Here is a 72,089-nt window from a genome sequence, read left to right as displayed (position 1 = left end):
TATGAGCCACTTACTCTAACATAACCCCCAACCAATATCCTTTATGGTGCATGAGCTGCATCATAGAGTCTCGTGTATTTCTGGACGACCATCAAACAACATGCATCGTATATAATACGATACATGCTTGTAAACCCTCTTGTTTGATAGCCGTCCATCTTTTAATAAAAACCATCCAAAACTGCATAGTACTCTGCGGTGCCATCTGCTTTGGAACGAGTCAAGCTTAGGCCCACAAGCTTTTCCTTTTTTTTCTTTTTTTTTTTGCTAGAAAAAAAGAAAAGAGAGGGGTGAGGAGGACCTCACCCGCGTAGCAACCCCCACTGAGCCTCCTTTCCGCTGGAGAATGTTCGATACAGGTAGACAAATTTACTCATACCCTCTCCATCCGTAGGGGAGTCCCACCAACGTGGCAGTTCCTTCTATATGTAAATACGTCACACCAGCACCATCTAAGTACCGGCGGAACAAGCATTTCCTTTCGTTGCACCATTTCTGCGTGATTTCTTCTCCAAATACTAACCAAACCAGGCGTACCTAAAAAGATAAATGGAACCTGGTCCGAACAAGCTAGGATTGTGCGAGCCAGTTTCCCTCCCCGCAGGTCCCGCCACCTTGACGACAACGAGACCGCGTGGTGGTCTCATCACCGGCCAACAAGAAGCCAGCCCGTGAAGCACGCGCAAGCGAGTCAATCCTCTGCATCATTAATTAACTAGACTAGATTCATTTCCTGATACAACACGAAATCTTTCAGTCATGCAAATTTCCATGACTTAATTTCTAACTGAGATTAAATCAGGGGTCTACTTCCATGTATGCAAGTCAACTATATGTATATGTTCAACTTATTCTACTTCCATGATGTGAAGTAACTTTTGTACAGTTAGCCTTGTCCATCTTTAATTCAAAATATTAGATACTAATCAATTTTGGATTACTGGAGTGGTATGTATGCAAGGAGAGCATATATACATCCATGCATGCAAGGATGTTATATACATCCATGCATGATGGTTGGAACACTAGTGTCCAAACTGCTCATGACAGGATCATGCCCTTCCTCAAGGTTCAGAATGTCTTAAGATCTGAAAGTAGAGGCAAAGGTCTCATAATATGATACAACATTTATTAAATATGCATATTAATCAATATCTGGGGTTATATATGCTGTCCAATAATTTGATATTTTAAGTTGATTGTTGGAAAACAATAGAGTTTAGATCCTACATTTATAACTAAGGAAATTATTTGGTTAGCTTTGGACACAAGTCAAATTTGAACCAATAACTCAAAAGAAAGTGCAATAATGTTTTACATTCATAAATGTATAGATACATGATTTTTAATGATGGTCATTTCATCAACATCTAGGATGTAGATGGATGGGGTTGGACTAGACTATGCTTGATCTGACTCGGTTTCATGTTCGAATGTTGATTTTGGACCAAACCTAAGCTATTGGTTGATTCATTTGGGTTGGATCAGGTCGATGGAAATGGAAAAAATTTTGGATCCACCAGGTCATTCAAGATGGTTTGGGGTCAAGTATGATCCAGTCTCAACCCTAAATGTTAGGGTTTAGGTTGGGACCAGTTTGGGTCGAGCTTATCATTCAGTTAAAAGTTTAGCTATTACAATTATATAGCGAAAACATAATAAGTAGTAATGGATGTAAAATCATTAAAAGTACTTAAAAAACTAAATAGCCAACTAAAACATGAATTTTTATTCAAAAAACTTTTTAATCTGATCTAACAAAGTCATCATTCTATGGATACAAGTTTATAAACTATAATTTTACAAAAATAATTGTTAAGAAACTTGAGAATATTATAAATAAGAATCTACCAAAATATACAATGTACATTTAGGTGAAAGTATATAAGATGAGTGTGGTTGTGGAGGTGAACAAAAAAGGATTACTTTAAATAAAGTTCATCCAACAAATGGAAAAGGTGCGATAAGTGTTTCATGCAATATGGGTTTTAGATTGGGCTGGATTAGGTCAAGGTCGAGTTGAGTTTATTTTTTTGTTGTCCCAAATTAAACCTGGATATAATTTGGCTTGATTTTGGTTAAGTCAGAAAATACAAAATTCAGACTTGACCTAGCTTTTAATAGGTCCAATTTTGACCCCAACCTAATCCATGGAGTTTCAAAAATGGATCAAGTTGGGTCTAATCAGGTTGAGTCACATTTTCACTCGACCAATTTGTAGCCCTATACATATCTAGCTTTTCAGTTTATTACTATTTCTCAAAAAGGTTATGAATTTCATCTTTTGATTTTTGGCATAAACATTAGCCAAACATACCCCCGTCTCAAGATTCATCCTACTAGCAAAAAAAAACTAGGCACTAAAACATCAAGTTAACCCCACAAGAGCCTTAATTAATGGCCAAGCATGACCATTAATTCAACAAAAGCAGTGCATGATAAATTTCGGAATGAATCTACTTTCATTGTGTTCAACTTCAAGTAAGCATCAACATAACCAATGCAATATATGGCTACGGTGGAAGATGTTAAACTGTTAGTGAAATGGCATTATACCTTATTGTTAGCTCAGTTTTTTGCAACAAAAACTATATTGATAAAAGGTATTCGAGTCCTAGTCGAAGTAGGGATCAATTGACAACATTTAGCCACCATTGGTTCAATCTAACAGTTCCTAGGTCACCATTAGATAGATTTTTACACCTAGAAACATCTTATGGTGCGAGATCAGTTCTAAAAGATCTATTTTGGATATTTTTGGGTCCTATTTGAGTTTTAAAGGATCCCAATATTATGTATCAATATAAGGGCCCTCAAACACTAATAACCACCTCATGTATCCTCCTTTTCTGAATGTTTGTAGTTTTGTGTGATCTTTCTTGATGTTCTCATGTGGTGTGACTCTGCTCAATGTGGAGTTAATTAACACTAGTTAGTTTGTGGGATTTAGTTGGTGAGACTCCGACTAGTTATCTTAGTTTAAATTGCTTTCTACTTTTTTGTCCTTTGCCTTCTTACTATCTAGTTATCCTCTAGATAACTTTGTTTCTTTGTTTTTTGCTTTCTAATTGGCTTTTAAATCAAACATTGTAGTTTTGATTAACCTTCTAGCTATTGTAGTCTTTATTTTTCTTACCTCAATGAAGATACTGAAATTTTATTTTATTATTCTTTGTTTTATTATAGATCTCTTTTAAGGCGACAAATGTCTTGTTTGGATTTTACAGGTTTATCTTCATGGTCTGCACTCTACGTTGAACCTTGCTTACAAGCATTTTTAACCTAATACTTCCATAAATCCAAATTACGACAACTTTTTTTCTTCTTGCTTCCATTCACTTACCCTAACCTAATATCACTAGATGAGCGATCCCCACAATACCAGCTTGTATCCATAGACTATCAATTTTATATCTTATATTTGTGGGACGGAAGGTTGTGATAATCAGTCCAGATTAATTGGAAATTGCTTAGAATCATAAAAATACGCAAATGTCATTGCCAATATGAATATTGAATACTCAAATATATAATGGCTCCACTATTGTAAGGTTGTTACATGAAGAGGTTATAGAAATATGCCAGATTTAGAAATATTATACGACTATTAGAAATTCAATTGTGTATTTTAGGCCAAATGAACTTTATACGGACTAACCGATACTTAATAAAATTTTTGTGGATCTTCCATTTTTGCATCCAAAAAAGATAAAAAATAATCAAATCCGAACTTAATCTTGATTGTCTTATTATATTCGAGTTTGGATCTTGCTAGGATTTGATCTAAACTCGACTTGTCTATGCCCATGTAAGCACAAATACTTATTTTGAATAGAGAATGACTACAAAACAACAACAATAGCAGTAGTAGCAGCATTTTCAGATAAAACAGATTGATTTTGCTACGAAGGATGATAATTAAATTCATAAATAATAGATCTTTAGGGTCTCTCACTAACATAATTCATAAGTCTCATCTTGTGTAGACTGTTCATTATGCTATGATTTTTTTCTTTTATTAATCGCAAATCATTGCTATATTTCCAACACAATCAGGTAAGTAGTTTGAAAATGGATAGAAAGACTACCTAGCACACCAAAAGCCAACAAATACATGTAGGACCCACACCAAATTATGCACTCAATCTCCTCACCTCCTAACTCAACTTGTTTGATGCATCTTCCACAATAGAAAAACAAATAAATAAATAAAACTCCAAAAGAAATTGCCGTTCTCCACTTCTCCATAATTTATGTAATCATTTGGTCTGTGGAAAGAATTTTTCCTCACCGAAATATTTTTTTCTAAAAAACTGATTCCTAAAAATATGATACTTGTAAAAATAATTTAGCATATTTGGTTAACCATGGGGGGTAGCATATTTCACAAAAACTTACGTTTAGTTGAGTATCTATTTTTCTAAAAAAATTACATAAAATATCTATTATACTCTTAATAAAAAAAAAGATCTTATAAGAATAATTTTTTAAAAAAATACTAATATCTAATAGGCCAAAAAATAGCTTTTTTTATGTTGCCTATAAATTTTTATTTACCATAAAAAGTAAAAATTTTATTTGTATGAGAATGCTACGAGCCATCTCTCTATTTTGAAAATTTCAATTAAATAATTTTTTATTTTATTTTTCCGTTCATCATTTTTTTTTCTCATTGCATCCTGCGAAACAAACGAGTATTATAAGAATCTCAACTCCGCCTGGTCCTCCCTCTCATGATTTCTCGATTCCTCCTCCCCTCGTAATCTCCTCCACTCCACGGCTCTCATCGCCGCTGTTATCTTGATCATCATGTGCTTCAAGAAGGGCCAGGATGAGCTCACGCTGGAGGTCACCGTCCTCTCCGCCCAGTCCCTCAAGAAACCCTCCTCCTTCCTCTTCCCCCGCCGCCTCCGCCCCTACGCCACCCTCTCCGCCGCCCATGATCACCACCACCACCACCAGCAGCAGCCCCTCTTCCGCACCCGCGTCGATGAAACCGGCGACGGGAACCCCACGTGGCACGACACGATCCGCGTCCCCGTGGACCGCTCCTTCCTCCGCGTCGCCGGCGGCAGGCGGGAGGACGAGGAGGAGGACGCGGCGGTCCACGTCACCGTGCTGTCGAAAAGCCTCGTCGGCGGCCTCACACGGCTGGGGTTCTGCCGGATCCGCCCCTCCGACGTCCTCGACGGCCTCCTGCCGCCGGCCATGCGGCGCCGTCTCAGTTACGCGCTTCGCTCCTGCCGCCACGGCGGCCGCGGCCGCGGTGTCGTCCACTTCTCCGTCCGCCTCGTCGGCCCTCTTTTGAACCGCGCGGCCCCACCAACGCCGCCGTACCAGGGCTGGGGCCGGGTGGCGATCGGGATCCCGGTAGCGGGGGCTGCGTCGGCGAAGGCGTTCCCCGTGGCGGAGTGGGGCCGGGTGGGAGGTCACTTCGACCTACGTGGCGGGCTGGAGAATCGAGACGTAGCATGCTGGCGTTAGACTTAGACTTTTGATGGAAATTTGTTTGACTTGAAGTTCCGTTCCCCATTGGAGGACGGTCGGGTCGGTCGGTCGGATGCTTATCCCTGAACGGGACGTGGAAAGGGTCAAATTTTGGGTGTGTGTCTTTTCTACAGGGTGACAAGTTTGTGCAAGCATATATATATATATAATATATTGTGAAGGTACAGTGTAATAATTAGGTCTTGATCAATCGGGACCCTGCGATCGATGGGCAATCAAGAAACTGGACGGTGATAATGCCCTTTGGTGTTTGTATCCTGTCTCCCAGCTCAAGTCAATCGTTGCAAGAAGAATCATTTCTGGTTCAATAGCTTGGCACCATTTGGAAAACCCAAACATTTCTTGGGGTTTTTTTTTTTGGACAAACCTGTTTTATTCGTTGTTTGCCTCAAACACAAACGGCTTTTTCTAGTGTGCATGGTCAGCATGGATCACCCAAGAAGATTGAAGGTGCCCAGGAGTAACAATTTACTGAAATAAATTTGATTTTGCCCCTGGGATAAATATTTTTGAGAATAATATTAAAAGTGATATCGATCAGTTTATGAAAATAATAAAAATAAATTATCCATGTCAAGCATCTCGAAAGACAATTCCTAGGGTTTGAATAAGCAATACCCATAATGTGGAAAAGTGGTAGTATGACTATAATACCGAGCGTGTGGCACACGTGACTAAGAGAAGATGATGAAAATGATGGAAGAAATTTGATATCATACTGATAGGGGGAGAAATGGATCGTCCAACCCATAACAAAAAGGCCGCTCAGTTTCGACCCAATGAACGTCAACGACCATCAGCTAAATCTTCACTTCGACCCAGAGTCAGCTCGACTTCGGAACTTCTTCGAAAGCTCCACCAACTTTAGATATTCACTGACTCCCCCGACCAAGCTCGGGGTACCTCCAGACATTTGCCAACCCGCCCCGACCAAGCTTGGGGCGCCTACCCCAGCAGTACGCCCCGACTCTCGAGCTCGGGGCGCTCCACCAAGCACGCCTCGGAACCCGGGAAGCCAAGCTACTCCTAGCACCCGCCAAGCTGACCTCGTCAAACGCATGACGCGACTACTTAACGAGCTGGCCTCGCCAACGACCGCACCCATGTGCGGGCCTACGCCCACCTATGTGGCGTACTTCATAACACTACCGTGTCACGTCTCCATAACTGGCTTTCAGCAGTCAAACGACACCTTGACTACTCCGGTCATACCCTACCATGACTGTCAACACCTTACCGTTCTCAAGAATGGGCAGTACCGTACGCCACCAGCTAGCCTAAGCTGCCCGCCATCCAGCTCAAAGCCACGCCCCCTCATGATGAGAGCTAATAGTGTCTCCGCCACCTAGGCCACTCCACCGAGACTATAAATAGCTCGGTCAGGTAACTTCTAAGAGACTTTGGCTAGACCAAATTTACCTTACTCTAACTTAATCATCGGAGAGCCCTCACCGGAAACACCGGTGAGGCTTTGTGCAGGTTCGCGGCCATTGCGCAGGAGGTAGCTTTCATCTTCTCCTTTCAACTACCGGCAACTCCCTCGACTCCACCGGCGTGGTCACTCTCAGGCCAAATTTGAACTACAACATTTCTAGCGCTGGAGGAAGGGCCTGAGTCGTGATCATGAGGCTAAGAAGTCATGGAGCTCCGAGTGCATTAAGAAGTCGGGCCTCGCTACCCAGCCGCTCTCGTCAAAATTCACCCTCTGCAGTACCTGCGCCAGCGGACCAGGTCTCACAAATCCAGCCAGAACGATTTGACCTGATCTTTCAGCAAGTTCAAAAGCTGACAGCAGCTGTCCAGGGTCTGCAACGAAGCGGGGCCCAATTTGTGCCCCCTCTCCGTGGGTGTGAATCCGCGAGATATCACCCGCAGCGTCGCTCCCCTATCAGACACCATACGGCGGGCGAAAGGGAGCCCCGCCATTGTCAAAGCCCCCACCGAGTCCAGTCTTCAAGCCAAGAAAGCTCACCACGTCGTCGTCATCCTGGAAGCCGACGCCGAAGTCTAACCCCCCGGTCGCAAGAACAGCTGTCGGAGGCAGGGTCTGCCCCGTGTCAAGGCGCCTGCAGTGTCGACCAAGAACCGGAGGCCCCGCCGACCACAGGCGACAGCGTCCCCGTCGGGACTCAATAGGAAGGTCGAGAAGCTGGAGCGACAGATCCAAATGCTCTGAGACCAGGCTCTTAGGCGCGACGTGGACGTTGATTTCACGACCGAGTCTCCGTTCTCGCGATCGGTTGCAGACGAGCCGATCCCCCAAAGGTTCAAGATGCCACAAATGGAACCATATAATGGTTCGTCTAATCCTCTAGACCACCTGGAGAGCTACAAGGCTCTCATGGCTCTCCAAGGAGCCACAGATGCCCTGCTTTGTAGAGCCTTCCCAGCAACCCTCTGCAAAGCAGCTCGCCTCTGGTTCTCCAGGCTACAACCCTGATCGATTCTCTCTTCCGAACAATTGGGAAGGCAACTCGCCACCCACTTCGCTACTAGCCAGCGTCAGCGCCGGACTTCAGACTCCCTCTTCGCTATTAAGCAGAGAGAAGGGGAGCCTTTGAAAGATTACATCGATCGCTTCACCTCGGCTACATGGGAGGTTCGCGATCTTGATCAGTCTACGCCATATCGGCGTTAAAGACTGGAGCTCGATCCTATAAATTTCTCTTCTCCATCGAAAAAAGTTTTTCCATCAATTTTGCAGAAATGCTGGCTCGAGCCCGGAAGTATGCCAAGGTTGAAGAAGCCATGGCCTTTCGATGAGAGGCGGCCGAGTAGCCAGCTAAGATGAAGAAGAAACGCCTTGAGGAGCGCTCCCGTCCAAGGAGCCGATCTCCTCTGTGTGAGAAGAATCCTCTCCAGCCCCGGAGCCCGGTTGACCCGAGGTCTCCGGCCCAAAAGTTCAACAAGTATGCTCCCCTTCCGAAGTTCGGGAGGTACACTCCCATTTCTTCCTCGCGAGCTGAGATCCTCATGGAGATTGAGGGTCAAGGCTACCTCCGACCCCCGCTAAAGATGCAGTCTACGGCTCCGCGGAAGCGCTCAAACAAGTACTGTCGCTTCTATAAAGACTACGGCCATGATACGGAGGACTGTTATCAGCTCCATGATGAAATCGAGGCACTCATCCGCCGTGGACGGCTGAGCCGATTTGTTACCGGCCAACCTGAAAGAAGAGCGCCCGAGGAGCAGAACCGCGAACCACCCGAGGAGCAAAACAACAGTCGCCCCATCGCGGGCGTTATTCACACCATTGGCGGAGGACGGCCCAGAATGCTTGAGACGTCAGGCCGAAAAGGAGCCCCTTCAAAACGTCCACGCACTGTGGAGGTTATCTCCTTCTCTGATGAGAACCTAAAGGGTGTTGAAACTCCCCACGACGACGCTGTAGTGATTTTCCTTACCATCGCAAACTATGATGTAAAAAGAGTTCTGGTGGATAATAGAAGTTCTGCAGAAGTCTTGTTTTATGATGCCTTTCAAAAGATGGCAATGGCCGGAGAGCAGTTTGAAAGAATGAGTACACCCTGATCGGGTTTACAGGAGACTGTGCCCGTCGAAGGGGTTATCAGCTTACCAGTCACGGTCGAAAGTGCACCCCGAGAAAATACTGTGAAGTTAAACTTTCTTGTAGTCCGGGTCGCTTCGGCCTACAACGCCATCCTCGGTCGACCAGGGCTAAATGCCTTCCGAGCAATAGTGTCAACTTATCACCTCTTGATGTGGTTTCCTACGAGCAAAGGGGTCGGCGAAGTCCAAGGGGATCAAGCAACTGCGAAGCAGTGTTACATGACTGCGCTCAAAGGCAAGCAGCCAGCCGAGCTCCCCCCTCAAGCATTGCCCATTGAGGGGCTAGAACTGTGGGATGAACCAAGACAGCAACGAAGTGAGCCGGGTGAGCCTTTCCTTCGCATTCCCTTGAGGGATGACAGACCCGAGAAGACTATACAGATCGAGTCTGGTTTGAGCCCAGAGATTCGAGCCCATGTGATCGAGTTTCTCCAGGCCAATGCGGACATGTTTGCCTGGTCGTCTGCCAACATGCCGGGAATAGACCCCGAGGTGATGGTTCACCACCTCAAAGTACAGTCGATCTACAAACCGGTCAGACAAAAGAAGCAGAGCCTGGCAACTGATCGGCAACAGGTGGTAGCCGGAAAAGTCGACAATCTTCTCAAAGCCGGCTTTATCAGGAAAGTCACCTACCCCGATTGGCTTGCCAACATTGTCCTCGTAAAGAAAGCTAACGGAAAATGACGCATGTGCGTAGACTACACCGACCTGAATAAAGCTTGCCCGAAGGACATCTTTCCTCTTCCAAGGATCAATCAACTCGTTGATGCCACCTTCAAACATCAACTTTTGACCTTCATGGACGCCTTTTTTGGATATAATCACATCCGAATGGCATCCGAAGATGAAGAAAAAACTGCCTTCATTACTGACAATGGCCTCTATTGTTACAAGGTCATGCCTTTTGGACTGAAGAACGCTGGTGCAACATATCAACGGCTTGTCAGCAAGATCTTTAAAGATCAAATCGGACGGAACATGGAGGTCTACGTCGACGATATGTTAGTAAAAATCCAGACGGCCAGTCACCATATTGCTGACTTGGGAGAAGCATTATCCACGCTCCGAAGGTACCAAATAAAGCTCAACCCTGCAAAGTGCGCCTTTGGGGTCACTTCAGGAAAATTTCTCGGCTTCGTGGTGACGCAACGAGGAATCGAAGCTAATCCCGAAAAGATCCGGGCATTGCTGGAAATGACACCGTCGAGGATAGTTCACGAGGTGCGGCAGCTCGCTGGACGGGTGACGGCTCTTGGAAGATTCGTCGCTCGATCAATCGAGCGGTGCCTCCCCTTCTTCAAAATTCTCAAGAAGCCTAAGGACTTCATATGGTCTGAAGAGTGCCAGCGAGCCTTTGAATAGCTCCGACGCTACCTCGCCACTCCCCCTTTGCTTACGAAGTCCCAGTATAGGGAGGTTCTCTTTCTATACCTTACGGTCTCCCCAGCAGCAGTAAGCTCGGTGCTAGTCCGAGAAGAAGAAAAAAGCCAAAGAGGACCCATCAGCTACGGAAGCAAAGCGAGCCCCTGATCTAAGTGGGGGGCATCTACAAAGTCATCCCTTAAGCTCAGCTCGGGATGCCCTGCGGCATCAACGGGGAGCCGAGGAAGAGCACCCCCCTCTACAGGAATCTACAAGCGAGCCCCTGATCTGAGTGGGGGGCATCTACAAAGTCATCCCTTGAGCTCAGCTCAGGATGCCCTGCGGCGTCAACGGGGAGTCGAAGAAGAGCACCCCCTCCGCAGGAATCTACAAACGAACCCCTGATCTGAGTGGGGGGCATCTACAAAATCATTCCTTGAGCTCGGCTTGGGATGCCCTGCAGCGTCAACGAGGAGCCGAGAAAGAGCACCCCCCTCCGCAGGAATCTACAAGCGAGCCCCTGATCTAAGTGGGGGGCATCTACAAAGTCATCCCTTGAGCTCAACTCGAGATGCTCTCCGGCATCAATGGGGAGCCGAGGAAGAGCACCCCCTTTCGAAGGAAATAAAAAAAAACTTGCGCTTCCACTCGTGAATGGAGGAAGGCGCACCTCGAAAGAGTGGAGTGGCCCCCTAGGAGAGAAATACCACTACCCTTTGCCTGCGAAGTTAGCTTTCAACATGAAGCACCTCTGGAAGACATTAATCGAGGGAAGTAGGCTATGTGCAATGCACAGGAAGAGGAAGCCCACTATCATTCTCCATGAGTTCGGGGTGAGCTACGCTAGAACTAAGTAGTAAGCCGCAAGGAGCTCGCTCACGAACCCATGCAAGAGGAACCTCAGTCCCACTCGGAGTGTATCCATGTACACCCCGATCCGACCCTCAAGAGGATCGTCAACTCAAGCCTCGGGACCAGGGAGTTCCAAGGTGAACCCCGAGGGAATGAAAAACTGCGCCCGAACCTGGGACAGCTCTTCCCCAACCATGCGTGAGCTAAGCCCATACGGGTTTGGGCTCCCATCAAACTCAGCTTCCTCCGACGACGAAGAAACCCGAGCTTGAGATAGGCCCGCACCAAGCACAAGGGCCCTCGAGGGTGACCCCATTGCCTTACCCACAGTGAAGGAAGAAAATAAAGAAAGAAAAGCCCCTCCGAGTGACCAACAAGGGGTAAGAACACCTACCTAAGGGACTCACCGAAGAAAAGAGACAGAAAAGGATTGCTGAAAGGTTCGCCGAAAAACTCTGGAATGCTCCGCGAACCTCCAAAAAGGTTCGAAAAAGAGGCGACGACAAGTAAAGAAAGGAAGAAAAATAGGGATCCTGGAGATCTCCCTCTCAAGGCTTTATATAGCCTGTTTCAGCGGCTCTAATCGACTTTCCGAAACGACAGAACGATCAGATTTCGCCACGCGGCGACCTCCGAGACCATCATGGCAAATCTTCCCCCAGACTGTCATACTAAAGGCCCGTCATCATAACGGGCACTTTTGAAAGCTGGGCATTGATGAGGCCCCTCGCATTCCGCCCAACGATGCTTCGAAAGGAACCGCGCACGCAAGGCATTAAAGGGACTCTAGTAACCACTTCCTCTTCAACTAACGTGGCAACCTAATCCACCCAAGCTCGCTTCACGAAGCGCGACCGGAAAAGATCGGCCCTTGACATGCATACCTAGTTCGGTACACACCTCATTTTGCCTATGTAACTGAAGCACTGGACGATCATGAGTCTGCCTACTTCCATCATCCGAGCAGGAAGGTAGCTCGACCTTAGAAGTGGGGGGCAAATGATAGGAGGAGAAATGGATCGTCCAACCCACAACTAAAAGGCCGCCCAGTTTCGGCCCAGTGAACGTCAACGACCATCAGCGGGATCTTCACTTCGGCCCAGAGTCAGCTCGACTTCGGGACTTTGCCGAAAGCTCCACCAACTTCAGATATTCACCGACTCCCCCGATCAAGCCCGGGGTACCTCCAGACATTTGTCAACCCTCCCCGACCAAGCTCAGGGCACCTACCCCAGCAGTACGCCCCGACTCTCAAGCTCAGCGCACTCCACCGAGCACACCTCGGAACCCGAAAAGCCGAGCTACTTCCAGCACCCGCCAAGCGGACCTCGTCAAATGCATGACGCGACTACTTAACGAGCTCAGCCTCACCAACGACCGCACCCATGTGCGGGCCTATGCCCACCTACGTGGTCGTACTTCACAATACTACCGTGTCACGTCTCCATAACCGGCTTTCAGCAGTCAGACGACACCTTGACTATTCCGACCATACCCTACCGTGACTATCAACACCTTACCGTTCTCAAGAACAGGCAGTACCGCAGGCCACCAGCCAGCCTAAGCTGCGCGCCATCCGGCTCGGAGCCACGCCCCCTCATGATGAGAGCTGACAGTGCTTCCGCCACATGGGCCACTCCACCGAGACTATAAATAGCTCGGTCAGGTAACTTCTAAGGAACTTTGACTGGACCAAATTTACCCCACTCTAACTTAATCGTCGGAGGGCGCTCACCGGGAACACCGATGAGGCTTTGTCCAGGTCCGCGGCCGTCACGCAGGAGGTAGCTCCCGTCTTCCCCTTTCAACTACCGGCGTGGTCACTCTCGGGCCAAATTTGAACCACAACACATACAAAGTTGCAAGCGAGAAAAAATAGATATATATATATATATATATATAGTGGAGATGTTGCCTGATTGAAGTATCTCATGCATAGAGCATTCCAAAAAGTCCACATCATACAGTAGGTTTGATCAATAGGTCAAGCATCATTGACATACAACATATAACATGTGGATATCATTAGCTTCATAAGTTTAGTCATGAGATATTTAACAAAGTCATTAATGATGTGGCGTGTTGAAGTCGCTCTAAATTTCTCTTTAAAATATTGTTGGCCATGTTACGCATGGTAGAGAAAAAGGGAGCCAAGCTGGCTTGAGTGGAGTTTGGAAAGCTAGGTAAAATAAGTAGACATGGATCGAATACCCACTAGTAAATTCCCGCCATCATTTTGGAGAAAATAAAATATTAAATTATGAAGATAAAGTATTGATAAAATTAAATTAGACATAACATATTTAAATATGTCTCGACACATAAAAATATTTTTATGGATTTCATTTCTTAAAATATTATATAAAACTGAATCACCTTAACACCAAATTTATGTTGTTCATGGAGAAATAATAATACCATCACAATTGGACTAGGCTACTATTCCTTCCATATGCGATCCATGCCCTGAATGATTTGCAAACTCAGGGGCTTTAATATTTTAAGACATGTTTGGTTGGAGAGAGTTGGGCAATCGAATGGAAATATTCGCTTGGAGAAGTCACATTCCTACTCCCACTCTAGGAAGAAATAGGAATATCCTAATCTCCCAAAATCTAATCCTGACTTTCCTTTGAGTGTTCAAACCCTATTCTGCCAATTAACTTAAAAATTATTTTTCCAAAATTATCCTTCTATTTAATTATTTTTTAAAAAAATACCCCAAGTTTAATTGATTTTAAAAAAAATACCCCTATTTCTAAATAATTTTTAAATTTTGATTTCGATTCTAGTCGCGAACCACAAGCATGGCAAAAGTAAAGAGTTTAGGCAAATCAAAAAAGATGCGAGCATATCATTGAAAGTAGAAGGGATGCTTTGGTAACATGGTAGTACTCGGACAACAAAACAAGACTATAATTGCGGAGTTTATTCTGTATGTACCAAGGGGATGATGGCAAATATCTAGTCAACCTCTTAATCATCGGCTAATGAGATACAGAGAGCATTATTTACACCCTATCTCAACAATCCAGCTAGTGGTTGAAAGCAAGCGCCGTGTGGATCATGATTGATGGAATCAGAACAAATGAGGATCATATAACTCTTAGTGAACTGGATAAGAGTTTGGCCATGATAAATTTCACTAAGTGAGAAGGCACAAGCCAATGGAAGAAAGTTCGTCATGGTATTGATAAGTAGGCTAAAAGCTCAGTATCTCGTGATGATCAATTACAATACGTAGAAATAAATCGAGGCGACTAAAGCAATTTTCCTAAGAACAAAAATTGTATTATAGGTTAAAATAAAAAATATGGTCAATATAAGCCATACTAAGACCCATAAGGTTATTTGTTTAACAGTTGATGTAGGGTGACCATGCTAACGAACATACGTAGTGAAGAATAACTGGCAACAGTTTCTAAAACCGTAAAGAGTAGAGGCCAAACATGGCGGCAACCATCAGCGTGGACAGTTATTATCTTTTAATATAAATATAAGTAAAAATTATACTTTGTAAAGAGACCGTTCAACAATGCTAATCAATACATTTTATCTTATATTAATTTTTAATCTATTAGTAGTTTGTACTTTAGGAGTAGCTATAACTTTAAATCTCTACTAATGTAGCCTAGTATTATATTCCTATTTCAATCCAAATTCACCTCCTTTGAATAGTAGTATGACGGTAGCTAAAGTTCTTAAAGATCAAAGCATCTAGACCCACGTCATTCTCTATCCTTTCTTTGGTTACCACTTTTCTGGCCCCTCTAATGCCAGTGGCATACCTGCACACACATCATGCCTCTATCACCCAACTTGTGCCAATAGGTTCTCTAACATGCCTGCTCACTTAGGTGGTGAGAGAGAGACTCCGCAGCAAACATATGCTTGTATTAGTAAGTTAATGTACACATGTATCTCCTATATCAAAAAGAAATCTGCTGTGACAATATACAACGCTGGCTTCCTTTCCCTCTAAATTCATGATATGAATATTTTGGATTAAGGTTACAACAAGCGTACATGATTCTCCTTTCTTTTATTTTCTTCTAATGCAAATATTATGTTTTACTTTTCTTTGTTTTTTAAATGGTAAATTGTTGTTGTTGTTCTAGTTCATTTTTGGTGTTAAGTTCACTAAGTAAAACTTGGAATCTTCCAAAAGAAAATTAAACTGACTTTTTTTTTGAAAACAAGTATAGAAAATTTATTCCTAGGAGATAACATAATGGTGTCCATAGGTACCATGAGTCCAACAATTTAATCATAGAATCTAATTTGGCCAAGCTTAAGGCTGGTAGGATTAATCTATTTTGTTTAATAACTTTATTACTTCGATGTGGGTCACCATTGATCCAACCATGAAATTTCTTTTAAATAGATATTTTCAAAAACTTTGTAGAACATTTTTTTGTTAATGTATATCCTTCTAACAATTAATTTTTACCATAATTTTAGTCATATTTTATTATAAAAGTCTTCTACCGTGGTTATCATTTGTCTAATTATTTTAGTCTGTGTACATCAACAACGCCTTAATAGGATTTGAACTTTCTAAATTGTTAAATCTTCTCATTAATTTTTAAAATATGTTCATAGATGAAGACAAAAACTCTTGCTATCTCTACAAATGATTTTTAATATCTCATTATCTTTTATCTTTTCTAATAAGACATCATTGTTCATGTGCGCGCATTACATGATTTTTTTTTCCTTTTTTTTCCAAAGAGTCTTGTCAACAATGGGCTATATAACAAATTTTTACTTATTGAGTTTTTAATAATTCCACTAAAAGATAAGGAAAAGAAAATTAACGAGAACAAAGTAGAACCTGCCTCGTTTTATTCTTTAGTCATTCCACCAGAGACTAGCCAATATTTCTATTCTCACCCAAGTGCTTTTCCTTCTTCTTGAATCTCTCGGAAAGAGGAAGAAGCCTGGGTCGAGCTCTTAGCTCCTCCTCTGTCCGAAAAAGGGTTGGCATTGGCTAGCTCCCCATTCTGAAAACGTCCAGAATGGCCTAAACTCTTTTTGCAAGCTCAGTCTTTTCCAAATCAAGATCTCTATCTGTCTTCGTTCTCGCAAGCTCAATCACCAGACAACAAACTTCGTTCTCGAAAGCACTCAGTCTCAAGCTCAAGCTAAGCTGTGGTCTAATCTCTCTGTCCTTCCGTCCCCCCTATTAGCTAGTTGTCCCAGGCGCTTTCACTTCCTTAAGAAGGTTCCTTTAGGAATTGGAGAGTAGGGCGCAGATCGGTCCACTTACTAAAGCCCTGTCCCTAGCTCTATGTCAGATTAGTTTTCCCCACCCCCCATCTCAAAAATCCCTAAACCTCCAAAACCTTGATGGTGATAGGATATTTTACTTTAAGTAGAAAAATGATTAAATCTTCTTAGATAAGAGATGCCTGGTGTTAATATACAACAAGCTGCTAAGCTTCCTAGAAGAGTAGAATTAGAATCAAATGCCAATATCCTCTTTAACCATAATACTTCTTGACAATCTATCTGCTACTTGGTTCCCCTCTCAGTATATATGTGATGTTTTGAAAGAAAATATTTCCTAATCTAATTTCTATATGTCTAAAAGGCAGACAATGATATTACATTCTTTCTCGGCAGCAATGCATTTCCATACTTTTGTATCCAAACAATGAATCCTCCTGTTATGTGGTTCGCTTCTCAACAAAGTGTGCATGTCGGAAAAAGCATATTATTTGACAGAGAACTACAAGCTTAAAATTGCATTTCCACTTCCCCAAGTGACTATTACAGACATTTCATGCAAATAATAATATGGATGGCGTTCATTTTCTGAATGGGCAATTACAGCATTTCAGGAGTACTTGAACAAGTTGATGGAAGCTGGAGATCCAGAAGCACCTTCTACACCTCCTCAATTCCATCGTCGCTTCTCTTTATAACATTAAACTTGCACAGGGGACAGGTTGCACTGATTCGAAGCCATTTATCTATGCAGGTGCAGTGGAAATGGTGGCTGCAAGGAAGCTCCCGCAGCTCCACCCCGTCATCATAGGAAGAGAGGCAGATGCAGCACTCCTACACGTCACAAGGGAATTTCACATGATGTCAACATGTCTTATCAGCAAAGCCACAAGTTCAACTTGCCAGAGAACAATAATTGAGAAATAGTACCCAATGACCAGTTTGAATCTCACCTATACTCAGGTAGAGGCAAAGAATAAACCCCTCCTTTTTTCAAAAAAAAAAAAAAATCCTAGTGGATCTTCCGCCACTGCAGGATCTAAGAAGAATCAGATATACTTAGCCTTACCCTTCGAGTGCGGAGAAACTATTTCTGTGTTTCAAACCCATGACAACCAAGTCACAATAGAGCAATCTGACCATTATACTAAGGCCCACCCTCTCCCTCCTTTTTTTTTTATTAAAAGATTTACAAAAAAGAAAGAGAACTTTCCAAAACAATCTGCCTTGAGGTAAAGATTTGGGATTTAGGATTAAAAAAACAGAAAAATCAACAAAAAAATCAGGAAAGCTAAGTAATTCAATTTTCTTAAAAAATATAGAACTATGTTAGATATTTAAATATTTAATCACATCAAAAAACAAGAGAGGAGCAAAACAATAATTCATGAATAATTGAATTCTTCTTGATTAATTTGTTCATGGTGAATATTGAGAGAACTATTCAACAAGAAGATTTGAAATAGTTTCGGAATTTTTTCAATAATTCAAGGTACATGTTTTGGATGCAACCCCAAATACTCAATCTGCTTTCCTGTCCTTAATTGGCAACAAGTATGCAAACTTTCCCTAATCGCATATAAGAGATATAGTATGTAAGCGACTCAATAAGTTTTTGGGAAAAAAATTCTGCCACTTATGTTAAATATAGGGAATGAGACGATCTAGACTTTTGGTCTTCTTTCCCTGCCAAATATGTACATTTTGTTATAATATAACAGTGGGACACATTATTCTTTTTTTTCTCCTTTTCTTCTCTTAAAGAGTTTTGTGGGTAACAATCTTTGGTGCTTTAACAGATATAACAAAAGCCATCCTTGATGGCGGCTAAAATGTATAGCCACTAAGTGCAGAACCAGTACAAGTTTTAGTAACCATAGACATAACAGTGAGGATAAAGGTTCTAAGCAAAATGAAAATGAGTAGGAATTTGACAGCTGCTTGACTAAATTAATTTGTTCTGCTTGTTAGTTTCATTTGAGAATTTGCCCCTACCTATCCTCGCCATACTAATGAGAATTCTGCCCATAGACGGGCTTGCCACCTAGTATGCGGCCCTTCATTCCATTTATTGCTAAATCCTTACTCTCATAAGATTCAGGTGTACCTCTGGATAGAGTTTAATGTATATAATGCGCATGCCATGATGGGCTGGCATAGTTTGATAACCACCTACTGCAAGTACGAACCATTCATCTGCTCTAGTAAAGCATCTTTCATGGAGAAAGCAAAAGCAGGAAAAAGGTCACACTGTTCTGACTTTGAATCATTCAAAAAGAATAAGCTGAAAATTAGAAGAATCAAACTAGATATCCTACCGCATCTTCCGCTGAAAGAACATGCTCGATGGGTTGATCACTGCCAGACTCTGTCATTATTCCACCAGATGGCCTTGATATGTCGCCACCAAGTTTTTCAGAATCACCAATTCTTCGGAATTTGTATTTTGGAAGTTGGCAGATGACTACGTCGGATGCTCCTTCCTGCTTTAGAAGGGAAACAAATGACAAATAAACTATTTGGTCCAACATAAGAAAGTCTTTACATAATTTATCATGGAAATCTATAGAAAACAAATATTTAAGGCAGGCTTAACTGATGTCCTGATTAAAAATGGGGAAAAAGAAAAGCCAGTACAGGCAAATCAGATGCCTGATTATGTGGAAACAACTAAAAGTCTTAACAACAAATGTGTTTAAACATTTAGCTAAATTTGCAGATAAAACAAGCCTGTCCTGCTCATAGTTTGTAAGCATTTCTTGAGCAGATCATTGAGTACATAAACCTGATCGTACTAATAGATCCCAGACAATGTTTTCCTAAGATGTCATACTTGTATGGCAGTTCATACATCGGATTGACTCGATATTAAGGACAAAAAATAGCAAGATGATATATGTTGAGAAGAAAAAAGAAGCATTTTCATTTGAAAGTGAGTAAACAAATTTAGCATAAATTCTTTCAGCCTCAATTTGGTGCTATTTCTGAAGGCCTTATACTATCAAAGTTTTACAGAATATAAGGGACAACCTCCATATTTGGCCGGCAGCACAGACAGACATGCATATGTATTTCAATATAAGCTAAAATGAGTAATTGTCCATACCATCAGTTACTCATCATTTAATAAAAATTAAAAGCATAAACCCACATGCCATTTATGAGAAATTTTCTTAATTTTTTAACATCAGCACAGACAAAAATATAGCACCATGTAAAACACACTATATTTATGATCTGCTTTCACCTTCTGTTGTTGGTCTTTACTACTTAGGGTAACAAGATAAAGAATATCAGAATCACATGTGCTCCTCATAACTGCATTGTTGGTACACTTGCATGTTAAAGGCCTCAGGAGGGCTGTCTATCATGAGTAAAATAGACAAGGTTTAGTGTAACACATGCCTCATGCTTTAGCCAGAGTCATGTAACTAAAAAATTCTTAACATCCTTTCCAATCAAAGCTGAATCTTGTATGAGGTTGACCCAGTGCTATTGGACATCAATAGAATTCCATTGCATACTGGTAAATTTCATATTACTGTCTTCAGGTGCTAATGTTATGTAATAGAATTGCAACAATGTTCCATACTACCAAGATAAGCTTTTGTCATCAGTGATAAAAAAAATTTCCTGTCATAAAATAATTAGCATTGATCTGTTCTATCCTGTCAAATTTATTTGTGACCGTCATGCTCCAACACAGAATTGGCAGTCTTGAAACAGTATCAAATTAAAGTGATTTAATCCAGAATATAAATCACAATCAATACTTTACAGGAAAAGAAGAATGTCCTTGTGTTTGCTACCTGATCTGCAACAGCATATAAAATTGCAATGATGCATGGTAGGCAGCAGCAAACAGCAACACCAATAACACACGCGAGAGCAACACAAAAAACAACAAAGAACACATCAAATGCCAGAAAAACAATGCAAAGCCTGCAAACATAAATCAACCAGGGAACAATTAGAAATGCAAAAAAAATGATGATAATAATAATAAGCATGTTGAAACAAGTTTGAAAGAAATATGTGGATATATATGATTTGAGCATGACCAGTAAAGTTGTGGTGCATCATGTGTCAAGGCTTGGCCTCCAGCAGATACCCAATAGAATCCAATAATCCACCAAATGAATGAAAACATGGTGTTTGCAGACTCCAGATGTTTTGCAATACTGCCAAAGAGGTGATATAGAAAATGAATCAGAGCCACAATACAAACAATATCAACAGTTGACCTAAAGAAGAAAACAAAAAAATAAAAGACATTCCGGACTGCTTTATTGAAGGGGGAGCATATAAAAGTGAGAATTAGAACTCGGGTGAAGATTTCATCATAAAAGACAGCTATTTGTCAACCTTAATTTATAGGTTCACCAAATTGAATTTATAAGTGCAGTTCAGCATTTCCATTCAAATAAAAGATTGCCAACCTTTAAAAAAATGTTCTCTTGGCCTCAATAAAGCTTTTTACAAAGGCACCTAGGTTACTTTAAAATGTGATTCTGGTGATCCCAAAATTGTGCTAAATCTATCAAGATCCAAAATGGGTTTTGACACCAATCCACTAATGTTGTTAATTTTCTAGTAAAGAAATTCCTAGACAATTAAAAATTGTTGATTTTAATTTACAGACCTCTATATTAAAATTTCTCCAAAATTACTTCATATAGCACTCTAATTATAAATCCATAAATAGCAATCAAAATTCACTTGAAATCATATTTATAACAAAATATGTATATAACAAAGTATTAGATGCCAACAGTTACGAAAAAGTACCCTTGTTTAGAACTTAACAAAAAATAAAAAATTAATCAACATAGACTTAATGATGATAAAATTGAGATAGTGGAAACGGTGGAAGATGAAAGATGGGCAATAATATTCAAGAAGCTAATGTAGCATTTATTTTTTTTGAATAATAGTTTGACTTCATTATACAACAAGTCTCCCTCCCACTTCAGTCTTTCATTTCAAATTAAAAGATATTAGTTGTGTAATTAATTTGAAACTTCATTTTTAGCTATTATTAAGGAGATGGGAGTACATATGGAATAATTATGCAGAAATGTAGGTCTTAAAAAAAATGGCCAACTGCTGGTTAAATTACTAGAATCATACATTAAATGTTTGGTAAGAGATTAGTGCAAAATAATGGTAAAAAAAAGAAAAAAAAAACTATGGACTGCCTGTACATATATACAATGTCCAATTGTATTTATCCCTTTGCTCTAATATTATTGATATCTTTGTCCTAATTCTTTTGACAAAAAGCATGGATACAACATCCTATCTAGCTTTTGCAGAAAATAGGTTTTTCATGCATTCAAACATTTATGATTGATCCTCCTACATCCTTAGACATTGAGCATCACTAAAGTTAGCCAAACCATACCGAACAAAGCGGTTCAAGACGTACCAAACCATACCATTCAATTATCGGCACGATTTAGTCAGTCGATTCAAGAGATAAAGGATGAAGCCCTCTCTTGCAAGTGTTCACTCAAGGGAAGCTATTTGAGAAGACCATGCCAAAGTTATCCGGCGGTATCAATGCGGCGAGGTTCGCTGGGCCGAACCTCGCCAGGAGGGCACGGGCCTGCAGGCGGGCGGGCGCACGCGGGCGGCAGGCGGGCGGGCTCGCGCGGGCGGCAGGCGGGCAGGCGCAGTGTGCGGCGAGGTTCGCTGGCCGAACCTCGCCCGGCCGCGCTGGGGGCGCGCGGGTGCGCGGGTGTGCGGCCAGGTGCCCAGGCTAGCGAGGTTCGGCTGGCTGAACCTCGCCAGGCCTGTGCCCAGCCGGATTTGGCCGCGGCAAGGCCCGGGGCTGCGTGCGGCGGACTTGGACGGGCGCGGCTTGGGCCGCGCATGGGTGCGCCGTGCCTTGGGCATGCTTGGCCGACTCTTGGCTGACCTTGGACATGCTTGGCCGAGCATTGGGAGCCTTGGCTTGGTCAAGGCTTGGCCAAGTGTGTTGAGGCTTGGTCAAGGCTTGGCCAAGGCTCGGCCACCCCTCCAAGCGAGGTAGTTGGCCCGGATCTTGAGTTGGGCCGTTGCACGACCCTCCTTTAGCATCATCCGGGCGCGGGCTCCTCCATGGTTGTGGGATCCGACGGTGGTGCATGAGGGGGGTCCGCAACATTCCTCCTTCCTTGAAAATTATCCTTGTCCTCAAGGATATAGCATGGATACCGCCGGATAACTTTGGCATGGTCTTCTCAAATAGCTTCCCTTAAAAATCTTGTTTTGGATGAGTGACGGGCCTTCTAAAAATTAGCAAATCACACTCTCATGAGCCACTTTAGCCTCATAGTATTCGACTTTTGGGTAGCTTACTACTGGAGGTGTTAACCTTACCTAAGATCTCCTTGTTGATTCTTTCACTAGACCCAAAGACATTATGACAGTATGAGGGAACAGTTATTTTTGTTGTTTACTCTTAATTTTGGTCAAAGATATGAACGTTTCTTAAATTAGTATCCTACATCTGTATGTACATGCCAGAGGTATTTAGCAAAAAAAATTAGAGTGTAATTTTCCAAAATTTGGAAAATATGAGCAACATTCAACAAATCATAATATAAATGGTTTTATGAAGAAATTACCCTTTCGTGGCAGTATATATTTTCCCATTTTTTGTCTAAAGCATCACTTGTTTTGTCTAACATCATTCTAAATCAATGTTCGTTGACAACTGATATGAATTTTGGCATCATTTAGAGTTCAATCATTGCACAACATATAGGCATGAGGCAACCCCGAAATGCTGATTCAATTTCAAAAAGAAGTTAATTGAATTGGTTTGATGTTCCATAGTGGGTTCAAGGAATTTTCTTTTTTTATGGCCAAGTGATAACCAAGTCTCACTTTCTCCCTTATCCTACCTATAATATTTTTTGCCCTATCATGTGAAACCAAAACTATTTCTTTCTATGCATTATGCATCTTATGGAAATTAACTTTCACAGAGGGATGCCTTACTAACTCCACATGGATACATATTTACTTTAAAAACAATCATCTAGTAAATAGGATTTGCACTAACACTTAGGAGCCCTCTAAAAATATGATGCTAGGAAAATGGTTATTGGTCAAGGTTCTTATTAAAACTTGATGGTCAAGTTTCATGTTGCAATCTCGAAGGAAGGGATTCGACCAAACAAAGATCTGGATATCCAAGAGTGCCAACTTTTATTGTAGCGACCATTGGAAGATAAAAAATATTACTAATGTTGTCTAGGAATAGATGTCTTCCTAAGAGGCACGAATACTTCAAATGACTTGCTAAATCTATATTCCAATATCGATCCTCATCAAATGCTTCTTTCTAGGCTACATGTCTGATACTTACATAAAGTATCCTTTTTTTTAATAAATTATAAACACACTCCATATATTTGTGAGATACACTCAAGATACTTCCTGATACCTCTGGCAATGAGAGTTTTTCCTCTTTTCTTTCTTTATGAATGTTAAACTTTTAGCTATGAATGGCTAATTTTGGAGTTTGTGATATGGATATTAAAGTATGGAGTATGGAGTATGGATTGGATCTATGGATTGAAACATGGACTTCCGAACTGTCCTAAACTGGATGATTCAAGACCTACCGAACCGGACCAGCCCCTAACCGAGACAATTCGACTCTTCAAAATGGCTTAATAGGCAAGATATTTCGTTCACTTTCGCTCTCTTCTCGCCTCACTCTCGCTTGTCTCGCGCTACCAACCAGCGCCAACAGCTCCTAGGTAAGCCCCCTCTCTCTCTCTCCCTCCTTTGCCCCCTCTCTCTCTCCCTCCTTTGCTCCCTCTCTCTCTCTCTCTTTCTCTCTTCCTCCCTCTCCTTCTCCTTCTCCACTTTATTCCCCTCTTCTAAACCCCTCATCTCCCCCCAATTCGATCCTCGAATCAACCTCCCACATCAAAATCTCCGGAAGATTCCCTTCTTTCTGGTGTACTCCGGCCCCGATTTCATCATCAACACCATTTTCTTATGGATTTCTTGCCCCAGATCTTTTCCAGGACTCCAACACCACTGATGCCATCCAATAAATTGACTGGAGGGTCATTGAACCACCACTAGTGGTTGCCGTCCAAGGGGACAACAATGACCCCCCATCGAACATTCTCAAGGTGGAGATCTCTCACCGAACACCGTCAATCCCAATATCATGACCTCCCTCTCCCTATTTTGGAACGTTCTGGTATGGTATATTATGAACCCGTACCATATCGAACTAATCCCTGGCCCGTACGAGCCCCAGTACAGATCCAGTAGACCTTAGATTTGCATGATGATTGGGTGATACGTTTGTGGAAATTGATATTACCATATAAAGTATGGACTAGGTTATTTGATATCCTACTATACTTTATGTAACTTCATATATACATACATACATATATTAAATAGTAAGTAGATGTTAATAGTGATATCTTAGCCATACCATATCCTACATTTTCAAGATCTGTATTGGTGTATCCATATCTCGTATCTATGTCCATGCTTGATAGGAGCATTTCTTTCCATTTAAACTATGGATTAATATAAGAAGCTTCTATTTAACTAAAAACTAGCAACATGAGGATGATAATGTTATTTTGATGATTAACATAACTATTGAGGCTATATCAAATTAGAAATACAAATTAACTTGATACATCATTTATAAGTCTGTTACTCTTAGTACAATTCGTATAATAAGATAAAGATGCATTTCATTGTTTATATAGATGGATCTAACCTTGAGTTGCAGCAAAGTGTAGCATGAGTCGACCCAAAGGATGATTGGGTCGACCCCGGCACATCAAGAAAGCATTTGGCACACTTCTGCAAAAATGGCACAGATGAACAGTGAGTTGGGTCGACCCAAGAAAAGCATGAGTCGACCCAAACATCAAGATCCTCAAAACAACTCAAGAAAATGGTTCTCTGGATTTACTGAGAGGGTCGACCCAAGATGAAGTTGAGTCGACCCAAGCTTGAGTCGACCCAAACCCTGAGAGGGCCGACCCAAAGGCAAGACAGAAAAGAAGACAGAAAATAGTTCTCTGGAATTACTGAGAGGGTCGACCCAAGAAGAAGTTGAGTCGACCCAAGTGAACTTTGAGTCGACCCAAAGAATGGTTGGGTCGACCCAAGGGAAGGAAGGCTGAATTTCAAGTTTCTGTGTTTTCTGAGAGGGTCGACCCAAGGAATGTTTGAGTCGACCCAAGTGAAAGTTGGGTCGACCCAAGGACAGGTTGAGCCGACCCAAACACGGGCTGAAGCATAACGGCTAGTTCTGCAGAAGTGCTTTTTGGACTCCCAACGGCTATAAACGGCTAGTTTCTTCAATCCAACGGTCAGGAAGGACTATTTGGAAGTTGGAGAAGTATTTAAGAGGGAGTATTCATCAGAGGAAGCAAGCTTGGGAAAATACATCAAGTGCATTCAAGAGAAAACCCTAGCAAGGCAAGCTTCATTCAATTGCTTCATTCCAAGAGCCAAAAGAAAGTGGTTGAGCAGATTCCAAGAGACATTAAGAGCTCCACCAACCCTTGAAGAGTGAAGCAATCTTGACAAAGAAGAGAAGAGCCTTATTAAAGGGATAACTATATTCTAAACTCTTCTTTGTTGCTCATAATTGTTTTATTTGCTCATTTAGGAGCTTTCATTCTTTACTTATCTATTCTTGTTGTAAGGTTTGTTGGTAAGCCCGTAAAACCAACGGTGTAGGTTGTTGGTGAGCCCGTAAAACCAACGTAGGTTGTTGGTAAGCCCGTAAAACCAACGTAGGTTGTTGGTAAGCCCGTAAAACCAACGTAGGTTGTTGGTGAACCCGTAAAACCAATTGTGAAGGTTCGTTGGTGAGCCCGTAAAACCAACATAGGTTTTTGGTGATCCCGAAAAACCAAATTGTAAAGGTTTTGGATTGTGAGCCCGAAAAACAATCCTACTGTAATCTGAGGGATTATAGTAAAATTCCCAAGGGGACGCTTGGGGAGTGGACGTAGGTGCCTTGGGGTGCACCGAACCAATATACATCGTGGTGTTTGTGTTGTGGATTCACTTGTGATTATTCTTGCATTATCTTTCATCTTTGCTATAGTTTAATTCATTGAAGTAATTTAAGAAAGCATTCACCGCACTCAACTAAGGATGTTTATAAAGCACTAAAAATTTAGAAAAACCCAATTCACCCCCCCCCCTCTTGGGTTGTCACCTTGGGCAACAAGTGGTATCAGAGCAGGTGCTCTAATATTAATTATTGATCTCAAGATCAAGAGCCAAAGATCATGACAACTCAAATAGATAGTCTTCTAGGAGAGGGACAGTTAATTGATAGACCTCCACTTTTTAATGGCATAAACTATACATATTGGAAAGCACGCATGCGCATTTTCATTCAAGCACATGACTATGATTTATGGAGTATCATAGTCAATGGACCACACACAAGCACTAATCATGATAAGAAAATGGCTCAGCAAAATGCAAAAGCCATGAATGTGCTATTTTGTGCATTAGATGATAGTGAATTTAATTGCATATCTTCTTGCATAACTGCTAAAGACATATGGAATATGCTAGAGGTTAAATATGAAAGCACTAACATTTTTAGTAAATCAAAAATTAGCTTTGAAAAAGATGAGAGGCAAGCAGATATTGAAAACCTATGCCTTGTGGCACACAAGAACGAGGTATGTGTTGAAACACAAAGTGTCTCCTCTTTTGAATATGAAATATATGATAAAACTGAAAATGATTTTACACTTAATGAGTTACATGATGCATTTCTTGATCTAATGAAAGAACATAAGAAACTCATTTGTCAAAATAAGAACCTGAAGAATGAAAAGAAAATCCTAGTAAATGAAAAAATGAAACTGTCTAATTATTATGAAACACTAATTAAGAAACATACTAATGAAACTAAAATCTTAATTGAGAAAAATAAAGAACTAAATCAAAAAAACCAACTTCTCACTGAAAGCTATGATAAACTTAAGAAAAATAATAAATTGCTTTCAGAAGACAATGAAAGGTTAACTAAAGAAGTTAACAATTTAAGCCTATAGTTGAAAAATTTACTATCAGCTCTGAAAAGCTGAACTTAATGATAAATAATCAAAGAGCTGAATTTGAAAAGGATGGATTAGGATATCAATCTTGGTACACACAAAAATCCCTTAATGACATGTGTGTTAAATCCTCCACTATCTATCCTAAAACAGATTCTAATTTATCTGATGAACCTAATAGGCAAAAACAGAAAATTGTAAGTTTATCTACTACTCATGTTAAATCTATGTTTGTTAAATTTAACAAGATGATGCAGAAATTCACTCCTTGTAATCCTAAAATTTGCAAGCCTATGGACAAAATAGCTATTAAGAAAATATGGGTTCCAAAAGGAATAATAATAGCTAACCTACAAGGACCCAAAAGAGCTTGGGTTCCTAAGTTGAAAATCTGAATATTTTCTGTAGGTGTGTCTAGCACTCAAGGCTCCAACAAAAGATGTTAATTTAGACATTGGGTGCTCTAGACATATGTTAAAGAATGAAACTTAAAATATACTTAAGAAAAGTAATTGAAATGAAAAGAATAATGAAATTAGTAATCCTTGCATCTCATCATTCTCTTTGCCTTAGTATCCAATTAAAACATAAATTGCAGGTATTAATCAATTTTGTGATATAGAAAATACTCTTGGAAATATAATTCTATCACGTCATTTTATAGTATGCTTTACTCACTATTGGATAAGTTGCTAAATGATTAATCAATTTATTAAGAATAACTCTATGAATTCTCTATATGCTTGATTGAGAGTTTTTTTTTTTTTCCATGGCATTATTCTTTATTGATCATAAACATGAGAATGTGTACTTGGTATGCCTTTGAATATATGCACTATGAATACCAAGATTAAAGAAACCTTTATTTTGGCATTAACTCATGCTAGTATGTACTTAGTCTCAAAAGACCTTGTCATTGACTTACTTAGATTAATTTCTGCAAGGTCAAAGTTTGCTACGCATGTTAACTAAGGAAACAAACAAAAAAAAAACAATTTCTAAATCTAAAGATGTTGTTTACATCATTGAGTTTTTCAAAAGCTTACATTGGCTTTGTTCTTGGCACTTAAATTGAAATATTTTCTGCATTGGCACAAACTCACAAAAAGGGTTCAAATGAAAAATAAAATTGTATCATGGCATAGTTTTGAAAACCAATTTCTTATTAAGTTGTGCACAGAAAATAATATTGAATACAATTGTTTCTACACCAAGAACACCATAAATAAAATAGGGTTGATAGAATCCTTGAAGAAATGAAAAAGACCATGTTGTATGATAGTCATCTACTTAAATGATTTCTGTTAAAAGCTATCATCATTGCTTGTCATACATATGGTTTCTATTAGAAAACTCCTTTTGATCTTCTGAAAAATAGAAAATGATATATTGTATATCTTTTATATTTTTCAGTCATACATGTCATGCTTGATATGTTCTTATGAAAATAATGTCAAATCTGATAAAATAAATATTTCTTTGGATATTACTCTTCAAGCAATGCATATAGAATATTCAATGAAAAGATACTAGTTGTAGAAATATCAATTCATACTATTCTTATTAAAACTAGATCCTTTATTGAGAATATAGTTTATCATTTTGATTCTATGTAACAATCTGAATTTTGATAGAAACAACTGTTTAAGATAATTTGATTAAAACTTAGCTAGCACGTCTTATTGATAGTTATCTTAAGCAAATAGAATCTAAGCTAAATTGATTCTGAAAACAAGAAATTGATTTGACCTTGATGAATCTTCCTATTGCCTCACATGCTTGTTCTTGAACCATCTTGGTTAATGAAACTATCTCTTTAGTTCAAGTGACATGTGCTTGCATAATTATATTTAGGCAATCTCTTGAGTAAAGTGACTCAAATTCAATTACTGTCATGTCTCATGTTGAGTCATCTTGTTAAGAAATATGTTGTATGAATGTTTTTGTATCCTAGAGAACCTAATGAATTGCCTTCAAGAAAAGAAAAAGATTTTGCTAATGATACAGGATTTATGAGCAAGAAATTTCAACTTGAAGGATACCTCGATGAAAGATACAATAAACATTCCCTTGCAAACAAAAAAAAAAAAAGGAGAGATTTTCTTCAGCCAAGGGTGTAAAGAATCTAAAAGGTATTTGGCTTGAAGAATGCTAAATGCACTGGTAATCTAAATTCTTCTCTTGTGAGTTAGTTGAGCAAAATCAATAGTCTGAAATTATATAGTAGCATGATTAAACCTTTAATTACTGATCATCTTGATATCATGCTTCATTCTCATGCTAGTGATAATTGTTTCATGGTGTGATTAAATTGAAGTTTACTTTTTCCTATATAATGCATAACCATGAAATACACAAGTTTATGCCTCAAATCTCTAATTCAAAATAACTTGTGATAAGCTATGAATCATTGGGCATAATGAAAATGCTGTTTGCATGATATACATTTATATGCAGCATATTAGATTAATTCTTTATTCTGATCTTTCATGTAAATTACTTGAGAATAACAAAAAGAGGGAGAGATAAAGAAAAGAAAATGAACAATTATTCAAGGAAAGTAAAATCTAAGTAAAGGCATATGCTCCAATCTTTAGGAAAAGCAAAACAAGCATAATATATTTGGCACATTTGTGAGACTAATATGAACATTCCTTTGGAAGAGATAAAATCCATAATTAATTACAAGAAAAGTTTGAAGTGAACATTTTAACCCTTCTATATTGCTCATCATAGGGATGGTGTCAATGGGGAGGCTAGTGGTAGTACCCGACACTATTTGACCCAACTATTCGGTGTAGGGCATATTAGGGACGGCACAAGAGGGAGGCTAGTGGTAGTACCTCGTGCCCCTTCCAACTCCACCGGATAGGGAGCAAATAGAGTATAGAGCATAGAAAAGTAAAACCAAAAGAAATGAAGATTAGAATGTTCACTAAGTGGTTAAAGGAAGAAATTCAAAAATGAGGAAATGAATGACAAGATAAATGAAAGTATATAAAAAGCTTGTGAAAAGCCAAATGAAGTTTCGATCACTTGAAAACACACCTTTAGGATAAAATCAGTGTAGAATTATATATAAATAGGGAGAGTTTATTTGAAAAGAATAAATTTTGATCCTTGACATGCTTGCTCTTAATGTTTTAATACATGATGTTATGACTTAATGCATATTATGTTTTGCATGTAACATGATGTTATGAATTATGTGCTTTCAATATTCAAATAACAAGGATCTTTCCTAAATATAACTTGTAATGCTTCATGCCTATAAAATTTGATTGAAACATGTTATTACCAACAACAACATCATTTTGTTTTAATGAATATATTTTGAAAAATAAAAGAAAAGAATAATTTGAATTTGTAAATTAGGCAAAATGAATTGATTCTGATTTATCTTTTATCTTGCCTAACATTAGTACATAATATCCTCCAATTTGTACCAAAATTCAATATGAATTACAAAGATTCTGGATGTGCTCTAATGTTCTTGAAATATGTGTTTTCAATCTTAATAATTTAAGATGAGCTACAATTTAGAAGATGCATATCTCAAATTATAATCCTAAAAGCCTCCTTGAAAATTTTTTATGAAATTCAGAATCTGATTTTGTATAAAAGCTTAAACTTAATTTAAAAATGCTTCTATCGTTGCATTTTTGTAACTTTCATTATATACTTCAATGATTGCATCATTTTGGGGAATAACTCAATATGATTTCTAGATGAAAACTACGGTTTAAGAAAAATAGAATTACTTTGGATACCTTGGTTGTTTGCTCCGTTACGCATCTGAAACATATCATTTTTTATCTTATAAGTGTACTGAAATTGGTCTAAATGATGTGTTTTTCAATGATCTTAATTGCAAATAAATGGTTCTAAACATATGATATTATTTTGATATTAAAAAGATTTATGGTGCTTCATATATACATTGCTGAAAAACTATGACTAAGAAATTAATATTTTGAATATACTCTCCTACATAATTAAATGCTTCTATCATTAAAAAGAAAAGCTATTTTTAAGAAGAGAGTTAATGATCCTAAAGCTTAGAATATTTCAACTCACTTCAATAATTCTTATAGGAAAGAAAATGTAATTACTTTTGAAAAAAAATTTGAGCTTCAAAAGAATTATTTTCTGATTAATATTTCCATACATATTCAAAAAAATAATAAGAGGAAATATAATTTATTCTTGAAAGATTAAAAAGAGTGATTGCTATAAATTTTGAAAAATTCTAGATCACTCTACATTCTTGATATTATAGAAGAACAAAAAAAAAAGGGTTTGAAAGAAAATGCATCTTTTGAGGGGGAGCTTTAAATACTCAATCTCTTTATTGAAAATTATCTTCAAACTCTAAACTCTCAAATGAAATGATTAATTAAGGGGGAGAAAGAAAATTTCAGAGTGAGAGATCATATAGAACTTAATCGTATAAATTCGCATCTAAAGATGAGACAAAGAATACTAAATGTAAAGTGGTATTAAACTTTGTGCTTCATTGAATATCTTTTGAAAGTTGGATTTCCATCTGTATTCATCGATAAATCATTTATTTCTGAAAATTTAATTGAAAAGGATTCCATTTGTCTTAGTATTGGAAATTTACTTTGGAATCTACTAATGAGCTCTTATTGGCTTGCACTTTAGTGTTTCAATCATGAGCCAATTCATTTTAATTGATTTTGATGCTATGATCTTTAAAGGAGTAAAAGAAAGTCTTTAAGAGAGCTTTAAAAGAACTTTCAAAGTCCTGAATTTTATGTATCCTACATTGCATAAATTCATATTTTGGTATCTATGCCCCAATACTTTTATATCATGAAAGAACTTTAAAGTCATTAAGAATTAAGGATTCAACATAATCTTATGTTTTTCGAGTATATAAGTTTTGATCTTTATCTGCTCTTATACTATACTCTGAAAATTAATTAGATTGCTCTCACATTGCTATATACTTAATATATTAAAAAAAAAAAGGTGTTGAATTTTCATTCGTGCCTTCTTTGAATATTATTCTTGATACTCCTTGAAATAACTTGAAAAAGATTCCATCTACACTTGATTTGAAAACTATCTTTGGAATCTACATTTAGAGATCACTTCTGGCTCACATCCTAAATGTCTCATTCTTAAAGCCAAACTTTTCATCCTTGATTTTGATGATATCTGTTACCCCTGAAATTGTTTCAGATTTACTCTTTTTGAAAGAAAGGTAAAAGAACTTTAAAAGAATGTTAAAATCATCAAATTTGATGTGATCTCATCATAATTTTGAAACTACCTTAATTGGCTCTGATCTATACTCATCATCTTGCCCTGACATTATTGCCTTGAGTTACGTGATTCATATGCTTACAATAATTTGACATCCATTGAATGAAATATTGCCTTGTGCTTTATGTTCATAATGCTTTATGTTTTGAATTGAATATAAATCAGCTTTGATTGAAATATGTTGAATATGTTAAAACTGATTAACTCTAAAGCATTATCATAAAGTATGTTCTTAAAGTATCTCCCAAACTTTGTATTTGTTTTGACTTATATTTGCTCTTTGTGGTATTTTGTATTTCTTCTCTAAAACATAGTGCTTTTGGCATAAACAATATTTCTCTTGAGTCATGATCTTTGTGATTGTCATAACAATACTATCCATTGCCATTCATTCTTTTTGATGATGACAAAAAGGGGGAGAAAGTATAAGAGAGAAACTAGAAGCAAATTCTATAGGAAAGATAATTCTATAAACAAAGACCGTATAAGGAAGAAAATATAAAAGGTATATATTGTATACTTACGGGGGAGACATGTATTATACACTAAATGGGGAGACATTTAACAAAGAGAAAATCTGAATCTGGCACATAATCATAGAGATTTTTCTTGCCTCGATACATGACTTGAAACTCTTGATTTGACACAAACTTTTGAAAATTTTGTCTTAATGAAATACAAAAGTAAGGGGGAGCAAAGCTAAAAATCATTTGGCATCCATTTGGATAGGATAGGGGGAGCTCTTGGTTCATTTATACAAACTCTAAATAAGACTATTTTGAAACTCTTGAACCAAAAGTACTTTTTCATATGAATACCAATTTGCTTACTCTCAATATTTTGTAATCATCAAAAAGGGGGAGATTGAGGATGATAATGTTATTTTGATGATTAACATAACTATTGAGGCTATATCAAATTAGAAATGCAAATTAACTTGATACATCATTTATAAGTCTGTTACTCTCAGTACAATTCGTATAATAAGATAAAGATGCATTTCATTGTTTATATAGATGGATCTAACCTTGAGTTGCAGCAAAGTGTAGCATGAGTCGACCCAAAGGATGATTGGGTCGACCCCGGCACATCAAGAAAGCATTTGGCACACTTCTGCAAAAATGGCACAGATGAACAGTGAGTTGGGTCGACCCAAGAAAAGCATGAGTCGACCCAAACATCCAGATCCTCAAAACAACTCAAGAAAATGGTTCTCTGGATTTACTGAGAGGGTCGACCCAAGATGAAGTTGAGTCGACCCAAGCTTGAGTCGACCCAAACCCTGAGAGGGTCGACCCAAAGGCAAGACAGAAAAGAAGACAGAAAATAGTTCTCTGGAATTACTGAGAGGGTCGACCCAAGAAGAAGTTGAGTCGACCCAAGTGAACTTTGAGTCGACCCAAAGAATGGTTGGGTCGACCCAAGGGAAGGAAGGCTGAATTTCAAGTTTCTGTGTTTTCTGAGAGGATCGACCCAAGGAATGTTTGAGTCGACCCAAGTGAAAATTGGGTCGACCCAAGGACAGGTTGAGCCGACCCAAACACGGGCTGAAGCATAACGGCTAGTTCTGCAGAAGTGCTTTTTGGACTCCCAACGGCTATAAACGGCTAGTTTCTTCAATCCAACGGTCCGGAAGGACTATTTGGAGGTTGGAGAAGTATTTAAGAGGGAGTATTCATCAGAGGAAGCAAGCTTGGGAAAATACATCAAGTGCATTCAAGAGAAAACCCTAGCAAGGCAAGCTTCATTCAATTGCTTCATTCCAAGAGCCAAAAGAAAGTGGTTGAGCAGATTCCAAGAGACATTAAGAGCTCCACCAACCCTTGAAGAGTGAAGCAATCTTGACAAAGAAGAGAAGAGCCTTATTAAAGGGATAACTATATTCTAAACTCTTCTTTGTTGCTCATAATTGTTTTATTTGCTCATTTAGGAGCTTTCATTCTTTACTTATCTATTCTTGTTGTAAGGTTTGTTGGTAAGCCCGTAAAACCAACGGTGTAGGTTGTTGGTGAGCCCGTAAAACCAACGTAGGTTGTTGGTAAGCCCGTAAAACCAACGTAGGTTGTTGGTAAGCCCGTAAAACCAACGTAGGTTGTTGGTAAGCCCGTAAAACCAACGTAGGTTGTTGGTGAACCCGTAAAACCAATTGTGAAGGTTCGTTGGTGAGCCCGTAAAACCAACATAGGTTTTTGGTGATCCCGGAAAACCAAATTGTAAAGGTTTTGGATTGTGAGCCCGAAAAACAATCCTACTGTAATCTGAGGGATTATAGTAAAATTCCCAAGGGGACGCTTGGGGAGTGGACGTAGGTGCCTTGGGGTGCACCGAACCACTATACATCGTGGTGTTTGTGTTGTGGATTCACTTGTGATTATTCTTGCATTATCTTTCATCTTTGCTATAGTTTAATTCATTGAAGTAATTTAAGAAAGCATTCACCGCACTCAACTAAGGATGTTTATAAAGCACTAAAAATTTAGAAAAACCCAATTCACCCCCCCCCCCCTCTTGGGTTGTCACCTTGGGCAACACAACATAAAACAGTGATATGATAAAGAAACTCGTTTAGAATGAGTTCTTTATTTGTCTCAAAGATAAGGAATGAAAACAAGTCACACTTTTATATTTGTGCAACTGTTCATAAAGTAAGAATTAAAAAATACCATTTATCAAACATAGAGAAGGACGGCATATTTCAATCTACCTTACTTAACTGATATTTTCATTCAGTTTACAGTCATCAATGAAATCAAAGTTCAAAAGGAGGTCAAGATATGAAACAAAAAGTAAGCATAAAAACAAGTACCTTAAAATAGAGAGTGAGAAACAATGGCACCAAGTTGCCTCACAGGACAAAGCTGGGGTAAAAGGATTAATGAAATAATATGCAATCAAGCAACTATGAAAAGATACAACTTGAAAACTGCATCCTGAAGTTCATTCATTTGCATACTCTAATACTACATGAATTCTGGTACTATGAACCCTCACCAAATTTCAGGTGGGCCAAATTCTATACTTACTGTCCTTCAGAATTAAGAGAGAGTGTTTTCTGGAGCAACAAGCAGTCCTCAATTATTTATAAGATGACACACATTTATCAAGCAATAATATGACTATATCACTTGAAGGGTCTGTTTGGTTTCACAAAAGCAAACCTAAAAGTCATGTAAGTGGTCCAGCTCCATGGTTTTGGTACATAAGACAATTAGACAAATACATCTACCTCCACTTTTCAGGTAGTGACTTTAGTAAAAATATAATGTTTCTATTCTTATCTAACTACTTCTAACATAGTTGAACAAAGTTGAGCATAACCATATTTGATTTGCAAAGGTAGACCATGTGCAGCAATCAACAACTATACATTCACAAGCACTTCCCAGAATCCGTGATGCCAAGCACCCAGATTTAGAAATCATTTTTTTTTATTCAACTCAAGTTAAGCACTTCTCTCACACTTGTGCACCCAAATAGACTAAAGATGAAGTAGCAATGAAGAGATAACTCAGTCACTTGTACAACACTAATTTTCGCCATAAGAATAGCTAAAGTCTCTATATACCATAAAGAAGACCTATTTACAAAACTAGTATGAATCTTTCAATCTTCCAAGTAATGGGTGGAGCTTACTTCATAGCTCTATTTCCAACAAGATGCTCCAAGCAGTGGGCATACACCCACCACCACTATATTGGCACTAACTATTTCCTTACGTCTTTGTAATACATAATTTCTTATTTTTTATTTCTAAACAGCCTAGCCAACCAAGCAAATAGGACCTTCTTCCTGTGCACACCTCAGTCCTCTCCTCGTGAGATCAAGTCTTTCGGCAACCTAAATGTAATTATAACATAAACTAGGACAGTAGCCAATATAGATATATAGATCTTAATTCTTACTATGGCACCTCCCATCACAAGAAACAAATTTGTCCTCCCATCTGATAACCCTCTTTCTAGTACCAGGGCCTATCACTTAGGCCCAATGAATATAAACAAGCATCTTTCTATATTTAAAACTGATTTTCCTTTTTGGTAGAACAAATTGCCTTCGCCTAACCAAGCTTGAGAATCATTGCTAGTTTTATTCTCCAAATATCCTCATCCTTTAGTAGCGATAAGTCTTATTCTTATCCTTCAGTAGCGATAAGTCTTATCCTTAACCTTCAGTAGCAATAAGTCTTATCCTTATCCTTTAGTAGCGATAAGTCTTATCCTTATCCTTCAGTAGTGATAAGTCTTATTTTTTAGTGGGTGTTGAATTTGAGTAGGAATCAAACATCCTACTGGGACCTTGGTGTCTTCTTTAGTGTGGCTTGAGAAAAGGAATGTGGCTTGAGAAAAGGAGAGTGGTGTGAAAAAAGAGAGAAAAGGAGAGCGTAAAAATTGATCTTCTTGGTGAAGAGTGAGAGAGAGCTTTTTCGTGTGGCTCGTTCTTTTTAATAAAGTATTTTTTTTCTCTCACCTAATTATTTTTCTTCCAGCATCTCTTTTTTGTTATTTGTTTGGTGTTTGTTCTAAATCTTGGGCCGGCACGATCGATCTATTCCGTGTAGCATATCGTTCTACAATGGCTAGAGAGATCCACCAGCCTATCTTGGCTATGAGGCCCTTTGATCTTTAAGTGTTAGGAATGGACCTAAGTTAGCAAATCAGCTTAGGAACAGCCTCAGCTCCTGTATTTTGTGATCCATTTGCACCTATGTGATATAGGCAAATTCCTAGATCTCCTCCTAGGCAGTGGACATAGGACATTCTCCAATGGAGGAAAAGAAATGCAGGATACTGATAACAAATGATGAACTATTTCATGAGTAACATGAAAAAATTATAATTTGTTTGATGAGTAATTAAGTACAAAGAAAAGAAGTAAAAAGCAACGAGGCTCCCGCCACACCGAGCCTAGGGATGTTAGATGTGCACAATCTTACCCCCACGTACAAAGAGCCTATTTTCATATTTCGAACCAATGACATCTAAGTCACAATAAAGCAACCTTATAGTCATACCAAGGCTCACCCTCAGGAAAAAAAAAAGGTAGCTAAGGCTAAAAGCATCTTCTTAATAAGATTGTATTAAAAATCAGTTGAATATCAGACAAGTTGCAGACCTTTGCAATTATAACCAACAAATGCATAATGAAGAATATCCTAAAGTCTGAGTGCAAAGGGTTGCCGATCACATAAGATAAGACTTAAATGTGATGGTTACTAGTTGATCAAGACCAAGAAATGTTGCTTCTATAAGATATAAGGAATTTATGATGCATAGTATCACTTTTTTTTGGTACACATTTCAGAAATTATTTTATGGTTTACTCATGAACTTAGAAAAGCTAAACACCACACAAAAATATCTAAATGTGTCTGAACTATCAGGAGAAATGTCTTTCTAAATTGATCCTCCATTCTGAGAATTTTGCCAAGGATTCACCTAACACACCCTTCAAACTCCTCAGTATTTTCGATATACAGGAAACTTACATGAAGAGATGTTCCTATTTTTCCTCATATAAATGACTAATTTCGAAGGCACTTCTAAGCAGCTAAGCGAGTCACAACTTCCGACTTGTTGATTTCAGAGCAAGAGCTAAACAATCTAACTCTCCTATCCACGATCACTGCTATATAAGATTGTCTAACCATCCTCAAAAGGGACACTACAAATTGACCATGAATATAACATAACAACAATCTAAAATTTTTCCCCTTTGGTTCCTATCCGTCCTATTGTAGTTATTGTTCAAAAAACCTAAAAGAAAGAACTATGGCATATCAAACTTAATGACAGAAAGAAATTACTATAACAAACTTTGTTAAAGTATTGTTAACTCTTTTACCTGGTCCCCTCCTCGTCCTGCTCCTGCTCAGCATCATAACCACCGCCTTCCACCACCTCCCTGGGAGAGCTCGGCCCCGAGCTCCCTCGGCTCCCACTGCCGCCATCCTCCGACCCCTCCGCCCCCTGCGGCGGATGCCTCCGCCGGTACTCAATGCGCACGCAAACCATATGCAGCACGCACTGCAGCGCATACCCCCCGATCCACAGCCTCAGGGGCGTCGACGGCCTCTCCTCCCAGCTCAAGATCAAAACCGCCACCGCCGCTGCCACGAACGCCAGGTTCCAGAGGACGTCAAGAAAGACGACCGGCCTCGAGTAGGCCCAGTCGCTCTGCCGCTCCTCCAGCTGCTCGGCCGCCGCCTCCCGCACAAGCATCGATGGCTCCCGCATCGTACGCCGGCTGCTAGCCCGCTGAAAGAACCGCGCCGCCCCCCGCAGGCTCGGCCGCCGCCCGTTTCGCGGCCCGCGGTCGTCCCCGCCACCGTCGCGGCGGGGGCCGAGGAGGGGAGCCGAGTCGATGGTCGCGCCCCCAATCGGATTCAAATACCTCGTTGCCGACATCACCAGCGATCCAAGAATGCAATCGATCTCAATCCAAGCCCTCAAGAACTCGCGATCGAAGAGGAAGAGTGGGAATTGGGGAAGAGAAGAAAACTAGGTTCTGGATCGGGGAAGCGTTTCACGTTTTTCTTTCCTTTCTTTTAATTAGCGAACAATTCGGTCGTCTTAGAAGACTTCGGTTTCTCCTCTCATTCGTCGTTTACTTGCAGATGGATGAAGAGAGAACGATGGCGGAGGGAATGATTTTATGAGAGGGAAGTGGGAGGAAGGATTTCATGTGAATTATAGAACAGGAAACATCGATCAGGTGATCAGCACATTGCATTTGATTTGGATGAGGTTTGTTAGATGTGTCCGGAATGCGGATGGATGGACCGGTAGGCGGTTACCACGTGTGAGGGACAAAAGGTGTTTGGTATGCATCCGTAAATTGCGGAATCCTACCTATGATTACGAATATTATGCGAAAGGACGCATAATTTTTTCAAACAAAAAAGAAAATTAATTATATGGATGGTTCCAATATAATTATTTTAATATAAATTTAACAAGCATATTTGCTACTCTTAGGATCTGTTTGGCGTCACTTTTATTTTTTATTTTGAAAAATAAAATTTTAAAACTTAAAATATATAAATATGTATATATGGTAGTATTATTTTTATATTTTATTTTAAAAATTATTTTTAAATTTTTAAGTAAGAAATTTTTAGTTTCAATATTTTCAAAAATAAGAAATTCGTATTTTTGTAACACCACCACCAACAACAACAACAACACTGCTACTATTGCCATCATTATTTTCGCCATGTCACCACCAACTCCACTAAATTACTGCATTCTTTCATCACCATTACTATCACATTCTTTGTCGTCTCCACCACTTTGTTATCATAGCTATTGCTTTTACCACATTGTTAGTACCCTCTGCTACCATCCATGTTGCCACCACTATCACTACCACCATCGCTGCCACCATCATTGCCACCAATATCGTCACCACCATCGTCGTCGCCATCACCACAACTACCACCATAATCTCGTCTCTACCACACTACCGTGCCATCATCGCTACCTTCATTGTACAACTATTTTTTCTACCATCAACATAATCATCACCTCTATGCTCCAACACCACCATATCCATCACCATTAATTTGTTTATTTTAAAAAAATATTTACTACATCAAATAGTATTTATATTTTTAAAATTAAAAATATAGAAAAAAATATTTTTTTTATTTTCAAAAATATATAAAAAAGAAAGTGAAGCCAACTAGCACCATACATTCAACTAATTATATACCGGAGAGTAATAAGGAGAGGAAATTTACTATAAAAATATTTTTTTCCAATTTATTTCATTTTGGCCAACCAAACACCACTTGTTGATGTAGAAATAGCAAAACATGATGCAGAAGCTCTTTGAAAAGCTTACTAAGCTTTTTTTTTTTTTTTTTTACTAAGCTTACTAAGTTATGCCAGCGCTCCATAATAACTAGCAAGTAGTAAGGACAGTAAGTCAGCAACTAGCAGTTGTGCAAGAGCCCCTATTTCACCTTTGACTTGTTGCATAGCCGTTCAGATTGTCGATTCGTTTAGTGTGGGAGATTGCTCTTAGGGCTTTGACTCTTGCCTGGACCAATCTACTTTTTTAAAAGTTGCATCTTGATGATGAACTACATAGGAAAAATAGGCCCTAGGAAAAAATTGATCACCATTCTTTCTGGTATGTTGTCTTTCAAGCAAGAAATATTGAACCGAACCGAACTGGCCGATTCAGTCCGAACCGAGCCGACCTGGTCTCCGATCGGATTGGATCGGAAATAGAAAACAGTTCTGACCCCTGATTGGCTTTGGCCATACCTGGCCAGAATCGGACAGAACCGAACCGTCCGGCTTGACTCGGTTCAGCCAGAATCGGTCTCAGCACTGGTTCGGCCAACCTTGGTTTCAAGCGCAGATTGCCATCTGTTCTAGTGAAACTGAAGTTTGCTGAGCATCTAAAGAAAGTTGTAACATACATCAAGCAGGGGCATGCACGGATAGGGCCAGAGACGGCCGCTGATCCTGCATTCCTTGTGACAAGGAACATGGAGGACTTTGTGACATGGGTGGATTCTTCGAAGATCAGAAGAAAGGTGATGGTGTATAATGAGAGATTGGATGACTATGATGCGATGAATGCGTAATGCCAGTTCTTTTCTAATTATTTTCTATTTTTTGAGAGGCAATTGCAAGAATGTAGCTGTAATTTGTTGTGGGCAGAGTTGGGGTTTTGGTAAACTTGCCCGTATCTTTTTCTGCATCATACTAACTTTCTTGACGTATTTACTTGGTTGTTTGCTCTTGTTATAAGATGATGGGTCATAGAGAAGAATAACAACATAAGTGGGAATTTTACACTTATGTTCCTCGGCTATCATGATTGCTTGAAATTGCTTGACCACAAGACAGGCTTTGGCAAGTAAACTTGGAGCTTCTGACTACCACATTAAAGATTTACCATGAGACAGTTTGAGACTGCTGATTCAGAAGAAAAGCAAAAACAGAAGCAGAAATAAAAATAAAGAAATAAAAATAAAAATGAAGCTCATGTTTAACCGATGCTATGATGATCTGAACTATGTTATAGATGTAAATCCAGGCATCTCATGAGGATTGTTGAAGATGTAGCTAAGCTGAATTTAGAACTTGTGGTTAGATGGTATGAGACAAACCTTGGTGATATTCTGAGTCTGCCTGGAGGTCTTATGCAGGATTTCCCTTCATATAATGAAATGTTATATAAGATCTGGTTCAAATAAAATCCAGGTGGCACCAGACTTTGTCTTGACAGGATCCTCGAGCTAGATGGCTATTTCATATACAGCAAGGAGGCTTTGGTGCCAGTGAAGGGCTTATTGTATAATTTGCATTGGTGGAATTTTGGCACCAGCATGGATGGTAGCTGGCATTTGAAGACCTTATCTACTCCTTCTCTCATCTAAAAAAGAAAAAAGTAGGAGTTAAAAAAATTAAAAAAAAAAACCTCTCGTAAAGTGTTGAGTAATGAATGGCAATATTTTGGTTCTTTATGTGTCAAAGGATAGAAATGAATTTTTGTGTAGATACCCCAAAAAATAATTGTCTATCATAACATTTGAAATGAGTTAGGCAGTGGCAGGGTGATGGATACTCTGATTTTCCTTCTAGCTGGAGCTACCTTGCCAAGTGGAAGGGTGATCAACATGAGAAAAAAGAAAAGAAAAAAAAAAACAAAAATCTGAGCTGGTGAAATTTGTCTGCATGAGGCTGTTTTGGGTTTTAAAAAATAATAATAATGGCTGCAAACTGATGAATGTTTCTTTGATATTACATTTGCCTTTCTTTTTTATTGCAACAGCATTTACATAAAGCCAAAGTGCCTAGAATTTTAGCTCCTCTTGATGTTCATCTATGACTCCTTGGTCATAAGGTTCGCCATCTTGGTATCGGACCCATACCGGTGCCACACCAGCACCGTGTCGATACGGTATAGTTCGGTACGTCTTCTATACCGTATATCGATACCAAACCGTTAGTACAGTATGCTCCATACTGCCCAGTTCAGGCCAGTACGCTCCGTATTGTTCGGTTCAGGCCAGTACGACGAATTACGAACCAACACATGGTTAAAACATACTCTTCAATTCTTTTGGTGATCTGTAAAAATAATTTGGCATTGAAACCATCATAGGTGATATCCATAAGCCTGTATTGAAAGGAAATCAGTGTCAAGTTGAAGGAGAGAAAGCCAAGAACCATAAATAGATTGGGTGGAAGACCTCTGGGTAACTTTCGAGTTAGCTAGTTATGCTCCCTATAGCTGCTGCATGAAGACCCAAATGTTTTTATGTATGGTCCAATAAGACCATCTTTTAATAATGCTAAAGAACAAAAAGGAGTTGCAAGTTATATAGTTCAAAAACATCTCTAGTGAATTCAAGACCACTGCAGATTTATACTAATGAAAAAAATGATTCATTCAATGGCATCTTTACGGCAATGCTTACAACCACCCAAGTAATATGATAGAAGTATTTACAACGCATGATTCCTTCAAATGCTTGCAATTAATTCACTAATCTACAAAAAAAATATCACAAACCGACATCCTAAATCTTTTGACTAACAGAAACCAAGGTGTTATGACTGTCCATGTTGCAAAGACATGCACTTATCAATATGAAGTCGACCGATATCTACATAACTATAGCAGACTGTTGTATGATGAAGCAAAACAATGAGTAACCACAAGCTACCTGCAGTTCTATCAATCAAACTATTCGCAAGCAGAAAGAAATCATCTATGACCAAATTGCACCCAAGTTCTCTTTGGCAACTGCTTCCATTCTGAAATAATGTTGATCAATTTGTTTTTTCTAGTATCTGATTTTTCATCCTGTCCAGCTCAGTTAATGCCCTCTGAGAGTGACAATAAGGTTGGTCCTGTTTGTCCTTGAGGAGATGGCAGCAGAAGAGAATGGACCGAAAAAGAGTGGATTGATGAGTTACAAAGGAACTAACATTATGTGTTCTTCAAAAACTCAGATTTGCAAGCAATTGCTGTTCGTCTGAGATCATGAGGGTCAAAACTGCATTTGATGCAGAGGCTTAGTTCTTGGTTCAGCTTGAGCTCTTTTGGTGGAAACGTAGGCAACTTCACAAAAGACACAATTCCATTTCGACAGAAAGGACATGGAATTGAACCAGGCCGTGCATCTGTTTCAGGTGTTGTCTTGCTTGTTGAGCAAAGACAGAGTGCACATGTTATGCAGAGTTCATGCCCACAGCCTGGAGAAACAATAAGAGAAATTTAAGAAATAAGAAAGACTCTTCACTGCTCCTTCCAAATATGAATGTCAGTATTAGCAGTAGCAGGACAGAAGGTTTTAACTGCTCTGATTGAGTTTCACAAAATATGCATAGAAGTTCAATACTTTATTATGATAAACGAGCAAGAAAAACTGATATCAGACGGATGAGTCATTGGCTATAATGGGACAATAGAAAGCATGCTTAGAAGGAAATCATTGGTTTCAACCTGTAACAGGGGCATGTTCTTTAATTTGTAAAGGCCATGGAAACCATTATGTCTCCTTCAGCCATCAAAATAAGGGAATCCAATTCCCATTGCTGTTTCCCATCTATGCATCACATTCTGTAAACTAGTAATTGAGCTTATCATTCTGTGCACCACGATCCCTGTCCAAAAACGTCTGAGGTATCGCATAAAGAATTTACAGGTCTATTTTTTTAAAAAAAAAGACCAATATGCACAATACATGACATAAAACATGGAACAACAGAGCCTTTGTAATTAACAGAGGTTGGTCAAGGGACTAAAAAACTGAAGGTAAAACTTTGAAGTCATAACGCTGAAGAATGGATGGCATCCCTAAGTGAAAGCTAGAATGGTGGATCAGAGGTATCAGTCAAAATTCTCATCACAAGGAGAACGGACAGGCTAAAGTGGATCCTGCGATATATCATATAAAGGTTTGGAACAACCTTCTCTTTCTACTGGAGGTTTTTCCCATTCAACACTCATAAAATGAGTTAGGAAGGAGAGCTAGCTGCTTAGAGGCTATGCTACATTGCCATGGATATGTTTGTTGGACGAGGATGGATTTCTTGATGTCCGATAATATAATATCTAATAATTCCTTCTTAGGGTATGTTTAGTTGTCACAAAAAAAAAAAAAAGAAATCAAGTGTTAGACTTGTTTTCCTTTAAAAACTTAGTTTTCTACTTGTCTGTTTCAATAGAAATTTGACAACTTGGTAATTTATGGCAAATTTTTCCTTTTCATGAAGAGTTTGCCATTCCAATGCCCATCACAAGTGTCAGATGACGGTACTTGAGTCTCCACCAAAGAGTTTGAGTGCATAAACCCTGAGCAACTCAGCACAAGCAGCTGGACTTTTTCCCTTTTTTTGGTTTTTCTTTTTTTTTCTTTTTCCAGATGGGGCTAGGGTTCGGGTGCTTTCATCAATATAAGCGATGAAGGCCCCAAAATCATAGTATAGTCAGCGCATTAACTTCTCTTTATGATATTCTGTTGGACTATTTATTAGTAAGAGTTTGACTGGTATTTACATTCCTATTTTAAATAAATATGAACTTCCCAAGTTATTGGAAGGTTTTACAAATGCTTTCAAGTCCTAATTTTTGATGTAAAATAGTGTTAAAAAGATCTACCTCAGTTATAGCTTGAGTTGAGTCATAGTCATTAAGCTTTTTACAACTATTCTATAAGAGTTTGTCTTTTTCAATGAGCACCCATGGGAAACCAACTTAATTGACCCTGCTATTGTCCATTTCTTAATCAAGAGAGTGGTTTTTTGATTCAAATCACCTAGGTTTCTCACCTTATCCTTGGCCAGTAATGAAGTTATTTCTATACCTACAGGTGGAGCTTACTTCAATGTAAGGACTAAGGACAGATTTTGTAGAGCCTACAATAATTTCAGGGTTTTGTCCTTTCCTTTTTTTCTTTTTCGTTTTTTCCCTTTTTTCTCTTCCTTCTTGCAGAAAGTAACAGTGAAAAGCCATTAATTCTCATCCATTGGTCCAACTTCATGGTTGATTTGGTCTTGAAACACCGGGTGATGTTTATTAATTCATCCTTCATAATGCTTCTACTTATGATAAAATTAAGATGAAAGAGTTATGAGTCCATTATAGTGGAGACTTGCTTCATGTTTTTTATTGTTTAGCATGCTGGTGGGTCAGAATACATTGTCATATATCTTAACGTCAACCTTGGAGAAATTGTTGACCTGATTTGCTGAAATTTGCTGTGATTATAAGAAGAAGACTAATGACTTCTTTTCAATTTGGAAATAGAAACATTGATCTTTTGCATCACATTATGGTATCAGAGCATGTGCTTTGCAGGGTTTTTTCTTGTAATTTCTAAAGAGGTAGAAACATTGATCTTTTTGCATCAGATTATGGTATCAGAGCATCTGCTGTCTTGGAGGGTTTTTTCTTGTAATTTCTAAAGAGGTCTGAATGCTATTTCATATGTGATTGAGGAGTGGATTGGACTGCATTGACAACATAAGTGACATAATTGTGGCATTTCAGCCCTTTCTCCATATTCTATGAGATGGATTGATATCTTCTTGTATCAGAAAGAACCTTATAGAGATCCGGCTATTATATGTTGAGTAATTTTAACTTTGGATTTTAACTTGTTTGCTTAAATCCTTCACCACCAAGGCCTCCAAATCATGATTTTGCAAGGCATGAAGAGAACAATGATGAATTTTCCATAGTGGTCATGCCATCCTCAAGGCACCATGGGAACGTCAAAGCCCGTGGAACGATATAGGGATTTCCAAATATGACTGTGTACCTTGAGGGTGATGATGACTAAGGAGGGAGAAATTTTGGTTTACAATAGGTATCTCAAAAGGATTAGTGCATCTATATGGTAGTACAATTTAAAGGAGTGATTGTACATAACCAGCCAACTTTATATTGACATGTCCATGGTATTGAAAATCAAGATGAAAGAGCATGCTATTTCAGCTGACAATGGGTGAACCTTATGTGAGATATTGCTTCTACTCGTGGAAAGATCTAAATTAGCAAAAGAGTTCATTGAGGAATTTCAGAAGATTGAGGAATTTTACAAGTTAAAAATTCACAAATAACCACATGAGCCCAAGACTTAGTACATATTAACCATTAAGTGGATTATGGGTAAATTTACAACATGTCATGACAACATTATTGTGTTCGGAACACAATTAGTCATATCAATTGGCTCTCAAAATTGGTGATATTTGGGAAACTAATAGCACATAGATTTTTAAGTTGGGAATGAATGCATCATTTCCATAATAATGCAATGCGTTGCACCAGTAAGGGAAGCAATCAACAAACTCTTACCATCGTGAATAGTAAACTGATGTAAGAGATGACCATTGTTTGATGTTTCACGGTAGTATAGCAATAACCCAACATGCATGGAGAGAGAGGATGATATGAACAATATGCCTTGGATTGTCTTGATGCAAAATATAGTGTTGTGAGTTGTGACAAAGAGCATAAGCAAGAGCAGAAATTCTTATTTTATGAATATATCAATTAACAAAAGAGAATGGGCCAATTAACAAAAGAGCATGAACCAGAGCATTTTGTCAATGTTCAATTTCATGCTGAAGATCCATGGTTTTCAATATGTTCTCTTATTATTTCAGGTGTCTTGCATTTTACTATATTTCTTTAAGATCCGGTTTTTCTCTCATATTATGTCTTTCATTTCACTCTTGATTTAGTTTCCACATTTATTTATTCTTCATTATGAACTTTGGAATGAATATATGGAAACAATCTTGGATATTCGCATCTTTTATGTTCGTTATTGATTTCAATTTTTATTCATGTCTAAATTTCATCTCTATTCTTGATTTGCTTTTACCTCTATTAAAGCTATCCTCATAGCATATCTACCTACCAAAATAGCGCATGTATTGTTATTCATTAAAATAAAAAAAATATTCTAGATTCTTTTTCTTTATTCAATTAGCAGAGCAAGGGCTCAAGAAATAGAGAATAAATAAGAGAGGATGTACTATGAAAAAAAAGAAAGAAAAGGAGGTGATATGCGAATCCTTGAAAATCATGAAAGCATTAACATGATAAAATATATCATATTATTACTGAATCATTATTCACAATTTACAACACATTTCATTTACTCCATCTAGTCTTTGCTCAAAAAGAATATTCTCTATTTAGTCAAATTTGTATTTAAATTTTTATTGTACAACTCCACTTTTTCATTCACCTATGTTTAAGTTGCATCAGTTAATATTTAATATATCTTTGTAAATAACTCAAATGAACGGGCATCCATATAACATCAAAATTTTAAACTGACAAATTAACTATTCAAGACCAAAATTTTTTAATGTTTGCCACTCCATGGTGTGGGAATGCATGATAAATGTTTTTTAGCAACAAAGTACAGTCTTAAAGGAGCTTAATCTTGCTCATCACCCTACAGTCGTGGAATGTCTTATTGGAGAAAACCATAAATGCCACTTTCCCCTTATTTCTCCCATCACTTCTTGTGGACCAAAAACCTTCTTTAGCTGGATTTTATGACCTCTATAATTGAATGAACTCGCTATGAAATTTCCTACAAAGCTCCCAACATTTTTTGGGGGAGTAAACAGAAAAGAAGGTCACTGCCATTTGATTTTTTTTTCCCGCTTTTTCTTTTGGCATTAGTATATATACATGCATCATTTCTTTTAAATTAATAATTAAAAAAATGCTTAAGGACTACCTATGCAAATGAATCATTCAACTGAATTTCCAAAAGTAAATCTAAAGAAAAAATTGTATAACTTTTCTTGCAATAAAATATTATGGAAGCTTAATGTTATGCTTTTAAAGTGCAAATTAATTAGAAAACCATTGAGTTGTATTTATCTTTTATTGTTTTCTGTCAACTATATTGGTAAATGGAGGTGGTAAAAAATTGGTCAGTAAAAGATTGGTCTATGTCACTCACATCACCAATTACTCAATGTAGTAATTGACAAAATTAGTGAGGAAAGCAATAAAAGCAATACAAGTTCCCCACCCCCCCACCCAAACCCCTCCTCTCCTCAGTGCTGAAGAGTTTGCTCTATGTTTGAACCCTAAAGGTGGCATTCCCATCATTCTTCCTTTCTTTAAAAAAAGGAGGAGAATAAGTACAGTAAATGAGCATAACAAAAAGATCATTTTTTTGTAATGGGGAACCATACATTACTAGACTTATCCCCCCATATCTGGAACACATTCTTCAAAATTGCATTTAAAAAGAATTGGAGAACCATTGTGTTCCAAGACAAATTGTGATTAGCTTGCATGCGCATGGGGGGACCTCAAGTTCAGGAAAAATGAGGGTTTAGCATTACCTTAGTCATGGCTGTCCTATTTCAGAAGTAGACAGAAATTACCAGATTTAAAGAATACGGGCAATCAAGAGTTCAATTAAACATTTCCCACAAATTAAGGAGATGTTGGAGTACTAGAAGCAGTAATACTAATGTCTAATGGCAACCAGAAGGGTTTGATGTTGGCTTACAAGTTAAACTCAGGAGACAAAGAAGTTTATGTGCAGAAATTTAATACAAGATGCAGTAAATTTAAACAGTAAATCAGCAAGCACAATAGTGTGAAAAGATAACCATGTGAAGAGAACAGAATGAAGGAGAGCAAAAGGATTTACTTGGGGGTGTATGGGGGCAAAAGGGAAGATGAAGATACAGAAAGAGAGGGGGGGGGGGGGGGGGGGGGGTTGAGGGAATAATTGGATGGGTAATTGGCTGAACCTAGCCTTCCAAGTTCCATCTTTTTCTCTCTTTTCATGGAGAAAATTCAATCCTTTTTCTTTCACCAAAAGAAATCAAAATGGCTCATCAAAAAAACAGAAATCAATGTACAATGTTTTTTTAATTGGATGAATGTATAACCTTTTTATCACCTTCATTGACTTCTACTAGTAACCTAGGACTCCTAAAATTTGAAAGTAAATCTCCCAAACAGGTCGGCAACCACTTCTCTAGTTCCTCACCTTTTTTAGGACAACTAAGATTCTTAAAAATATGCCAATAATCAACTAGCTTGTGGCCCTACTTTAAAACTTTATTTGACCCTGAAAAGAAGGAACATTTTCACTAAACAGTAACAAATCCCTATCTTATGGGTAAATCTGCACTGTTTAATCCTCTGATTTGCTCCTTCAATGCTCCACTTAATTGTTCAAAGACTCATATCATCATGATAATAATCATGGGCATGATCTAAGTGCTTGATTTCACCACATTACCTCACTAATTCCAATTAATTTAATATGGTTGATCTGTTTTCCACTGACCGCTCTGTTGTTATGAACATGTTTCCAAGGTTTCTCTCATTCATTTCTCAGATTTTCTGAAACTGATTATTGACAGGCTTGTCCATATTCTTTATTAGCTGAAAACCTTATGCAAGAATTATGACAAAAAAGAAAAATCCACATTTAGCTTCAAGATTTTTGATCATTGGCCTCCACTTGTGGTTTTGTCGATCCACTACTGGTTTTCAGTTATTGTATAAAAGATTGGATGTCTCGTACTCTGTTATAGATTTTCTACAATAGCCTGTATGCGATTTTGTACAAGTCCAAAACATAGGAAAAAATGATTGAATTCAGTAATTGCAAAAGGGAGCAGGGCTACAGGGACCAACCTTCACAAGCTACAGTGCAGACTCTTTCCAGGCAAACAGCACAAAGATCATCACCATCAGAAGTGGCAGGTGATGACTGCAACCCGCAATCCCTGCAGATAGATGTTGTGCTGTGGATAAGCTTCAATATATTACAAATTTAAGCAATATTGTAAACATCTCATTCTAGATGAACAAATCCTTAAAACTTCTGTTTCGGTCTAATTTTGAGCAGATCTTTATTGACTTTTTCTTTTTAATGTAAAGATTAAAAAGCATGTTATGTTGATGCATGCAAATACATAATCTTTATTTCATGACCAACAACAGTCATTGCATGACATTTATATTTACTCATCTGCAAAATCGATGCATCTGCTAGCAAATGGAGCATTTTTCTGTTTTCCTCTTGTAATTTTTGTACCAAGAAATAAGAATTTTGCTCGAATGTAACAAGAAGATTGTTGGCACAGCAGAAACTTTATAAAGAAAAACAAATTAGTTGAAGCACAAACATATTTTTCATATTTTATAAATTTCCTTCTTATTTTAATAATCAAACAATTATGTACAGAAAATAGGAATATGGAGCAGATAAAATATACTAGGGCCCAATGTCAGAGTGGAGGGGAATCACTAGCCTGATATAAGCCAGCCTACCTACTGCACTAGTAACAAGTGAAAGATGAAAGCACTCATTGTAGATGAATCAGTTGCAGATAGATGTGTTACAAAGACCATATGGTCAATTGGTTGTACCTTCGGACATAGAACGATACAAAAGGCTGCATACTCCATTGTGACTTCGCAACTTGCAGGGATCTATCATATACATAAATAAAAGCATTTTTATGAATATGTCTGTATGTATGTAAATGCATACATATGTATATTTATATGTACATACATATGCATATTTATATGTACATTGCAAGGCCTCTCAAGGTAAAATGGGAACTCAGCAAGACTTATGATGTAATGTCTGGTATGGAGCCAAGACAAATTTCCAATCTGTTCTGGTGGTAAGCATCAACGGAAAAAAGAAAATTAAAGTAATCAAATATCTTGCATTCCAAATAAGCATAGAGCATCAATCAAAGCTTAATTTAGTGTTGTTCATTAAAGCCCGTCTTCATTATTGCATTTGTAGAAAGTTTTCTTCACCAATTGTTCGTTTAAGTTGTAGAGTGACTAACTTTGAAGTTTGAGCAACATGGAACACCCCCAAAAATATGTTCAAAGAACTATTGCAGTACATTATTATACAAGTATGAATACCACAACAATAAAAGCAATTGAAATTTAAGAAAAGTAGCAGACGATTAAAGTGTTTGAGTGACCGCTCAAGTACCTTGCTATATCTAGGATGCTCCTAAGAGGCAAGGATAGATAATTCGATGGACGAAACAAGGGTATGGTAAAGTCAGAATTTGGTGACAGCAATGGCTCAAGCGAATGACATCCCCACATCCTAGCAACATCACATGGCAGCCACCTGAAATTATATTATAAAAATAATGGAAAAATTTTAAATGATCTAGCCAAATTTTGGGTGAAAAAACTCAAGAAGCTATACAATGCTATTAAAATTAGTTGAGATAAGAAAAAAAACAAGTTACCCATTATAATTCTCTGTCGACCTACTAGCTCCTCTAGCAATAAGAACCTGCATATAGGAATAGTTTTAGATCCAACACATATTAACATTGCCATTAATTGTGCAATGTTCAAATGACTTAAAGCATGCTCGAAAGTTTAAAGTTAAGAATGAGTGGTTGCAAGTTATATTGCCTGGCAACATTTAAGATTTCCCCCACATGCTGCATAATGCAAAGGAGTGCTTCCAGCTCCTGAATCATTTATAGAATTCTATTCTGAGTAGATGTTTCAGTAATATTGTAAACCACTGATTCAAGTGATTCACTGTTAAAAATCCAAGATACCTATTGAACTCGTTGATGAGGAATAGTAGAGAGCCACGGAAGAGACATCAGCATGTAGATCGAGCAGGAGATGCACACAATCAAAGTGCCCATTCAATGCTGCCAAATGGAGAGCTGTCACACCACCATTGGCTGCTTTGTTAACAAACTTGGAGAGTGCACTGTCACAGAGAGGCATAACTCAGTTTAACAAAATCTGTAACATCAAGGCATCGCAAAACCCTCAGCAAATCCTCGAAACCAACTTACAGTTGATCATAACCACGCCTCAGAGAAGATTTAGGGATGCTGCCTTCCTGGGCACCATCTTTTGAAGAAACACTTGCTCCACAGGAGAAGTCAGCAACCAACAGCCTGATGCACCGCACATGCCCACCTTCTGCTGCGAAGTGCAGTGCAGTCCGACTATTTAGATATTCCACTTTCAAGACCTTTTTAATTGATCAAATCAAAATATAAAGAAAAAAAGAGTTACTAATCGATCAAACTAAGGAAGAATCTGAAGTAAATACACTCGCTTACATATACACACATACATCACATCTGAAAAGCAGCAGAATCTGCACTATGTCCCAATGCCCAGAGCGGCATGCATGCATCAGCGGTGTCTTGTAGAGAAAAAGTAAGAAAAGACTAAAGGATTCAGTTTCAGACTTAGGTGCAGTTTTGGAACTAGAATCCGAATGGTGATGGTAACACTTTTGGCACCTGTCCACAAATGTTCCTTGAGTTCACATCCGCTCCTTTCTCCAGCAAAAGTTTAGCAATCTAGCCAGAAAATTGAATATTAAAATCATTGATTTTGATGATTAAATAGAAAGAAATATCAAAATCTAAAAGTTCAGTTCTCACTAAAATTTGTTAATCTCAAAAACAATCACTATTAAAATCTCTCAATATCTAGAAATGGATTCATTTCATATCCCTTATAAATCATCATTCTACAGTCTTTATCACTATTTTGATTATTTCCTGTCTTCTCTTTCTCTAATAATTATAAATTGTCTCAGCATGGAATCATATTCCAAAGACATACCAGCTATGCAAAAAGTCAAGAGAAAAGCAAGTTCACCATCAATGCTGCATTTATTTGTAAAGTGTTTCTACACTTTTCTCTTTCTCCATCTCAAAATCCAGAGTGTAGACTATCAACTAAGAGAAGGGAAAAGCTATAATTTGTTAATATTTTTATTTTGTTGACCATTCAGCTATTCTCTGACATGTTTGATGTGGATGAGCATATGTTGGATGGATTTCCATTTTTTTTTTACCTTTCAACTGAACTATCCATCATGGGCTTCAGCATGTCCTGCTACTCAATAAAAGGTGTTTGAACAGGAAAGAGTAGGAATTGGAATGAATCCCACCATCAGTTCAACCACCAAACATTTGAATAGCAAAGCCTACCTAAATTGATGATGGTGGGTGATTTAACCCAACCCCTGCCCCCAACTAAATAAACAAGCAAATAAATAGAGCAAACTCCAAAGCGGTATGTGAGGCTCCATAACAAAAATCTATTTCTCATTCTTCAGCCAAAAAAAAAAAGAGTTCTTTTGCATGAATACCCTTCTAAATATCGAATTTTGCATGAATACCCTGCCAAAATTAATATTTGCATATATACCCTCGTAAAATATTTGTTTTGTTATTCTACCCTTTTTTATCATTGTTTTTCTATATGCACCCATGCCATCTAACGCCGTTAAAAATTAACGGTTTCAAATTAAACTGACTAAAATACTCTTAATGGGTAGATGTGCAAAAAGAAATATTTATAAAATAATTGCAATGGGGGGACAAAAAAGTAATTTCAAAATTTTATTTTATTTTTAATTAAAATAATATGGCTTTTATTAACGGTGTTAGAAGAACCGTTATATTAGGAGCATTTGTGCAAAAACAGTGTTTTATGAGGGTAAAGAAATAAATATAAATTTTAAGAGGATATTCATGCAAATTTGAATTTTTAGAAGAATATTCATGCAAAAAAACCCAAAAGAAATCTTTTTTATATTTTTTATGATGATTTGATACGACCGAAAATATATATGAAATAGTAAGAATGGGCTTGATAATCCAACATCTTGAAAATATATATATGGTTCTAAATCAAGTCAAATGGAGAAAAAGGATTCATTCAACCAACCCAACTAGTTTGGGATTAAATTATAGTTGAGTTGGACGGATTAGAGTTAGTGTTTTTTTCGGTGGGGAGTTTCAGAAATCGTTATACTGAATTCTAAAAACAACTTGCCAAGCATTGACATGAGAAATCATGAGAAATCAGCATCACAAATAAACGCCAAACACTTTATTTATTCTCTATTTACCCGGAAATTTCTTTTAAAAAGAAATACAAACTAACAGCTTTCCTTCATTGGCAAAATCACCGGAAAAAAGATCGTCCAGAGAGTGGTGACGAGGAAATTAACCTCGGTGCGGCCGTCGGCAGCGGCCAAGTGGAGTGAGGAGTTGAATCCACCGAAGATGGAGTACTTGGCGAGGCCGGGATTCAACTCCAGCAGCCTCCGTGCTTCGCCTAAATCCCCATCCCTCGCCGCCGTCGCCAGCCGCTCCCCGGAGGCGGAGCAGCACAGCGAATTCCCCATCAATTCTTGGAAAAGAGAGAGCGACCAAGAGAGATTCTTGGAAAGAGACAATGAGAGATTCCAACAAGCTGAATCTCTCCGCCTTCTCCAGATTCCTTTTTAATTTTCTCTTGCGTCTTTATAGTCTCACCTGGAGGGGAAAAGGAAAAAAATCCAATGAGAGAAGGAGGGACGGAGACGGCACGGATTCTAATTTTTTTTTCAGGTAGGTGATTGCCGCCACGGAATCTCTTGCCCAGGTGGTAGGGTTGGGGTTGTATCTTTCGCGCGGAAGAAGGATTCACCTTCCTTCGCGCGAATCCAACGTTGGATCATCCACTAATTACTTTACGATATGTGCCTCAGATTGATGAGAAAAATTCGGAGCGCTGTGAGTGATGTGCGGTGAGTAATCTAACGGTGGATTCGCGCGAAGGAAGGCGAATCCTTCATTCGCGCAAGGGATACAACCCGTCCCCCCTTCTTCAAAGGCTTGCACGACTGGTAATGCAGCCGTTTCCGCTGCAATGACGACTGGGTATCCGCACGTGCACACGGGTATTGCGCACGTGTCTTATGAAAATGGAACGAATATTTAGCTGAGATGATGCTTTCTAATTTTTTTGGAAAAGATGATAACTTCACAAAATCATGGATTAGAACTGATACAACTCCTGAAACTTGGTCTGAGTCAGCTTTATATCTTTAATACTAGTATTGGAGAGATCAATCTTTTTTTTTTCTTTTTTTTTTGGTACAACAGCTGCTCACGCTGCTTTAAAATGAGTGCAACAAACAGAGACGATGAAAACTAAAAAGGAGATAGCGTAAGGGTAAGGGGGCGGCTACAAAACAAGTCCAAAGAATCTTCTTCGGCGTGGTGACCAGTTAGGAGGCAACCCAGTCTACAGCCATGTTCGCCTTCTGATACACATGAGTAGTCTGAAATTAGTCACAATCTCTCGCTATTCCGAGGATATCTCTGAGTAATGGGTGGTCATCACCCCTCCACTCCTCATCCCGAATTCACTCGACCACCATCGCTGAATCTCCTTCCAGGAAGATAATGTTAGCTCCTAGAATACGCCTCGCGAAAGTGATGCCCTCTAACGCTGCCTTGAGCTCCGCCCCAATGGCAGTTATGTCACAGGTGCGACGCCCTTCCACGGCAATGGGTTTGGAGTTGTGATCCCTAATCACAAAATCCATACCTTCTATGTCTCCATATGCCAATACACTGCCATCGAAATTCACCTTAAGATGTCCGAATGGTGGAGGATCCCGAGAAAAATGAATTTAGGCGCTGCTGCAGCGAAGTAGGACTCCCATATGTCCCTAGTCATCTTGGACGAAGTCGTCATGGTAGTGTGGATGATCTCTGCAGCCTAACGTAAGGCTCTATCTACCACGGCAATGGGGGATGTCCTTCTTTTCCAATAGTAATCAAAATGTTTTGGGCAACCACAAGTGGAATGCAAATTGAAAACGCTTTCTACAGCTAATGCTTTGATGTGCTTAACAAAACTTATAGGTCCCTTTCTTTTGGACATATCTGCAATGAAACTCCTCAAGTAATTCCAGCTAATAGCACCTACTACTGTGACTGCTCTGTTTGCAAACATTACACCATGAAAAAGTAAATATTTGGCAGAGTCTATGGTTTGTTTTACTTCATTTATAATAGTAGTTCAGGCCAAAAGGCTAATATGAAACTGAGCAAAAGCATACAGCCAATGCTGGACATTCTTGCTTGATGGCACTGGACCATATGGAGCAGATCCATGGCATACTCATCTGTTTTCTTTGCATCCTTTCCCATTTTGCCAGCCATTCAGCAATAGAGTGAGCCTCCATTGGGATATATAGCTGCAATCATAGTCATGCATTGAGTGTTTCTAGAACAATACAGCAAGGTGCAAAATCCTAGAATTGGGGAAAAATATTGAAAAAAATCATTGATAATTCATCAAGAATTCAGCAGCAATAATAATAATAATAATTAGCATGCTCAGATTATATTAGGTCAAGTATAGGTAATCCTTGAAATTTAGGTAGGGACATAAGCTAAGCTGCAAACATGTCCGGTACGAACATCTGAATGAGGCTCTCATGTGCTGCTTTCAGGTAATTAGTGATCATTTCAAAAGAATCAACTCTGTGTTTTAATGTTAATGCATGAAGAAAATAAGAAAGCGCATAAGAAACATGTTAACAATTATGCAAAAGAATAGGACTAAGGAAGAAGAATTTACCAGTAATCTCTCATATGTTAAGCAGAGTACCAGAAAGAATATTTAACAGTACACATGGAGATTTGGCTAACCAAAGGAAGGTTGCGTGATGAGGCTAGCTACACATTTTTGAAACAGATGGTATCAAAATTTTTCTCCCCTGAAGAACCAAATGGTATAGAAATTTTTGGAGCTATTACTTAGCTCGAGAATTTCAATTCCATGAGTTACCAAAATTTTGTAATGAGGGAAAAATGACTTACAGTCTATGAAGCCAGCAGTCCTGAAAATATCTAACATCGAGTCTGTCTTGTTTGCTTTCCTTTTTTTTTTTTTATCCAAACCAAGACACAGAAACCGTGGTTGAATAACAGCAGGAGAATGTGGAAGCTATTGATGGCTAATTTCACCTGAGGGATCCAACTGAAATCAAAAGTCAATAGCTTGCCAAAATTTTGTATCAAAGAAAGAAAAAAAGTTAAATTGGGCAATAGGGTCTAAACCTAGGATATCAGGAATAATGCACAGGAAGTAATCTCCCCAGGTCTGCCTGCCAATTGCTGTCCTCTTATTAAAAAAATTGCTAGTTGAGGTAATTGAATTCTGTATTTAGATCAACAGACATGATCAGAGGCAACTTTGGACTTAATGGACAGCAAGGCATTTGCCTGCTTGGACCTCTAAGGTGTCGAAACATTTGTTGAAGAGGTTGAACGTGGCAATAGAGGTCAGTCTAAAAGTTGATTGGCTTAACAAAGGCAAAGAAAGCCCTGATAACTTAAAATTAGTAACCTGCCTTTAATGCTATTAGATTCCAGAAAACCTTCTCCTGAGCAGGCAAAAGATGTACAGTACAGAAAGAAAAATAGAAATGTGCCTAATATACATAGATACAGATCCATATGTGTGTCATCAATCAAAGTCAAAGATCAGTCTATCATTAGAAGTTTCATGAAGAATTCCAGGCATGATGCATCATTTCCATGATAGCTTTTTAAGCATCTACTGCCTACAGTTTTTCAAGCAGTGTGGCAGACTGTCCTGTAAAGAAATCAAAAGAAAAGATGTGTAATACAAGGCGAACCCCAAGTACATGATTCGGCATTTCCTTAGAGAACTTGACACCTGGACCTTTGTCGATTTGACCATGCTGTCCAACACCCTCCAGGAACTTCCATACTCCTTCAATCTTCCAATGTAATTGACCAACTAGTGAAGCTTTAGCATCTCAGAAAAGTATTCCACTAAAGAATGAAGAAAACAGTTAAGCACGATCCACCTTGAGGAAGATGGTGCAAATTTTTGGTCCTGATTATACGCAGAGTTAATATATTTACTACAACAAATGACAGAAACCACACGATAGTAGGTGACCATTAATGCCAAATACTGTACATTTTTTTTTGCACCTCTTTTGAGTGTTAACAAACCAAAAAGGTAAATGGGGAAAAACCAATTCAGTCGATGCTGCCCCATGAGAATGAACCTGCACAGATCCACTGCATCTGGAACCTCCATCCCTTGCTCAGAAGAACTCGTTATCTTCAGTTCTAATTGCAATCAGACAATGACTTCTGGACTTGCGGATGGATGAGAAAAATAAATTTTCCAGAGAGAACCTGTGCTGCCATTTTATGCATTTACTTCATGTTTTCAGAAATCAGGCGCTGAATCAGATCAGGTGAAGCACCACTGAGCTCTGCAAAAAGAGCAGAAAGACAGAAATGAGAATGAAAAATTTACAAACACGGATCAGAAAAGAAAATGAGAAAAAAGGCAACAACATATTTGCCTTGGGGTGTGAAATTGAATAAAGGAGGAAGGGGCTGTCCATTTGGCAGGCGCAGATTGGGGTCTCTCAACTCATCAAAGAAGGGATGCGCGCAAGCCTCCAACTGCAGTGTTCATACATCAGAAAATTTATCAAGATGTTTAAGTTGCTGGACGAGTGTGGACATCTTTTACTATAATAAATATAAGCTCCATTATAGTTATCTTACAGCTATGTAACTTAGGTTAACAACCAGATATCAACAATTAAGATTAAGGTTTGTTATTTAAAGCATGGTATTTGAAGGACATTGATCTTTCTCAACATTTTACTGCATTGAAATTGACAAAAAATAATTGATTATATAGGTTGAATTATTTATCATAGCTAAGAAGTTGTTGAGAATATGGATCGTATAATCATATACTTTATGAGCATTGTATGTGAAGGGCCAGCCTATTGCTCCAGAATATATTGGAGCAATTGCTCCTAAAATCACATTAGCGATTTTGATTTCCTAAATCTTACTACCAAGCAATGAGACATATAATGCGAGATCCCTGGATATGTTGCATCTCTTCAATGTTTACTTCGACATCCTTGGTCCCTGCATAGTGACAGGTGTCATGATGGGTGTAATTGGATTTTCTGCAAAATTAAAAATTTTCAACTACACCTAATTGCATGGTCTGCCGTACTGGTCGGTACGGGCCGTACGTACCGGTACCGGACAGAACCGGTACGGTACAGCTATATTTTTCGGTTCTGTCCATTCGCAACCCGTACCAGTCGGTACTGGCCCGAACCGACCGGTCCATACCGGCTCCAAATTTTTTTTGGCTTTTGGCCCGAACCAGCCAAACCGGTACGGTACCGGTTCGGTTCGGTACGATATCGGTACTGTACCAGTAACGGCGCCCACCGGTACGTCGATATGGTTGGTACAGCAGACCTTGCCTAATTGAGTAAGTAGTGGAGTCTGACCATCAAGTTCTGGTATGGGTTTAATTCAGCATTACAGCTTTGATGTTGGACTTTTGTTTAAGAACCAAAATTCCCACCAACCACATTTTTACATTTGTCCCATCGAGGAGTAGTTCACTCATGTCTATCAACCAGTTTCCATCACTAACCAATATCAGATGCCAGCATCTGTTGTGTGAATGTCATACAAACCCACCATAGGCCAGACAACCACACAGCATGATTTCCTTTCTTAATACAATACACAGTGACACAGTCTTCAGCCATGTATAGTATTAGTCCAGCATGCTTAATTTAACTGAAACAGAATTCTTTTTTTGTAATGTCATTTCCTTCCTGACATCAAAGAACCTCTGCTTTTTCCTTTCTGCCCTCTTATCATCCATTTCAATGTAAGGCTACTTAGAAATTCTTTGGTGCCTCTAGGCGCAGTCACCAAGTCTTTCAAGCCTCGAATCTGTTATTTAGCTACCCAAACCACGCGCCTCTCTTCTCTCTCACTTTGTGGGTTTATGAGTCTTATTGGATCCACCTCTCAACCTTCATGTTCTACCTGGTCATATTCTAGTTGAAAGTCTCTTTTCCTCTAATTTCCATCATTACACTTCTTGTTCCTTATCGGCTTTGCATGTGTTTTGATTTAATGATAGACCTATTTACAACCTTGGGTATGTAACCCTGTGCGCCATGGCGATTCATCTATCTCCATGCACAGAAACACAACTTAGTGACATGAGCAGTTGGGTCATGCAGCTCATCAGCATTCCCTCCCTCAAAAGGGTATTACAAAGGGTCACCTTGATTGCTTACCCCATATATGTCAGTCATCTGATTTGCATTGGCACTTGGTTGAGTCCAACAAATAGAGAGAGACACAGGGCTTAGGACAGTTTATGAGATTTTCATAAATCTTTATGAGTTGTATGTACGATTAAGTAAAGCCCATGACTATAAACTAATATGTGACTACTTGTTTGCTTAGCAAGTGAACTACTAGCTAGCTTGATCTTCCACAACCAGCCCAGGTATTTCAGGAGCTGGATAGACAATTGAGAGATGTTTCATAAAAATTTGATGATTTAAGCCATCAGAACGAGCTGGATGTATTGGCTACATTACACAAGAAAAGTTGTAGATCCATTGAGAATCCAAATAATATGATAGAGAATATAGTGAGCTTCAGGGAAACATAAAAGTATCCAACCTGAAGAAAATGAATGATCTAAAAGGCAGTTGTGCATATATAAATGCTATGTTAATGAAAGATCTTCCATTTAAAGGGCTTAGGAGTTACTAAGCACAGAAGCTGATCTGGAGCCTTGCCTCTAATTTAATGATATTTTAACACTGCCTTAGAGAATATATTTTGGGTATACAATGCCTAAGCATGTACACAGAAACTGCAGATGTTAATGTTAATTCGTACATGCATACCCAGATTGTATACACACATAAATGCATGACACTTAATGCATATAATAGATATACACAAATGCAAACTAAGGTGTGCACTTACCTAGTGAATATTAACATTTCAGGTACATTTCATTTTACACTTAATATTTATACTTAAGTGGACAATGCGGTCTTCTCCTAGCAACTAAACCTGCCTAGGCACTGGAGAAAGCACCAATGTGATTTGGATTATCAGCCAGCATCACCTGGAGAATCCTAGTTTTCAGACAAACTGATAATTAAGCATCCTTTGAAAGTTAATGATGCAACAAAGCACGCATAAATGCATGACACTTAATGCATATAATAGATTATACACAAATGCAAACTAAAGGTGTGCACTTGCCTAGTGAATATTAACATTTCAGGTACATTTCATTTTACACTTAATATTTATGGTTAAGTGGACAGGGTGGTCTTCTCCTAGCAACTAAACCTGCCCAAGCACTGGAGAAAACACCAATGTGATTTGGATTATCAACCAGCATCCCCTGGAGAATCCTAGTTTTCAGACAAACCGATAATCAAGCATCCTTTGAAAGTTAATGATGCAACAAAGCATTATAGATCAAAGACCAAAGGTATATCAAAAAAGTCACCTCTGAACATCAGATTAAATATAAGGCATGATATAGCTACTGTATCGAGAAAAAGGGAACAAATAACTAAAAAACCTAAATGTTAATCTAAGAAGAGTTTAAAAGCCCATCATTTAAAAATCCTTCGAGTGTCTTGCATATTAATGCAAAATGCACAAATAAATAGTTTGAGATGGCAAAATATGAAATACAAGTTGCCGCGTCTTACAAAACACATGGCGCATAAACTTCAGTAATGCATGCCTAAACCAAAAAGGCACCTCATCCAGTAAAGAAACAGCATGCTATAATGCTAAGGACCGAGAATCAACATAGATACGTCAAAATAGTTATATTATTATACTCAATATTGTCATTTATATTAAAAGAAAGTATCAGAACCAGTCATTGTGATAAGTGACACGAAACCTAGTTAGAGTAAGCATGTCAGGTAGATCAACAGAAGATGTCTTACAGCAGTACAGCGCAAATTTGGTGAATACTGGAGCAGCCGTGATATAAAATCAACAGCCTCAGGTGGCATCCACTTGTGGAAGAGCTGCATGTTCATATTTAGTTAGGAAACCAGCTGAAACTAATGTATGAGTGTTAACAGATGTTTTTCTTTCGTCAAATAATAGTGGGCACACCACTAATCATTTCAAAGAAATGATGCAAGCAGTGTCCAGGTCAAAACAGCCGGGAGACACCTCCCAAGGTTTGAACCTGGAACCTGCAAATGGAGGAGGGGTAAATTTGCAGGGTGATAGCCCCATTTGTGATGACATGATACATTTCACCTTGTGCCAAGGGCGAGCTTTAATCTGAGGAAATTTGAATTCTGTGTAGCCAGGGTTCATGCACTTAATCTCTTCTCGTGTAGGGGTACCTAAAACCTTGTATAGCAACAAAAGCCATTCAAGAACAAGTCCAAGAGAAGGAAATCAAATGCCAATTTGATAAGATGCATAAAATAGTCAAATGGATATTAGACCTTAATGATTTCCACAAGCTGATCAACACCACTCTCTCCAGGAAACAAAGGCTGCATAGATTCACTTTTAACCATCAGAGAAAATTATGAGAATGCCTAAGTTACATAATATTTATTTAAGGCAGGAACAACTATTAGAATGCCTAATTAGTTCAAAATTATTAAAGACAGATAGAACTGCCTAAAACACTTTTAGTTACAAATGGAGATAATGAAGTCATGACAATTTTCTCAAAGCAATAGCTAACAATCTGAACAAAATGCTAGACTGATAAAGACAAAATTTTAACAAAAGAATAGGATGCAATTATATCTTCTGATTTCTGAAAGCTTAATGAATTGGCATTCTATTTATTTAGAAAACAGAAACATAAGATTTATTGATAATGCTAATGTCCATGTTAATATTCTCCCCAGCAAGGTGCACAAAAGGATGAATTATACTCATGTTCCGTAGCTTGGGGATTTGGAATTCTATGCAAAATATTATTGAATGACAATCGGGTAGATGTTAATTCACTCCACAACAAGGTTCACAAAGTCCTCCCCGAACACTTCTATCCAGCTCTGACCATGCTTCCTTCCACTTTCATTGCCACTTCAGGCCAAATTCACCTTTGAAAGCCATATTTAGCCTTCACTGCACATATGTGCAACATTTGCATTGGAGGGACATCCCTAACTCTCAACTGGAACTCCTAAGCATCACAATATTCTTTGGCATTTCTAGTTCTATCCTTCCTAAGGGGCACGTTGGAATAATTTCTCTAAAGCTCATGTCACATGGCTTGAGGTAGCATTTATCAAGCTTGGGTATTACGTTCTGCATTCAATGCTAAGAAATGAGGAGCACCCACCGTAAGGGCCTGTTCTTTTGGGGGTAAAAAAACTTACAAGAGAATCTGTATTTTTCAGGATAAGTGTTTCCCAGGCAACATTAGGCAGCATTTAGCATGAGAACATGGGCAAGCTGGTCATATTTACCCAACAAAGAACAGGACCTAAAGAAAAGGTCAAGAAGTAACCACCTTCCCACTGATTTAAGAATGTGGGGAGGCCCAACAAGAAAGAAAATAATAATGTGTACAGGAGCACATAACTGACTGAACTACACCCCCTTCATCTCTTTGCCTCTCCTTTCATCTGCGAACCAAAATGTGGTAAATCTTTTTCCATTTTCTTCTTTTCCTTTTTAAGAAAGTGTAGGAGCAATAGTCCTGTTAGAACTCTAAATAGGTTAGTTAAGTTCTCTCACTTGAAAAGAAATCAGCTGCTGCCACAATCTACAACTTTTTATCACAAATTTTCGAGTGCAGAATTATATAGCATCAAATTCAAATGTGCCGGCATCAATCAATCAACAAAAAAAAAAGATTTCCTATAGAAGAAATTCAAGGTATTATCATGTTTTACTATACCATTAAGATACATCATGCACAATCAAATTTAGTCATACTATCAAGATTGAAGAAATATTTTCAGATTCCAGAACTGAACAATCCAAAATAACAAAATCCAGCTGGATTGCTTAATTAGCACCATATGTTACCTGTCCTAAGAGAAACTCAGCTAGAACACAACCAACAGACCACATGTCAATTGCTGTGGTATATTCTGTAGCTCCAAAGATGAGCTCGGGAGCCCTGTAGTATCGTGAGCATATATAAGATATATTAGGCTCACCTGGAACCTGAAATTGGGTCACTAAATGTTAGTTTCTCGAAAAATGGCATAGAATTATCAGCAAAAAAATAGATAGCATACCAATTTTTTGGCACTACCAAAATCACAAACTTTTAGTTGATGAGTGTGGGGATTCACCTGCAACACAATTTAACTTTTCAAACAAAGATATTGTACAAAACAACCCAGCACTGAAGTCTAAACAGATATGATGAATACACATGTTTATGTTATCAGGTTCTAGTAAAAGTTTCCAGTAAGCTCCACTTCTTGATAAGCTCCAGAAAAAAGGGGCCGCTAGAGGTGCGGAGGGGTTGCGGGAGTTGATGCACGAGGGGCATAGTCATTCCCTTAATGGGACGCAACAAAAAGTAAAAACAATGGATAGTTGGATACACTAAGACTTGATTTTAGCAGCTTTTTTTTCTTCAATAGACCTATTAAGTAAAATTCACGAACTACTCTCTTGATGCTGAATCACAAGTTTTCTCCAGGTTAACATAGATATTTATCAAAACAACAGAAAGATAGAATCTAGTCTTCAGTGACTCAGGAATATCCATGAGAAGTTTTTTTCAGGCATTAAATTTAAGCCGCGCTTACAAAGTACGCCAAATTTATTAAGTAATGATGGGAAAGGCAAGCAAGTTTCCAATAAAAGTAAGCCAATACCAAGTTATGGTACTAAACCATCCAGTTGCTATAAACAAAGTTTGTTTTACATTCAGGGGAAGACATGACATGCTAGTTGTTGGCAGCATCGTGTTCGTTTATAAGACAGATCAGTTTTGATGCTAAATTGGAATTGCAAAGCACCGCTTTTTAAGTCTAAATGTTAAGCAAATACAAATTATATGGAAACAAAACAAGCAATAAGATGATTTTGGTGTGTAATTTAACAAGTCATGCTGACCAACTTAAGGAAAGATGTTCTAGAACAGTAAAAGGTTAAAATAATGGGTACTAGAGAGGGTTGAAGCATATGAACATTGTGTGGTGGAGATAAGAAGTTTGAAATGGACATGTGACCGATCTATGATGCGTAGGGTGAGGAACTGAGCATACCATAGGAAATATATGAATTGCATTTGTTAAGTACAACTAATGGGGAAAAGTGAGATGGTATGGATATGTACAACAAGAACTAAGAAGGCCCCAGTAAGTATTCAGGTTTATGTTAGAGGGTTTAGAAGAAGGAGCCAAAGATCAACACGACATGAATAGACATTGTGAGAAGGGATTTGAAACAGCATGCAATGGCACCAGATGAGGTCGTTAATAGTAATGATTTGTTAAGGAGATATAAAGCCGACCCCCGTAGTTGGGATAAAAATTATCATTGCCATCACATATAATGTGAAATTACTGCTTACTCTCCTTTACAAGCATAAATTCAAACATACACACATGATATCTACATATATGTTGTATATCATTGTGTCCTACAAGTTTGGAGATTTGAGAACCAAATACCATGCTGGTGTCCAACACTGAAACTTGTACCAATATCTGAGCAACATAATCAGGAATAAATCCTTCAGTTAATTCAATAATGCTATATGTTGGATGTGAATGATAAAGAAAACATTTTAGATTATGTTTGATGTTGGGCAAAGGTGCACCAGATCTAAGCTATTAATATGGCTCCACATATTACATCACTTAGTGTGTGCATGAAGAGAGTTGGAGCACATGTTTTGGAGCACATGACCTAATTTATAGCTAGAGTTTAGCACCACGATGTCAAGAGTTGGCACTAAAGGGCACAACACGTAAAAGGATAAAAAGAACACAGGAATCAAGCACACAGCAGGAAAGAAGGACAGAGAAGGACCAGAAACACCAAAGACCATAGGAAGATGTTAATGGATTACCTATGACTTGTCAATAATATCTCCATAGATCAAAGAATTTGGATTAGGACATAGGAGAAAGCATGCGCTACGCAAAAACCAAAATTACCAATAAGCAACATCCTAGTGTGTGGGAATAACAAACATCCAAGAAAATAGCTAGGAAAGGCAACAGATTGAATTGGGCATAGTACAACTCAACAAAGCATCCTATAAACGTGTGCGCGCCTGACCTTATCTTATAGCAAAGCAGCATAAATTATTCAACTTGCGTCAGATGGTGTCTTTATAAGTTGAATGGACTAACTGCCAAGATCTAACGCACCCAAACCTGACCTGGCATAAATTGTTAATATTTATGCCGCCAATGGGCGGTAGCATAAGACCTGGCATAAATTGTTATGTTTGAGCCGACATGTTTATCTCAAACTTACCTAACTCAAATTCATATGACCTGTATCCAATCTAAAATAGGCTCAAGTAGTTTACCAATTAAGTCAAAGTTTTGTCACCTGAAGATTTAATTAAAATAATGTCATAACGGGACCCCAAGATATGCAAGCATTAGCATTAGTATGGATGGCAAATAATGTACTACAAGCTATCGAAAATAAACAACCTTCCATATAACTCTAACAAAATATGTCAGAGGTTTCAGACCAGGCTCCCCAAATTTCAAAGTATGGGCATGGCATTAAATTATTTAACAAAGGTCATCAAATGAAAGGGTAGCCAAACAAGATTAAGTGTCAAACAATAAAATTTCTGAAGTGCAAGATTGAAACAACCCATCAGATCTAAATAACATATGCATTTGCTCAACATAGGCAATTGCAAACACGATTATTTTTATAGTTGAGATTAGGTAACTCATCCCAGTTCCTGATTACAAAATCACTCTCAGAAGTTATTCTCTCCCTAGGCAAAGGTGGAACAAAAGCAACTGAACTAGGTGCAACATATGGCATTCTTAATTGTAAGATTGGCCCCACATTGGTTCTTTGACCCATTATAAAAGTGAAGAAAAATGAGTTGCAATACTCCTTAGGCATAAATTTAAGTAAGTCCACACATGTACATATATATAATAGAAATACTGACAGAATACTGATACTTCAAATGACAAACATATCCATATCAAACTAACTATTGATTTTTATCAATCATGTATTAAAAATTATCTTGAATACTTATCTGTAAGGCATCTCGGCCATAAGTTAGTTAACCATTGCAACATAGATGACCGGAATGGCACATCAATGTTTACACACTCCATTAGATGGCCAAAACAACAAATTACATGATGCGATTACATAGAAACCGCATGAGTCAATTTCTTACCAATAAATTTTGTGGCTTAATGTCACGATGGCACACCCCAACAACACCATGCATGTAAGCAAGAGCACGACATATCTGCAGAATGTAGAATATAAAATATAGTGTGTGATAATGAAGGTATGTAGGCAGATAGCATTCTTAGAGAAAAAATAAATAAGTGGACAAAAAGAGTGTCCACCTGGTATGTATAAAGTTGCACATAGATGAGAGGCATATGCTGGTTCATCCGATGATAATGTCTCGCAACACGATAAACAGTCTCAGAAACATACTCAAGTACAAGGTTCAGGTACACTTCATCTTTTTCGGTGGTTGAAAAGAAGTAGTTCTTTAGTTGAACTACATTAGGATGGTCAAGTAATTGCATTATTTGAAGTTCCCTGTTCTTATATCTCTTATCCTGCAGAACCTTCTTAATGGCAACTGCTTCCCCTGTTCCAAGGCATTTAGCCTGCAACAGATAAACATTATCAGATGTCAAAACCATAGCAAAGTAAATTAAAAGAAAATAAAAAGGAAATGCTATGAAAAGAAACTCAAAATTCTGCAAATCACAATTATGTACCTGAAGAACAACACCAAATGAACCAGTGCCAACCACACGGTCTGCCATGTATGAGATTGTCTGACATCCAATCAATAGAGAAATGATTAAATTAGTTAATGAAGTTTTGATTCCAAGTAACCACAGATCATATGCTAAAAATTAGCAATCAAACGAGGCAACAAGAGATTACTAGAAGATATGTTGAATTAAAAAAAAAAAAGCTCTATGATATTGTAGTTAGCCATTTTAATAATGAACCCAGGTCAAACCCAGCAGCATGCCAGCATCATAATCATACTTAGCTGACTTCAAAACCAATAAAATGGTCAATTCCTAGCAAATTTAGGAGTTCATAAGATATTTCAGTAGAAGAAAGGGAAAAGATGAAAAAATCAATTTTCATGTACATTATTAAAACCAACAACCAAAAAGAACTGAAACACAGTCATTCTAAGGTATGACATAGGAAAGAAGAAAACCCTAGCTATATAGGTAAAGATTTCGAGAGTTAAGATCGGCTTATAAGCAACTGGCAGAAAAGATAGTAGTGCAATTTCAACAAGTTAGTGAAGTAACAGGTACAGGAGCGAGAAAGGCAGAACATGCATATTAACTTAAGCCAAGGAAAGTGTGGAACACCTGTTTAGGCTGGCCATTTTGACCACCTATTGTTGTTGTGATCAAGTGACCTGTTTCAGTCGACTTTCCTTTTATAACTGTGGCTTTCACATTCTGCAAGAATTATAGCATCAATTGAGGAAAGTAACTATAAGTACATGTTTAATAGTTGAAAAGGGCACAGAAAACAACCTTATCATTGTGTCCATCAGCCTTATCATTTCTGATTGTCATTTCATGCATTTCCTTTGATAGCTGATCAATACCTGCATTTTTAAGTCTGGTTGTAGGACCTTTACTGGATGTGCTTGCATCAGAATCCAAGTGAGCTGAAGTTGTAAGCTGCTCGAGACCCATAGCTTTGTTTTCAACCACAGAGTGTTCAGTACATTCTTTCCCTTCTACATCTTGCTCAACCTTTACCTTTTTCATGCTAGAGTCCCCACCCTGGTAACAAGTTTGCAGGGTTAGGAGGAAAGAAAAGCCAAAATCATTAGTTTTTGAATGATCCTAGAAAGTTAAAAATGAAAGCATAACTTCTGTGGATTGTAAAGATTGTTGGTGCTAGGTGGTATTTATCAATTTACAAATTTGCTGGTAAGGTCTGTAGCCACTTCCTTTATCAAGTTAAAGGGCTCCCTGTGCTAACCCCAGTAAGTGTCAGCCTTCTGACTACGTAAACTATTTCCACCCAACTACTCTCTACTTCTCTCAGGCTCCCTAACACCCTTTATGCTCAGATTAGAAGAATGAAGAGCTTATTATTTGGATATAAAGCAACTTTCGGAAATGAAGTTGCTCTATATCGGTGTCCAAGGGGCCATATGTTTCTTAGGCAAAAGGTGAGCACTTAAGAAGAACCTAAGCAGATTGTATTAATCAATTAAAATTTCACTAATATTTATAAAGATATAAAAACTAGAAAATCAAGAAAAAACCAGAAGCAGAACTACCAAATGATAATAAAGACAAATTAAGCATTTTACAAAGAATTAGCTCAACTTGTTGTTGTAGCTAAGCTATAGTTTTAGCATGGCAGGAGAGAGACAAGGCGGCTTATAACCTACCTAACACCATACCAACCTAAACTAAGACCCAACTAGCACCTAAGATAGTCCAGTTTCCAGACCTAACCTGCCTGGACTGCCTTACCTAGGCAGGCTGCTTGCACAATGGATGTCGGGGGTGTAGTGAAAAAAATGAATTTTCTCTTCTTTTTAGTGGAATGAAGTGAAGGCCCCGTGCCTAGCAAGTGGTTAAACCTTATATAGGAGCCATGTAGTCAGCCAGCCCCTAGAAAAAGGAGCTGCAGACTCACCTGAGCCTCAGTAACCTAGATGCATTCTGAAATACCGATGTAAATAATGCCTGAACATCATTTCTACTAAGTCCTCATCGTACATTGACCAAGTAAGATTTTAAATCTTTACTGAATTGCAGACTTGTCAGCTCACTCTATTGCGCAAAAAAAAAAAAAACCGCAACCTCCCTCAGTGCCATGGTAGAGATACCCTTATACCACCAACTATATAATTTGATATTTATTTAATCTATAGACTGCACTACTATTTTTATTCGCTCACCAAAGAATTAGCCACTGCTCCACAATACTTCTGAAACCTACTTCAAGTTCAAGCAAGGTAAAACTGCACATGAATCAAGAGCATCTTTATGCAATAAACTCTTCAGTTGCAGCTTCCCTAGCATTCATGCATTAGAAATTAGGAATCAGCAACACCTGTCACAGTAAATGAATATCAAAGTGTTGCAGTAGATGAATATCAAAAGGCTTTTTCCAACACATTAGGAAGATTTTGAAGGCCATCTCTGATTCTCTATAATCCCCCTGAATCAGTAGTTGGAAATTCATGGTCATGTAGCAGCACCCACAAAACACCTCAATAAGAAATAGCGGATTTAACACAGTTACCACTCTATGATTTGAAGGCATTGACATCTTAGGGCACTAAAAAAAGTGATTGACAATTGTGAAACAAACAAAGATCTTATGATATTGAAAACCAGCCTACTTCCTTTTAGTTTGACCTAGAAACTACAAGATACTTCATAATTTGATTTAGAAACTACAAGATGTTTGACTCAGTTTTTAGACCTTCTTTCAAGATGCTTATTTTCCGATAAGATCAGCACATAGATTAATGTATTGATCATAGAAAAGTGTGAACATAAAAAAGCTTTACAAGTTACTATTGAATGGATAACCAAAGGAATCCTAGATCGGTAAACAAAACTTGAAAAGCTTAGGGGTTCTGAAAGTGCAATGATGGAAAATCTTGACAACAAGCTGCTAAAAATAAAAATCAAGTTACCATGATACGAGAAAGCTGTAAAAGTCTATTCCTCCATAAGGTTGGAATATAATTGGGCAACAGTGAAATCAAAGCACAAGATTTTTAGAAAATGTTTTGTGGGAGCAAGCAAGCGTCATAACAGTATGTGATTTACAGTAATTTAATCCAAAGTCGTGTTGTACCAAAATGTTTTGGTTATTCAATAGAGAGATAACACTAATTACTTCACTTTATGATAGGTAGGATTAGTTTTCTATCACTAAAATTTTTCATTCAAAATATTTAGTCTTAATTGTCTGAAGAACCTAAAAAGTTTCAAAAGCTTCTAAGGCTTGCGAAGGCATAAGGTTTCATGTATCTTGTATAGTTGCTGTTCAGAAAGTTCTTCAAAGAGTGGAATTCTACAATATGGAGTATTATGAGGTTAAAAAATGTCTAGGATTGATTGGACTATGCAAGGATGTGCTCATGTAGAGTAAAATTTCGACAATTCATAGTGTATGGTTGATGAATATTTCTTATCATTTATCTAGTGCATGAAGATCCAAAAAGAAGAAGAAGAAGAAGAAGAAGAAGAAGAAAGGAAGAAAGGAAGAAAGAAATAAAGGAAAATATACATTTTTTCTTTATTCCCTTCTTCTGCACATTTGAACTGAA

General features: G+C 38.3%; 3 protein-coding genes across 7 annotated transcripts in view; all 3 read right to left on the bottom strand.

The window, feature by feature from the left end:
* Positions 1-16,976: 16,976 nt before the first annotated feature.
* On the bottom strand, positions 16,977-39,529 carry LOC103716709 (E3 ubiquitin-protein ligase At1g12760-like). Of its 2 annotated transcripts, none has more exons than XM_008804815.3 (5): positions 38,727-39,529; positions 20,586-20,705; positions 20,334-20,466; positions 18,843-19,010; positions 16,977-17,358 (listed from the first exon to the last, which is right to left on the bottom strand). In XM_008804815.3, exons 1-5 carry the CDS (start codon positions 39,287-39,289, stop codon positions 17,185-17,187), a joined length of 1,158 nt encoding a protein of 385 aa, XP_008803037.2. In that variant the 5' UTR covers positions 39,290-39,529; the 3' UTR covers positions 16,977-17,184. The 2 variants fall into 2 exon arrangements, with proteins under 2 accessions (XP_008803037.2, XP_008803038.2); XM_008804816.3 differs by having other exon boundaries at positions 18,843-19,007.
* A 3,739-nt stretch (positions 39,530-43,268) lies between these two features.
* Positions 43,269-55,443, bottom strand: LOC103716708 (probable E3 ubiquitin-protein ligase XBOS33). 2 transcript variants are annotated; one of them, XM_017845095.3, is made up of 11 exons: positions 54,910-55,443; positions 53,183-53,242; positions 53,011-53,082; positions 52,724-52,905; positions 52,475-52,635; positions 52,323-52,381; positions 52,151-52,197; positions 51,883-52,026; positions 51,291-51,353; positions 50,553-50,644; positions 43,269-44,104 (listed from the first exon to the last, which is right to left on the bottom strand). In XM_017845095.3, the coding sequence occupies exons 1-11, from the start codon at positions 55,084-55,086 to the stop codon at positions 43,839-43,841; spliced, it is 1,323 nt and encodes a 440-aa protein (XP_017700584.2). In that variant the 5' UTR covers positions 55,087-55,443; the 3' UTR covers positions 43,269-43,838. The 2 variants fall into 2 exon arrangements, with proteins under 2 accessions (XP_017700584.2, XP_008803036.2); XM_008804814.3 differs by lacking the exon at positions 51,291-51,353 and having other exon boundaries at positions 54,910-55,437.
* Positions 55,444-58,518: 3,075 nt separating this feature from the next.
* The window catches only part of LOC103716707 (shaggy-related protein kinase theta-like), a 14,671-nt gene continuing 1,100 nt past the window's right edge, over positions 58,519-72,089 (bottom strand). Inside the window, exons 2-14 of one of the 3 annotated variants that reach the window (XM_008804813.3) lie at positions 70,704-70,858; positions 69,313-69,567; positions 69,142-69,234; positions 68,521-68,580; positions 68,134-68,406; positions 67,956-68,030; positions 64,843-64,899; positions 64,628-64,768; positions 63,079-63,129; positions 62,885-62,980; positions 62,560-62,643; positions 59,089-59,191; positions 58,519-58,995 (exon numbers count right to left, since the gene is read on the bottom strand). In XM_008804813.3, coding sequence (XP_008803035.1) covers positions 58,937-58,995; positions 59,089-59,191; positions 62,560-62,643; positions 62,885-62,980; positions 63,079-63,129; positions 64,628-64,768; positions 64,843-64,899; positions 67,956-68,030; positions 68,134-68,406; positions 68,521-68,580; positions 69,142-69,234; positions 69,313-69,552 — 1,332 coding nt within the window. In that variant the 5' untranslated portion in view covers positions 69,553-69,567; positions 70,704-70,858 and the 3' untranslated portion in view covers positions 58,519-58,936. Of the gene's footprint in view, positions 58,996-59,088; positions 59,192-62,559; positions 62,644-62,884; positions 62,981-63,078; positions 63,130-64,627; positions 64,769-64,842; positions 64,900-67,955; positions 68,031-68,133; positions 68,407-68,520; positions 68,581-69,141; positions 69,235-69,312; positions 69,568-70,703; positions 70,859-72,089 lie in introns of those variants that run through there. The other 2 variants (XM_008804812.3, XM_026808306.2) reach the window with 2 other exon arrangements.

The sequence above is a fragment of the Phoenix dactylifera genome, chromosome 18, assembly GCF_009389715.1.
Source record: "Phoenix dactylifera cultivar Barhee BC4 chromosome 18, palm_55x_up_171113_PBpolish2nd_filt_p, whole genome shotgun sequence".
NCBI classification, from domain to species: Eukaryota; Viridiplantae; Streptophyta; class Magnoliopsida; order Arecales; family Arecaceae; genus Phoenix; species Phoenix dactylifera.
This window is presented reverse-complemented; position numbering and strand designations above follow the sequence as displayed.

Coding starts and splice junctions, on each gene's coding strand:
- LOC103716709 (XM_008804815.3), bottom strand. CDS start 39,289: ATGTCGGCAACGAGGTATTTGAATCCGATTGGGGGCGCGACCATCGAC. Junction 20,467..20,585: donor GATGCACCACAACTTTACTG/GTCATGCTCAAA, acceptor TTATGTTTGCAG/GCTTTGCATTGTTTTTCTGG. Junction 19,011..20,333: donor TATATGCTGTTGCAGATCAG/GTAGCAAACACA, acceptor TCCCTTCTAAAG/CAGGAAGGAGCATCCGACGT.
- LOC103716708 (XM_017845095.3), bottom strand. CDS start 55,086: ATGGGGAATTCGCTGTGCTGCTCCGCCTCCGGGGAGCGGCTGGCGACG. Junction 52,906..53,010: donor TGCTGCTTTTCAGATGTGAT/GTATGTGTGTAT, acceptor TCAATTAAAAAG/GTCTTGAAAGTGGAATATCT. Junction 44,105..50,552: donor CTGCACTGTAGCTTGTGAAG/GTTGGTCCCTGT, acceptor TTGTTTCTCCAG/GCTGTGGGCATGAACTCTGC.